Source organism: Prionailurus viverrinus, chromosome A1 (assembly GCF_022837055.1).
Source record: "Prionailurus viverrinus isolate Anna chromosome A1, UM_Priviv_1.0, whole genome shotgun sequence".
NCBI lineage: Eukaryota > Metazoa > Chordata > Mammalia > Carnivora > Felidae > Prionailurus > Prionailurus viverrinus.
Window position 1 is genome coordinate 85,704,826 of NC_062561.1, and position 67,451 is coordinate 85,772,276.

The 67,451-nt window shown below is 37.2% G+C and overlaps 2 protein-coding genes across 2 annotated transcripts in view; one reads left to right on the top strand and one right to left on the bottom strand.

Annotated features, from left to right (window-relative positions):
* The window catches only part of LOC125163918 (olfactory receptor 2A12-like), a 954-nt gene extending 95 nt beyond the window's left edge, over window positions 1–859 (top strand). Inside the window, exon 1 of the mRNA XM_047856232.1 lies at window positions 1–859. This exon is cut by the window's left edge and continues 95 nt beyond it. Within this exon, the coding sequence (XP_047712188.1) occupies window positions 1–859 (859 nt within the window).
* A 52,023-nt stretch (window positions 860–52,882) lies between these two features.
* LOC125163924 (olfactory receptor 11L1) lies at window positions 52,883–53,854 on the bottom strand. Its single transcript, XM_047856245.1, has one exon. The coding sequence runs from the start codon at window positions 53,852–53,854 to the stop codon at window positions 52,883–52,885; it is 972 nt and encodes a 323-aa protein (XP_047712201.1).
* Between the last annotated feature and the right edge of the window lie 13,597 nt (window positions 53,855–67,451).

The window sequence follows — 67,451 nt, forward strand, 5'->3', positions numbered from 1 at the left end:
TCTGGTCTACTTGGCAAGTCTCTTTGGAAACACTACTGTCATCACTTTAGTCATTCTATATTTCTCTCTCCAGACACCCATGTACATCTTCCTCTGTCATCTGGCCTTTCTCAACATATTTTTTAGCACATTTGTGGTCCCCAAGATGCTTTTTAATTTTCTCGCAAGCAGGAAAGTTATATCTTACAACTTCTGTATTGCTCAGACCTACATCACCTTATTCCTGGAGTCAGCTGAGTGCTTTCTCCTTGCAGTAATGGCTTTGGATCGCTATGTGGCCATTTGTTACCCACTGAGATATCTGCTCATCATGAACTGGTCTGTGTGTGTGGCATTAGCTCTGGGGGCCTGGACCATTGGCTTTTTTGCCTCAGTGGTGCCTCTCTACCTCACAATTCTTCCACTCTGTGGTCCATATGTTGTTGACTATATTTTCTGTGAATTGCCCATTCTTCTTCATATGTTTTGTGCTGATACATCCCTGCTGGAGACCATAATGGCCACAGGAGGGGCTGGAACAGTGTTATTCCCCTTCCTCTTCATTATACTCTCTTACCTTCGCATCCTGGTGGCTGTGATGACAATAGACTCTATTAAGGGCAGAAAAAAAGCCTTTTCCACATGTACTTCCCACCTGATTGCTGTGATCATGTATTATGGAACAGGAATGATCCGGTACTTAAGACCCAAGTCCCTCTATTCAGCAGAGGGAGACAAACTCATTTCTGTGTTCTATGCAGTCATCAACCCTATGCTGAATCCTTTCATTTACAGCCTAAGGAACAAGGAAATGAAGGAGGGTATGAAAAAAGTCATGGGCAAATACAAACTTAAAACAAAACAACAAATCACAGACTAGAATCTTTATGATTCTATAAGCATTCTTATAAGTGTTCTGATAAGCGTTTAAGGCAATGCTTATTTTTTTTTTTAATTTTTTTTTTTTTCAACGTTTATTTATTTTTGGGACAGAGAGAGACAGAGCATGAACAGGGGAGGGGCAGAGAGAGAGGGAGACACAGAATTGGAAGCAGGCTCCAGGCTCTGAGCCATCAGCCCAGAGCCTGATGCGGGGCTCGAACTCCCGGACCGTGAGATCGTGACCTGGCTGAAGTCGGACGCTTAACCGACTGCGCCACCCAGGCGCCCCAGCAATGCTTATTTTTTTTAATCTGTGTTCATATCCAAATACTATGAGACTAAGCTCCACCCCAAGTAATTTGGATTTGGCAGACTTGCAGATGAAAGTAGTCATTACATTTTTATAAATCTCCTCAAGTGTTTCCAGTTCAGATTTCTCCCATGAGTTAATATTTATGTATAGTTGTTCTTTAAGTGTTAGAACATTGTTATATCAACTCAGTCAAATAGTTTGTGACCTGCACGATGAATTCCAGGTCAACACATTCTTATCCTCTTTAGCCACTCAATTTACAGTATTTTATTCTCTATTTTTCCATTTATTTTGCAAAGTTTCAAATTATGACAAGGTGACCAATCCTACTCTACTCATATGCTCCATCCTTTGAGGGATATAAATCTGAAGATACAAGTCTCAGATCTTTACAGGGGTAAAAAAGGCAGGCTAAATTATGAAATACATGTCATTAACTCTTACAAAAAGAAAATATATCTGAAATTACTAATGAGAATTTTTTAAAGAAATATAAAACTCTGTCCCCATTTTACTGGTTTTACTTTTTATTTACCTAAACATTTACTTTTTGGTCTCTAATTTTAGGAAAAGGGTATGATTTTTTGAAATTGAAAACTGAGAAAAAAACTTCTCAATTACTTAAACTTTAGTTATCTCCATATGGAAAATAGCTTTAGGAGTAAATACTAACCATCATTTAATTTATTAACTTTTTAGCTATTTAAACATGTTGGCTACAATAGATTTGCAACTATAGTATTTTGAGGAGCCATATGCTAATTAGTTTAATACTGCTAGATTTGGAGGCAAACTGAAGAGTTAATCCTAGGTTCAATCACTTAGTTGGTGCATGTCCTTTATCAAAATCTTCCCTGTGCTTTAATATCCCACTTGAAAAATCAGGAAATGCAATGTATAGGAGTGTAAAAGTGAACACACATAATACAACTAAACTATGGGAGAGGCTTAAAACACACAAGACAAGATCATTCTCCATCTGCTATTGAAAAAAAGAAAAACTTTGTGCTAGATTCTACAATATTTTATAAAGAAATGTACAGTAATTACATGAAATAAAAATTTTTTCAGATTATCTTTTCTAATATCTGTTGGAAATTGATGTTCCCATGAAAGTGGAAATTCCTCTTTTCAAGGTTAGGTTTGTACACTTGGAATAATCTAGAGGATCTATTCATGTGTCTAAGTATGAGGCCCAAAGAAATTAATGTTTCCAATTAACATATTTCATACTTGTGTACCAGAGGAGGGCTAAAACATATCCCTGTGTAGCAGCCTTCTGACTTCTTCAAAGAAATTTAATTCTAATATATGGAAGAACCAGGATTTGTTCCTCTGTCATCATATTTTATTAAATTACAATGTATAATTCATAAGGAAAAAAAAAACAAATCTTAATGTGGAATGAAGCAATAGGTGTCTGATTTGTAATATTTTTTTTGCAATACTTAGGATTCCATGGCAACATTGTACAAACTATGCATGTGGATGGTTTTCTTTATTCCAAGTTCATTTAACAGTGGCTCTATATTAGTGAATTTTCTTGAAAATAATACAATATTTGTAGTGATCCCAAATGTTGTCATCAAAACCAATACATATAGTAACATTGTATCTTGCTCTTATAACCATTTATCCAGCAAGCAGAACATACTGGGGTAATCGTTTGAAAGGGAAGGAGTGAGAAGGCCTGAATAAAAACTGAATTTAACTCAATATATACCTTGAAATCAATGAGAAAACTATCCTTAGTTCACTGAAAAATGATCTTTCCTTTTAACTAGAAAATAGTTCTGGGGTACCAGAACTGTCGCCCAACCTACTGAGCCACTGACTTCGGTTCAGGTCATGATCTCACAGCTCTCGTGAGTTTGAGCCCTGCTTCGGGCTCTGTGCTCACAGCCCGGAGCCTGGAGCCTGCTTTGGATCCTGTGTCTCCCTCTCTCTCTCTGCCCCTAACCCACTCACATTCTGTCTCTGTCTCTCTCAAAAGTAAATAAACATTAAAAAAATTTTAACTAGAAAGTAGTTCTAATGAATCTTTCATGACTCACTGTCAGCAATGCAAGAATATTATGTGAGACTGTGGTAGTAATCAAGTGACTCTAGAACCAACATATATAGAATAAGACCAGTTATTTTTCTGTTATTGCTTAAAATTAACAACATATTTAGTAAAATGACTTTTAAATAACAAAATATAAATTAAGTGTGAAATAATAATCATAGATCAAGACTTTGATTAAAAGTATTTTTCAGGGGCGCCTGGGTGGCGCAGTCAGTTAAACGTCCGACTTCAGCCAGGTCACGATCTCGTGGTCCATGAGTTCGAGCCCCGTGTCAGGCTCTGGGCTGATGGCTCAGAGCCTGGAGCCTGTTTCTGATTCTGTGTCTCCCTCTCTCTCTGCCCCTCCCCTGTTCATGCTCTGTCTCTCTCTGTCCCCAAAATAAATAAAAAACGTTGAAAAAAAATTTATAAAAGTATTTTTCAGAGAAAGTTTATAGCCTCCCCAAACCCCTGTGTTTGAATTTTATGTTGAATATTTAGCTATCTCTCAATGAAAATTTCCTGAGAATATAAATTTTGTCTGCTTTCTAGAGATTTCTGTTGTTGTTCACCTCGTGGATTATATAAAAACACAAAATATATCAATTTAGTTTATTAAATTATTATCACTGTTAAAAGTTTTGAGAAACAACCTGACTTTGACTAAATTTTTCATTTAATCCAGTAAATATTTGATTAACTCACTCTTATCTTTGGTTAAACCAAATTTTGCTTCCACAGCAAAAATTAATTTTGAACTCGCTATTGACAATATGTTGACATAGGTAATTTTAGCAATTTTGCAAACAATGGGTCTGTTACTGGAAACCATAAGCTGGAATACAAATGGACAAAAAAGAGCAATTATGGGAAAACAATGTGGAGGGAAATCAGTTTCTCTAAGAATTAATTGTGAGATACTTCTTGCTCAAGTAACTAGCATAGGCTTTCCACACATCTTAATGAGATCATGGTAGGGAAAGGTATTTCTTCGTTTTGCCTCAACACACCGTCTCAAACACCAATGAAGACATCTTTTTTTTTTAAAATTTAAACACATTACTTTGATTATTTGAGAAGAAATGACTAGTTACATAGGTAAGTAAATTATATGCCCACTAAGTTCTTTCTTTTTAGCTTACAAAGAGGGCAGACTTGCAAGGAGTGTGTGTGTGTGTGTGTGTGTGTGTGTGTGTGTGTAAAATATACGGACTTGATAATTAACTGTGTTGTAGGATCTAACCAAGTAAAATTTTAATACATTGTGAATACTTGAAGGCAACATAATTTTTAGTGTCTTTAAAGTAATGTTCTCAGTATCAGGAATTAATGATGTTTACTCAGAAAATATATTTATTATATTTATTTTCTCTTTTTTCTTTGTTTTAAAATTTTTTAATGCTTATTTATTTTTGAGAGACAGAGAGAGACAGAATGTGAGCAGGGGAGGGGCAGAGAGAGAGGGAGAAAGAGCAGCACAGAGCCCTACACGGGGCTTGAACTCACTAGCTGTGAGATCATGACCTGAGCCGAAGTCAGATGCTTAACCAACTGAGTCACCAAGATGTCCCTCTCTTTTTGTCTTATTCCACTCTAAATTTCTTTCCATTTCATTTGAAAATGACATTGCTTGGGTCACCTGGATGGCTCACTTAAGCGTCTGACTCTTGATTTTGGCTCAGGTCATCTCATGGTTGTGAGATCAAGCCTGGTGTGTGGCTCCTTGCTGAGCATGGAGCCTGCTTAATGTTCTCTCCCACCTTCTCCCTCTGTGCCTCCCACTTGTGCATGCTTGCACTTTCTTTCTTTCTTTCTTTCTTTCTTTCTTTCTTTCTTTCTTTCCTTCTCTCTCAAAAAAAATGACATTGCTAGCACTCTGTTACTCAACCTATACTGGGACATCCAACCTCTTAAATAATATTCCCCTTGCTGAAGTTGTTTCTCTTATTAAATGTTACAGAGTATAAATAAAATCTAACAAAAAACCTCAATATCCATTTAACTTGTGATCCCTCTAAAAGGTATATGCACCCAATTGGCAGCACATTTTAGGTATCTCTACTGAGGATGGATATGACATGTGCCAAACTGTTTCTTAACAATCTTCCACAGTGATAAATCATTTTTATATTCTTAGTGTGTCACTTCTTATCTGGGGAAATTTTGATATATTAATTAACAAGAATGTACCACTTCAGAGGAAAATAAGGGTCCTAATACTGCCTGTATTATATATGTATATATTATCTATACAACATATATGTATAGTAAAAAGAATGTATATATGTATATATATATATATATACACATACATATACATACATATATATACACATATATTTATACACTATAGTATAATTACTATTTTTATATATATTTATATTTTATTTATATTTATATTTATACTTTATTTATATATTTATATATAATATATAATAATATTTTATTTATATATATAATATATAATTTATATATAATTATAATATTATATATTATATATAACTATATATGTGTGTATATGTATATGTATATGTATATCTATATCTATATCTATATCTATATCTAACTTATTTTAAGGAATTATCTCAGGTGATTATGGAGACTTGAAAGTCAAAGTCCAACCCAAAACATGCAGATGGGCCAACATGCTGGAAACTCAGAAAGAGCTAATGCTATAGTTGATATCTAAAGGTCTTCTACCTGCTGAATACCCTCCTGGTCAGGAGACTTTAATATTTTGCTCTATTTAGGCCTTCAAATGATTGAATAAAGCCCACCCACATCATGGAAGGAAAATCTGCTCTTCTCAAAATCCACTGATTTAAATGTTAATCTCATCCAAAACACTCTTACAAAAACATCTAGAATAATATTTGACCATATATCATATATCTGGGCAACCATGGCCCAGCCAAGTTGACATATAAAATTAACCATACAATTCTTTATTTAGTTTGTTCATTTCTTGCATATAGTAGCTCATTGTTTTTTAGGTGTTCATTCTGTACCATACACAGTATGAATCGATTAGGTCAAGTAGTTATTTAGTATATTATTTGGGGTTTTCTATATATAAGATTGTATTAACTGTGAGTATAGATCTTTCTCTCCACTTTGGATACCTGTTATTTGTTTAAATTCTCTGAATAGTATTTCCAATACTATGTGGAGTAAAAGTGACAATAGTAAGTGCATCCCTAATTTGTTTTGTTCTTGATTTTAGAGTAAAGTATTTCAAAATTTTGGCTTCACTGGAAAGATGGCAGGGTAGGAGGACCCTAAAGTTGCTTTGTACCACAGATACAACTAGCTGACATTCACAGTAGTGTAAATCACCCAGAATCTGCCGAAGAGTGGCAGAAAAAACTCCATAACTAAAGGTAGGGAAGAAAAAAATCAAAGATGGTGGGAAGGGTGAGACTTCTTGGAAGAAAATTAACTGTGGCTGTTCACAGTGGGGAGGGAGTTTGTGGTACAAAGAAGGGTGGAAAACAGACATTCACACTGGGAAGCCCACAAAGGGGGAGGATGAATCCCTATTATATTTTCTTTGAAAGCTAGAGGGACTGAATTCAGTGAGTTCTTACAATCAGTGGGAGTTAAATCTTGGAATTTTAAAAATCAGTGGGTTAGGTTCTGGGAGATCTCAAAAGGCATTAAGAAGCAGGATTCCCTTGCTTAAAGAAAAAGCACCACCAACAGCCACTACAGATATAGCATACAACAAGTAGTTTGAAAAATGACAGGGAGGGGGCAAACAGAAAGGAGAGTGATTTGTCCACCTCATACCATGGCCCAGAGAGACAAGGATCACACTCCAGTAACAAAGGAAGTGGTAGGTGCCATCCACCTCTCCCAACCCCAGCATAAACAATGGCCACCTGTGGGAACCAGTACTGCTTATCTAACTTCCTTAAAACAAGCCCTCACCCATGCATCAGGGGAGTCATGCCCTTTGTAGGCCCTGCACTGCAGGTGCCTGCCTAAAAATACCAGCACAAACCATGCTTATACCTCATCTCCTGATTTTCATGTTTTGTGGGACCTCAGTCTGGCAAGAGTGGGGCAGCTCTCATTTCCTAAGCAGACAACTACACACCTTGTCACAACAAGCCCCACCCCTGCTGGGGACCAAAAGCTGCCCACATTAGGCAAAAAGAGCTTCTGCAGATGACTGGGATAAAGGAGAAATAAGCCAATATGCAACAGCAAAGCACACATAACATACACAGGAAACACTCCCTAAAGCACTAGGCCCTGGGGAACAGGGGGCACTTCACTGCAGAGCACTATTGGACCACTTCTTCATAAAGCTACTTATAAAAGCAAGAGAAGGAGCTGACTTTCCTAACACACAGAGAAACAGACACAAAAAGTCAGATAAAATGAGGAGACAGAGAAATATCTCCCAAGTGAAATAACAGGACCAAACCATAACAGGATACCAAAGTGAAATGAATATAATTAATATGCCTGAAAGATAATTCAAAGTAATGATCATAAAGATATTCAGTAGACCTGAGAAAAGAGTAGAGTCCATCAGTGAGACTCTTAACATAGATGAAAAACCAATCAGAGATCAAGAACACAATAAATAAAATGAAAAATACACTTGAAGGAATAAATAGCAGGCTAGATGAAGCAGATAAACAAATTTATGACCTGGAAGAATAATGGAATGTAACTAAGCTGAGCAAAGGAGAGGAAATACAATTATTCAAATTGAGGTAGGTATAGGGAACTCAGTGATTTCATGAAGTATAATAGCATTTATATTCTAGGAATCCCCGAAGAGAGAAAAAAGAGGGCAGAAAGTGAATTTGAAGAAATAATAACTGAAAAGTGTCCTAATGAGGGGAGGGAAACAGACATCCACACCCAGCAGACACAGAGATCTCCCCAGAAATTCATCCTAAAAAAGTCCACACCAAGACACACAATTATGAAAATAGCAAAAAGTAACCATAAAGAAAAAAACTTAAATAAGCAACAGTAAAGAAGACAGTCACATTCAAGGGAAATTCCACAAAGTTATCAATGGGTTTTTCAGCTGAAAGTTTGCAGGCCAGAAGAGAGTAATATCATGTATTTGAATGGCTGAATGGGAAAATTCTACATCCAAGAATACTCCATCCAGTAGATCTATCATTCAGAATACAAGGAGAGTTGAAGAATGTCTCAGACAAACAAAACTAAAGGAGTTTGTGACCACTAAACCAATCCTGCAAGAAATATTAAAGGAGACTCTTTGAGTGGAAAGGAAAGCACAAGTGAGCATATAAAAACTAAAAATCACAAAACCGTATAAATAAATATTTCTGTGAAAATAAGTCAATATTTCATAAAAGGATGTAAAATATCACACCATGTACCTAAATCATGGCAGCGGGGGGAGTGGAGTAAAGAATGGTTTTAAATTTAAGCAACCATCAACTGAATACAGACGGCCTTATGCAGGCAGAAGATGTTATATACAACCCTAACAGTAGCCACAAATCAAAAACCACTATGGGATATGCAATGATAAAGAGAAAAGAATCAAAATATATGACTAAAGAAAGCCAACAAACTTTGAAACAGACCAGGAGAAGAAAGAATCAGAGGAAATCTATACAAAAAACAAAAAACAAAACTACAAAACAAGTAACAAAATGGCAATAAATAAATATCTATCAATAATTATTTTGAATGCAAATATACTCCAAACAGAAGACACAGGATATCAGAATAAAGATTAAAAAAATCCATGTATATGTTGCCTATAAAAGACCTTTTTCAAGTCTAAAGACACCTGCAGATTGAAGGTGAGGGTATGGAGAAATATTTGTCATGCAAATGAATGACAAATAAAATCTTAGGTAGCAATACTTACATTGAACAAAATTGACCTTAAAACAAAGATTATAACAAGAGACAAAGAAGTACATGTATAATTATAAGACAATACAACAAGAGAATATAACAATTATAAATATTTACGCACCAAACATGAGAACACACAAATACATAAAACAATTAATAACAACATAAAGAAAATATTGGGTAGTAATACGATAATACTAGGGGACTTTAACACCACACTTACATGGATGGACAGATCATCCAAACAAATCAACAAGTAAGGATTTGAATGACACACTGGATGAGATAGATTTAACAGACATATTCAGAACATTTTATCCTAAAAGAGCAGAATACACATTCTTTTCAGATCCACATAGAACATTCTCCAGAATAGATCACATTTTAGGCCACAAAACAAGTCTCAACAAATAAAAAAAAATCAAAGTCAAAACCATAGATCTTTTCTGACCACAATGCTATAAAACTAGAAATCAATCAAAGTCAAAATTCTGGAAAGAACACAAATACATGGAGGTTAAATAACATACTGCTAAACAATTAGTGGCTAAACCTAAAAATCAAAGAATTAAAAAGTACATGGGGACAAATGAAAATGAAACAAAATGGTCCAAAATCTTTGGGATGAAGCAATGTGGCTCTAAGAGGGAAGCATACAGCAATACAAGCCAACATCAAGAAGAAAGAAAAAATCTCAAATAAACAACCTAACCTTACACTTAAGGGAGCTAGAAATAGAAAAACAAAAGAAACCCCAACACACCTAAAGGAAGAAAATAATAAAATTAGAGCAGAAATAAATAATACAGAAACTAAAAACAAAACAAAACAAAACAACATACAAACACACACACTAGAGGAGGTCAATGAACCCAGGAGCTGGTTATTTGAAAAGGTCAACAAAAAAGAAAAAAGAGAGAGAGAAAGAGGGCAAAAATAAAATTACTAATGAGATAGGAGAAAAAAAACAGCCAACACCACAGAAATACAAATAATTATGAGAATATTATGAAAATGTATATCCCAACAATTGGAAATATTAGAAGAAATGGATAAATTCCTAGAAACATATAACCTACCAAAACTGAAGCAGGAAGAAATAGAAAAAATAGAAAATTTGAACAGACCAATTACCAGCAATGAAATTAAATCAGAAAAATAAAATAAAAGCCTCCCAACAAACAAAAGTTCAAACAGTTTCACAGAGAAATTCTACCAAGCATTAAAGAGGAACTTTTAAATTATTCCAAAAAATACAAGAAAAATAAAAACTATCAAATTCATTCTAGGAGGCTAGTACCTAGCCTAATACCAAAACCAGATAAAGACACCACAAGAAAAGTAAAGAGAGAGAGAGAGAGGAGAGAGAGAGGAAATCACAGGCCAACTACTCTCATGAATATATGTAATAATTCTCAGTAAAATATTAGCAAACAGAACCCAATAATACATTTAAAAAGTCATTACCACAACCAAGTGATAGTTACTCCCAGGATCCAAGGGGGGTTCAATATTCACAAAAGAGTCAACATGAAAAGGCACATCAATAAGATAAATAATATGAACCATATTATCATATTTTGCTTCCCTTCCCCTATGTTCATCTGTTGTGTTTCTTAAATTCCACATGAGTTAAATCATATGATATTTGTCTTTCTCTAACTGAATTATTTCACTTAGCATAATACACTCTAGTTCCATACACGTTGTGGTAAATGGCAAGATCTCATTCTTCTTAATCACTGAGTAGTATGCCATTGCATGCATATATATATATATATATATATATATATATATATATATATATCAGCTCTTCTTTATCCATTCAGATTTTTGGGCTCTTTCCATAATTTGGCTATTGTTTATAGCACTGCTATAAACATTGGTGCGTATGTGCCCCTTCAAGTTTTTATATTCATTGGATAAAAATCTAGTAGTTCAATTGCTGGGTCATAGGGTAGTTCTAATTTTAATTTTTTGAGGAAACTCAACACTGTTTTCCAGAGTGTCTTCACCAGTCTACATTCCCACCAATAGTGCAAAAGTGTTTTCCTTTTTCCTCATCCCTTACAATATCTGTTGTGTCCCGAGTTGTTAATTTTAGCCATTCTGACAGGTGTTATATGGTATCTCCTTGTAGTTTAGATTTGTATTTCTCCGATGAGTTATGTTGAGCATCTTTTCATGTGTCTGTTAGCCATCTGGATGCTTTCTGCCCATTTCTTTACTGGGTTATTTATTTTTTTTTGGGGGGTGTTGAGTTTGGTAAGTTCTTTATAGATTTTGGACACTAATCCTTTATGTGATATGTCATTTGCAAATATCTTCTCCCATTCTATCAGTTGCCCTTTAGTTTTGTTGATTTTTTGCTTCACTGTGCAGAAGCTTTTTCTTGATGAGGTTCCAATAGTTCATTTCTGCTTTTGTTTCCCTTGCTTCTGGAGATATTTCTAGTAAGAAGCTACTGCTACCAAGGTCAAAGAAGTTGTTGCCTCTTATCCCTTGTAGGATTTTGAAGGTTCCTGTCTCACATTTAGATCTTTCAGCCATTTTGAATTTATTTTGTGAATGGCTTAAGAAAGTGGTCCAGTTTTATTCTGATTATCAGTGTCCAGTTTTCCCACACCCTTTGCTGAAGAGACCATCTTTTTTCCATTGGATATTCTTTCCTGCTTTATCAAAGATTAGGTGGCCATGCTTTGTGGGTCCAATTCTGGGTTCTCTATTCTGTTCCATTGATTTATGTGTCTGTTTTTGTGCCATCAAGACTATTCTGTCTTGATGATTACAACTTTGTAATACAGGTTGAAGTCTGGGATTGTGATGCCTCCAGCTTTGGTTTTCTTTTTCAAGATTGCTTTGGATACTTGGGGGTCTTTTCTGTTTCCAAATTTAGGGTTGTTTGTTCTAGCTCTGTGAAGAATGCTGGTGTTATTTGGTAGGGATTGCACTGAATGTGTACGTTGCTTTGGGTAGTATAGACTTTTTAACAATATTTCTTCCTCCAATCCATAAGCATGGAATGTTTTTCCATTTCTTTGTTTCCTCTTCAATTTCTTTCATAAGCTTTCTATAGGTTTCAGCACATAGGTCTTCACCTCTTTGGTTACATTTATTCTTAAGTATCTTGTGGTTTTGGGTGCAATTATAAATGAGATCAATTCCTTGATATCTCTGCTGCTTCATTATTGGTGTGTAGAAATGAAATTGATGTCTGTACATTGGTTTTATATCCTATGAGTTTGCTAAGGACAGTGAGGGAAGCAAACCATAAGAGACGTTTAAATAAAGAGAATCAACTGAGGGATTCCGGAGGGGCGGTGGGGGGTGGACTAAACGGGTGATGGTCATTAATGAGGGCACTTTCTGGGATGAACACTGGGTGTTACACATAAGTGATGAATCTCTAGGTTCTACCCCTGAAACCAACACTACATTGTATGTTAACTAACTTTAATTTAAATAAATAAATTGAAAAAAGAACGATGTCATCATTTCAATGGATGCATAAAAGGCATTTGACAAAATATAACATCATTCATGAATAAAATACTCAGCAAAGTAGGTTTAGAGAGAATATACCTCAACATAATAAAGGTCGTCTATGAAAATCACACAGCATACACCTTCCTTAATGGGGAAAAGGGAGAGCTTTGTTTCTAAGGTCAAGAACAAGAGAAGGATGTCCCTCTCACCACTTTAACTCTACACAGTCCTGGAAGTCCTAAGCCACAGCAATCAGACAATAGAAAAAAGTAAAAGGCATCCAATTAGTAAAAAATATGTAAAACTTTCACTATTTGCAAATGACATGATACTATATACAGAAAACCAAAACATTGAAAAACTTCTAGAACTGATAAATGAATTCAGTGAAGTCACAGGATACAAAATCACTGTATAGGAATGTGTTGCATACAGGAATGTGCTGTAATGAAGCAGCAGAAAGATAAATTATGAAAACAATACCATTTACAATTTCGCTAAAATCAATAAAATATCTAAACATAAACTTCACCAAAGAAGTGAAAGACCTGTACTCTGAAAACTATAAAACACTGTTGAAAGAAATTCAAGATGACACAAAGAAAAGGAAAGGCATCCATGCTCATGGGTTGTAACAATAAATATTATGAAAATTTCTACATTGCCCAAAGCAATCTACACATTTAATACAATACCTATCAAAATACCAACAGTATTTTTCACAGAACTATTAAAAAATCCTAAAATTTGTATGGAACTGTAAATGACCATGAAGCCAAAATAATCTTGAAATGAAAAACAAAACTGGAAATATCACAATTTCCGATTTCAAGTTAAGTTACAAACAGCAATATTAATTAAATTAAAACAATATGGTATTGTCATAAATAAACATATAGATCAATAGAATAGAAAGGAAGATACAGAAATGAATCTGCAGGTATATGGTTCATTAATCCTTTACAAAGGAGGAATGAAAACACAATGGGAAAACGACTGTCTTTTCAACAAATGGTGTTGGGAAAACTGGACACAACATGTAAAAGAATGAAAAAGTACCACTTTCATTCACTACACAAAATAAACATCAAAAACAATTAATGGTCTAAATGTGAGACCTGAAACCATAAAAATCCCTGAAGAGGGCACAGGCAGTAATTTCTCTGATATTGACCATAGCAAAAATTTTCTAGTTATGTCTTATAAGGCAAAGGGAATAAAAGCAAATGTACACTTTTGGGATGACATCAAAATAAAATACTTTTGCATGGTGAAAGAAACAATCAATAAATCTAAACCTACTGAATGGAGGAAGATATTTGCAAATGGCATATCTGATAAAGGGTTAGAATCCAATGTATATAAAAAATGGTACAACTCAACATCCAAAAAACAAATCATCTAATTAAAATGGGCAGAAAACATGAACTGACAGTTCTCCAAAGAAGGCATACAGTTGACCAACAGACACATGAAAAGATTATCAACATCACTCATCATCAGGGAAATGTATCACGTCACACTTGTCAGAAAGGTTAAAATCAACAACACAAGAAACAACAGGTGTCGGCAAGGATATGGAGAAAAAGGACGCTTTTACAATGTTGGTTGAAATGTAAACTAGTGTAGCCATTCTGGAAAACAGTTTTAGAGGATCCTCAAAAGTTAAAAATAGAACTACCCTATGATACAGCAATTACACCACTAGGTATTCACCCAAAGGATACAAAAATGCTAATTCAAAGGGAGGCATGAACCCCAGTGTTTATAGCAGTGTTAGCAATAATAGCCATAATTATGGAAACAGCCCAAGTATCCATCGACTGATGACTGGATAAAGAAGATGTTATATATATATGCTATGGAATATTGCCATCAAAAAGCATAAAATCTGTCAACTTTTAAAGCTCTTTACTACAGGAGTGCCTGGATGGCTCAGTTGGTTGAGCATCTGCCTTTGGCTCAGGTCATGAACTCATAGTTTGTGGGATCGAGCCCCGCATCAGTCTCTGTGCTGATGGCTCAGAGCCTGGAGCCTGCTTCAAATTCTGTGTCTCCCTCTCTCTCTGTTCCTTCCCTGCTCATGCTCTGTATCTCTCTCACTTTCAAAAATAAATAAAAACATTTAAAAAAATTAAAGCTCTTTACTACATTATTATGTTGAGGAAGTCCTCGTCTATTCTTTGTTTTCCGAGTACTTATATTAGGAAAGAGTGTTGGATATTATTAAATTCTTTGTCAGTTGAGAAGGTATTTATTTCCTTTGTTCTATCCACATGGTGTACTACATAGACTGATTTTCTTAGTAGAATCATCGCTGTACATCTGGGATACATCTACTTGATCATGGTGTTTAATCCTTGTAATGTGTCATTTATTTCAGTTTGCTAGTATTTTGTTTAGAAAATTGCAACTGTGATCAGATAATTAGGAATAATGATCTGTAGTTTCTTTTCTTTCTTGATTTCTTGGCTTTTTAAAAAATATAATCACTGAGTTGGTTTTTGTATTTTATTATCTGCATGTATTACCTTTCATCATTATTTTTTTCTACGTATCATACTTTCATTTTGTATTTATTTTTATTGAAGTATAATTAACATACAGTGTTATATTAGTTTCAGGTGCACTGCATAGTGATTCAACAGTTATATACATTCCTCAGTGTTCATCACAATAAGTATGCTCCTTTCTTTGATTTATAGTTTTTATTTTATTCTAACCAACATTTAACAGGATATGGCTGTGCTTGTTTTTTTTATATTATGCCTTGTGATATTTCTATATGTGGAGTTCTTTTGAAAGATTAATTTTATTTTTATTCATTTTATTATTTTAATTCCAGTGTTATACAGTGTTTTATTAGATTTACATGTACAGCGTAGTATGTAGTACAAAGTGATTCAACAACTCTATACATTACTCAGTGCTCATCAAGATAAGTATACCTTTAATTCTCTTCACCTATTTCACTCATCGGCCTGCTCAACTCCCCTCTGGCATGCACCAGTTTGTTATCCCTATTTATGAGTCTATTTTTTATATTTGTTTGTTTGTTTTGTTTCTTAAATTCCACAACTGCATGAAGTCATAGGGTATTTGTCTTTCACTGACTCATTTCACTTAGCTATAGATACTCTAGGTCCATTTATGTTGCTGCAAATGACAATATATCATCTTTTTTATAGCTGAGTAATATTCCAAGATATATGTATTTATCAATTCATCTATGGATGGACACTTAGGTTGCTTCCATATCTTGGCTATTGTAAATAATACTGCAATAAAATTAGAAATGCATATATCTTTCTGAATTAGTGTTTCATTTTCTTTGGGTAAACACCCAGTAGTGGAATTATTAGATCTTATGGAGTTCTATTTTTACTTTTTGAGGAACCTATATAATGTTTTCCACAACAGTTGCCACCAATTTGCATTCCCACCAACAATGCACAAGGATTCCTTTCTCTCCACATCCTCATCAACATTTGTTATTTCTTGTTTTTTTTTTTTATTTCTTGTCTTTTTGATTTTAGCTATTCTGACTTGCATTTTGATTTGCATTTCCCTGATGGTTAGTGCTGTTGAGTATGTTTTCATGAATCTGTTGGATATATATATATATATATATATATATGTTGGATATATATATATATACATATATGTGTGTGTGTGTGTATATATATATATATATATACACTTTTTTGGTAAAATGTCTATTGCATATTTTTTAATCATATATTTTTGATGTTGAGTTTTCTAAGTTCTTTATATACCATGGATATATACCCTGACTTCCTGGCTTTGATATTAGTGTTAATTTGGCCTGACAAAATGAGTTAGGAATTTTTCCCTTCTCTTTAATTTTTAGAACTTTCTGTGAAAGATTTGTATTAATTCTTCTATAACAGTTTGGTAGTGATTACCACTGAAGACATCTGATGCTAGGCTTTTGTTGAGAGGCTTCCCCATTATCAATATCCCCACCAGAGTAGTACATTTTTTTTTGAATACTGATTTAATCTCTTATTCAACGATGTTGCTATTTTATATTTCCTTTTGAGTCAATTTTCAGAATTTGAATATTTCCAAAAAAATTTGTCAAGTTCATCTAGGCTATGCAATTGGTTGGTGTAGTTTGCTGTTCACAGTATTCTATTGTGATCCTCCTTGTTTTTGTAAATTCAGTAGTAGTATTTTCACTTTAATTATGATAATAAATATTTATGTCTTCTCTCTTATATTCTTTGTCAGCCTAAATAAAAGTTTGTCTGTTTTGTTGCTATTTTTAAAGAAACAACATTTTTTTTTCAGTGATTCATTTTCTATTGTTTTCTATTCCCTATTTTATTTATCTTCACTCTATTTTTTTTATTTCTTTGGCTAGCTTTGGGTTTATTTGATTTCTTCTAAAACTTCCCTCAAGGTATAAAATTAGGCTATTGAAATGAGAATGTTCTTTTTTGGTGTAAGCATTTATATCTATATATTTCCATCTTAATGCTGCCTTAGCAAATCCTGTATGTTTAATATACTATGTTTTCTTTCAAAATCATTCTCAATATTTTTGGTAGAGTTTATTTTAAAGCATATATATATATATATATATATATGCAGCATACTTGATCAGAAAGTATAAAGTGTCCTTATAAGTTCTCAACCCCACGCATTCACAGACTCCCCCATTATGATCACCATCAGAGTGGCATATTTGTTAAAAACCATGGCCCTACATTGAGAAAGCATTGTCATCTAAAGTGCATTATTTACACTAGAGTTTAATCCTGATGTACATTCTGTACTTTTTGACAAATGTATAATTACATTAATCCACATTTATAGTGTCATTAGGAATAATTTCACTGTCCTCAAAATCCTGTCTTCAACCTGTTTACCCCTCCCACCCCCCCAGTGTCTGGAAACCACTGATATTGTATTGTCATCATGATTTGGCCTTTTCCAGAATATCATATAGCTGAGATCCTACAGTATGTAGCCTCTTCAGATTATTTCACTCAATAATATGCATTTAAGTTTCCTATATGTAATTTTTTTGCTTGCTAGTTCATTTCTTTTTAGCACTGAATAATATTCCATTATTTGTATGTACCACAGTTTATCTATCCATTCACCAAGATATCTTCATCACTTCCAAGTGTGGGCAATTGTAAATAAAACTGCTATAAGAATTCATGTGCAGGTTTTTACTGGAACATAATTTTTCAACCCCCTTTGTGTAAATACCAAGAGAAGTTATTGATAGAATGTATGACTATATTTTATTTCATAAGAAATTGCCAAACTGTCTTTCAAGGTGGCTGTAACATTTTGCATTCCCACCAGAATTGAGTGAGAATTCCTATTTGCCACATCCTCATTAGGATGTGATATTGTCAATGTTTTGGTTTTTGACCATTCTAGTAGGTGTGTAGTAGTATCTCATTGCTGTTATAATTTGCAATCCATTGAGCATGATATTGAGCATCTTTTCATATGCTTATTTGCCATCTGTATGTCTTCTTCAATGAGGTGTATATTCAGAACTTTTGTCCATTTTTAATCAAGTTGTTTATTCTCTTATTGTTGGCTTTTAAGATTTATTGATATATTTTGGACAATAGTGCCTTGCTATATATGTCTTTTGCAAGTATTTTCTCCCAGACTGACTTATCTTTCTATTCTCTAGAGTGTTTTTTGCACACGTGATTTTACTGAAGCCCAGTTTATCAATGGTTTCTTTCAAGATTCTTCCTTAGGTGTTGCATTTAGAAAGCCATTGCCATATTCTAGGTGCCCCAGATTTTCTCCTCTCTTAACTTCTTAATGTTCTCCAACTTGTTCATTTCCTTGAATATTGTGTTGACTATTCTCTTTCTTTTGCTTCTCCATATAACCTTTAGAAAAAGCTATTGATAACCAGAAAATAATTTTCTGGGATTTTTATTGTGACTGCATTGAACCTATATAACAGGTTGAGAAGAATTACATCTTGACAATATTAAGGCTTCCAATCCATGAAGATGCATTATGGTATTTTAAGTGATGCCATAAATGTGTGACTGGGGGAAACAAAAAGGATCTCAGAAATACCAACTCTGTAGTTTCCTTCTGAGACTCTCAAATTAACATACTATGGAAACTTCCCCTAAGTGTTTTTCATCTGTACTTACCTTTATGTGGATGTTCTTTTTTAACACATAACTGCAATCATTCTGTGTGACATAGAGAACTACACCAATGATTCAGTAGAAATAATAGAAGTTTAATGTCCTGAGTAAAGGGAATGGAGAAGGGATAGGTTTAAAAGACATCATAGATACAAATACAACAAGCATTGTGGAATAATTCAATGAGAGATCAGATGCACCATGGAGAAGACAAGATGTCAAGGAAGAATATGTCAAAGGATTTAAATGTTCTGGAGGACACACAACTCTTTGCAGGACAGTTTCCTAGTCTTCACAATTTTTATCATGGTCTTGAAAAAACAAAACCAAGAATGGCTTGTTTTCTCAATTTGTTTGAGTGAAACTGAGGGTACCTTAAAGATGTTCTTTTAATTGCCTGGGAAAAGGAATTTTTTTTCTATTTTCAGGTTGTTTTTAAGTATATATAATAACACTTTGTTATGTACAAAGCCATTTATGGCTTAGTGCCATTCTGAATTCCCTACCTTCATCAAACTTTGAGTACCTCAAGTTTCCATCAATGCTGGTAATTTCAATTACAATTATGTATGACTATTATAAAACCCTGAAAAACATTTCTATATAAATCTTTCCCAAGGCTCTCCAAACTGTTCGTCAGCAAATCTCACCGTGGTGCATATGTGCATGTGAAAGCATGTATGTGCAGGTGTGTACATGTGTATCACATGTGAAGCTATACCTGCTCATTATTGCCACAGTTCTTGGTGCATGCTGGGGAGTCAGATTTCATTGGGATGAGCACTGGGTGTTGTATGGAAACCAATTTGACAATAAATTTCATATTAAAAAAAAAGGAAGTGTCTCTGACTGTGATAAAAAAATGGGGGGGGGGAGGAATGAAATACGGCAGTGACCAATGGAGTTAATTCCTCTCAATGTTTACACTAATTTTCAACAAAAATGAGAAAATTTCTCTCCTCTCTATTTCAAAGTGAAGGTGAACAAACATTTTGTGTCCTCAAATCTGACAGAGGTGTAAGGGATGTGGATAGAGCTTCTTAAACTCTATGACCCTTACATCAAGTTTGTGTGCCAGGATTAGTAGGCAAATATTTTGTATTTCACCCCAAATCAGCCGTCCCCACTATCCACTCATTTGGCATATTTTACTTACTCAAAAAACAAACAAACAAAAACAAAACAAAACAAAACAAAAACACTCAGATCTATCTTTTTCCAGATTTTATCCATGTGTGATTTCTCATCATATATACATTTTGTTGACAGAAATCAGCTGTCTGCCAAACACATGATGTTGCTTGGATCGTACTTAAGCCATAGTCTTCTTGACTTCTCTGAGTTAACAACACTGGAGCAAATGACAAAATAGAGAAAAGTGTAGCCACTGCATGCACGGTCTCTTATGCCCACTGTACTCTCAGTATGCCCAGCAATCCCCTTCATGCTCCTATTATCTCTAATGCATCCTCGTAACAGAGATTCTAGTTCTTAACCATTGTGGACAAATGCCCTCCTATTATTTCCTGTACTATTCTGAATAATTGATTTTGAAAAAAAAATCAATTGATTAATTAATTAACTTAGAGAGCATGAGAGGGGAGGGGCAGAGAGAGAAAGATAGAGAAGGTCTCAAGCAGGCTCTGTGCTGTCAGCGCAGAGCAAGCCAGGAGTGGGGGTGGAGGGCTTGATCTCAGTGAGATCATGACCTGAACTGAAATCAAGAGTCAGAGGCTTAAGCAACTGAGCCATCCAGGCACCCCTCCAAGGACTCATTTTTACCTCAGGTTTCAGAGGGAAGAGAGTAAATAGAAAGAACCAGAGGTAGGGATTTCTTATCTCTATTCTTTTAAATTTTAAGTGCATCTCTGTATCTGCATCTTATATTACATCCTGTTCATACAGAAAGTTCCATTACTATTATTTTTTTTAATCTATGGATGTTCTCGGGTGAGTTTTTCCTTGTCACCTCATGATGCTTGCTGCCATAAGGACAGTATTTCTCTATCTCTAGTATTCTGCTATTTCTTAGTCCTGCCCAGTCAGCATTTTAATATACCTAAATCTTTTAATCTCAATTTAAAATTGAAATGGAGTGGAATAAAATGAGGCAATGTTCCCTTCGTTGACATTTCTTTGAATACTTTCCATAGTCTTGCAATCTGAGGATGAAATTTATGAGGTGCATGGGAAATTTTCATATAGTCTGTGCTCTGTCCCTATTTCTTCGCTTAAGATCTTGGTAATTTCTTCATTTAAGATCTTGAGATCTTCATTTCTCAATGTGCTGCAAGTTCTTCTATCAAATCACAAATAATGTCTCTATTTGTATGTTTAATGGATGTTTAAAAATGACTGCCATTTAGTACACTAGTAATTAAATTTCCTCAGATTTTTGATTCTTTTGTTTTATAGTCACTATATTTCTAGCTTTTTCCTTAATTATAAATGTTCTTATTAGTGAGCTTATGTCAAAGGAATATCCAGTAAGTTGTCTTTTTTTTCTGTTTCTCACTTTCTTTTAGTGTCATTATGATTTGAGGGACATCTAATATATTTTAATTCACTGACATCAATACTTATTATGATGCTCAAATTGTCCAGTATAATATTTTAAACACAATTTCATTGTCTTTGACAGATCATTACCAGCTGAAAATCAAGATGACTCAGGCTCATTCTTCACACCCCCGTTCCAGATATGCAATTGGCCATTTTCTGTGCAAATTTGCTCCATTTATTTTTTATGGGGGATTGGATGGCATCTTGAGATCCTACTCTTTTTTTTTTTTTCAACGTTTATTCATTTTTGGGACAGAGAGAGACAGAGCATGAACGGGGGAGGGGCAGAGAGAGAGGGAGACACAGAATCGGAAACAGGCTCCAGGCTCTGAGCCATCAGCCCAGAGCCTGATGCGGGGATCGAACTCACGGACCGCGAGATCGTGACCTGGCTGAAGTCGGACGCTTAACGACTGCACCACCCAGGGGCCCCGAGATCCTACTCTTAACACCTGTTTTTTTTTTCACTGCTATAAAACTTGGAAACATGTATTTTTTAAGTTAATAATTTTCAATTGTATTTCCATTTGGAATTTAGGGTGATAGGATTTTAAACATTGTTCTTTAATCGTGTTTATTTCTTTTTTCCTTCTTATTACAAAAATCTTACTTCCTATAGTCATTAACATAATTACTTGTTTGTTTATAGTAAAACAGAATAGCTTCATAATCTCATTGCTAGTATTATTATAAGAGTAAACAATTAACATTTTTGAAGTTTTCCTCGCAGTTATTTATCCCTTAGACAAAATTCAATGGCTAACTATATAAATTACAGTTGCCTATGACAATAATGATGCACACCATCACAGATTTGCTGTACTCTAATCAAAGGATGTACCCTAAATAGAACAGCAGCTATCACATTTTTAAAAGTGATACATAATGGGCATTCTGTTGGTCATAGAGCATAAGGGAGATCCACGAAAATACAGAGAATCTTGAGGTCATTTTGGAGCTATTAAAAAACTAGTTCCTAATGAGTGAAAGGATGTAAAAGTTTGACAAGTCTCCTTGTCTTTGACAATGTATCACTGAACAAGATCTACCAATAGGAATCTGAGCAAAGGAACAGATGTGGTAAAAGCCAAGAGTTCTCTTCTAGTGTTCAGAGGGAGGCACTCCATTACTTACTCTCCATTTGTCTGTCTGCCCTCCTCCCATAGAAGAATATCAAATATATGCTTATTTTGTTAATAATGATCCACAATATGGTGTCACAAAACTCAAAGCATACTTAGAAAGTAGGTTACTTGTGCAGTCTATTAGGTTAGGAATTAAGTTTGTTTATAAAATCAGTGGCTTATTCAAGCCATCAAAAATCATTTAGGTGGCTCACTTTCAAATTAATTTGTTAGGATGTATTGCTCTTCATGTAATACCTTCAATGATATTTTTGTTACACTAAATGACTTGGTATTTCACCTAGATGCTAAATCAAACTGTCAACATCTGATTCAACTGAAATGTTAGCTGTTGTGGTTCTCATCTTCTCTACTTGTTACACAGTGCTGGGATCGATCTCCACTATTCCGATCATTGTTTTGCTTTGTTGTTATTCACTGTGAATCCAACAACTTTCACTCTATTTTAAGCTCCTAGAGGCTGTCATTAATTTGTGCCTTTCCTGTGCCAAAGTATGATATGGGTTTGCCTCAGATTAAGGGCACACTGGTCATATTGAATGAAAGAAAATCAGTGAAGTAATTGAGCACCTGAAAATGGTGATCTATATTCTTAACAATTTACTGAGTTTATTTAAGAGTGACAGATAATGGTGGATTTACTTGGTAGATTACATGGAATGAAACCAAATACTATATGAATATTCAGTTGCATTTTTTCTTTTAATTTCTGAGAATTCTATGTAACAAATAAAATTTTAAGGTACTAATTAAAGTTTTTGTGTGTTTTATTTTCCTGTTGTTTGATGTTGCCATGGTACAGTATATACTATGGTGATTACCCAGACCCCATCTGTAGAATGAAAGCATTTATTCCCCAACTGCTGGAAATGTTTGTAACTGACAACTTTTAGGTGATGCCTGCTGTCCAGGAATTTCTCTTGCCAGAAAAGAACCCCTTACATGGTGGGGAGGGCAAGTCATGTTCTAAAACTGGTCATTAGAGGGTAAGAGGTCTGTCCTCCAAGCTTCCATTTAGGACCCCTCTGAGGGGCCATCCCAGCTCCAGACCTCCTTCTGGAATTGGCTGAAGCCTCAGTGTTGCAGTTTAGCTCCCTTCACCCCTTTGCAGAGATTAATCTCATAGTACTCTCCAATAAACATTTTGAAAGCAAATCTCCATCTCAGAGGCTGCTTCTTAGAGAAACTGACCTCCTCATCTTTAACTCACTTTCCAACTTCTCATACTTTTACACCTTTATGAATCAATAGGTTTACTAATTTTTGTATACTCCATTATCATGGGATATACATAATATTATCTTGGTTTCCTATGTAGTATTTCATCATGAATTCTTCCAAGAAGAGAAAATCAAGAGAAATTCAAGTGATACTGAGAGCCCTAAGAGAAAGTAAGAAGGAAAGGTGCAATGGTGAAAGCATGATAGGGAGGAAGGGACAATAAAGGGATGCAGGTAAAGACAGAGAAGAAGGAAGGCACATGGAAGGCAGACAGAGAACTCTTCCATTCACTGTAGATATCCCAGAGTATGTCTACTGGAGGACAATGGTGGTGACTTAGCAGAATAAATCCCAGAACCCACTGCTGGTGCAATATTATGTGACTAGCAAGTCACCCTGATGAAGTTCCTACTTCTCTGCATAAGTATACCATGGATTTCTCATAGGAGAGATGCTATGATTGTTGGTATCAGAAATGTTATAAAATAAAAACACTAGGGCACATGACAATTGCTGTGCAGGTACTTTCATTCTAAACCTCTGTTGATAAACTCACTCTACCTGTTTTACTCTGCCTTCTTGCAGGCCATAGCCCAGATAAGATGACCTGGAGACAATCACCATCATCAGTAAAAAGCCAGTAGTAAAAAGTAGGAGCCCTGATAAGGACCCATGACTCAGTTAAGCTCAGTGGCCTAGAATATTTGATACTGATAAAAGATCACAGAAGTACTTAAGGCTAAGCCCTAGGTAGTAATAGTGATGGACATTTCCTGTGCATGCTTACTTTGCAAGATGCTGTCGCTGATGGTGATGACAGCAGCTAGCTGCTAGTGAACATTCAGTATTTGTCTTGCATGTGCTAAGCTCTTTCCCTGTTGTTTCAATCATCAAAACAAATGCATATAACAGTTACTGCTGTTCCTTTTCTTCTATTTAACAGGAATAACAACTTCACTTATAGTTCATGTTAATTTCAGGTAATGTTCTAAGGCACATTGTTATTAGCAATGTAATAATGCTCCTACCACATTTTGATACATAAGATAGAAAACTGAGACAGGTCATCTAATGTTTCCAAATTGCCTTGTACTTAATAACCTGTCTTAATAAAAGGTATTTATTTAAAAATGTTATGCATTGGGGTTCCAGGGTGGCTCAATTGGTAACCTTCTGATTTGGGCTCTGGTCATGATCTCGTGGTTCTTGAGTTCAAGTCCCACATTGGGCTCTGTGCTGACAACTCAGATCTTGGAGTCTGCTTCGGATTCTGTGTCTCCCTCTCCTGCTCGCAATCTGTTCCCCTCTCTCTCTTCAAAATAAATAAACATTTAAAAACTTTAAAAAATGTTATGCATGTACATATCAGAAGCCTATATATCTTTGGAATAATTTATCTACTAATTTTCATTTTTCATGTATGCCTGGATATTAGATATTGAAGCTGTCTCATATAATCAGAAACACAGTATTTTTCTTAAAAATTGTATTTAAAACACTAGTTTTATGAATCCATCAGCCAATGTGGAAACATTATTTGACAATAGCAAAATTTATTTCAAAATCATGTAATTGTCTGACTATTAAGATAGAAATCCTAATGCATTAAGAGATCATATTGTGCTCTAAGGAAAGAAGGAAAAGCTTGAATCCTATCAGATGGCTTAATGCATGATTTGGTCCTGCTTATCTTCTTGTTGCCAGCCCTAAGCATCTTCCCTAAGCTCTGTGTTGTGCATTATACACTGTCCTTATACCAAGTCCTGACCTGACTCATCACAGTCTCAGGATCTTTGCACACGCTATTCTTTAGGTCTTGATCTCTTTTCTTGCCACCATTCTTCCTGATCTTATTCACCAGGCTTTGCCCTCAGGGTTTAACTTAAATATCACTTCCTCTACGAAGCCTTCCTTGGTCTCAGAATAGATTGCTGTTCTTATTTTCTGTTACAAAATGTACACCACTGCACTTTTTTCCCCTCATCTCATTATTTTATTAAAAGTTTTGGGATACTGTTTTAATCTCTGAGTTCATAGAACATGGCTAATTTCTTCATGATTCAATCCACAGCTCCTATCCAGAGAAAAAATCTGGCAAGGAGAGGAAGCTCAATAAAAATTTGTCTGGTAAATTAATGTCTCAGTTTCCTCTGGGGTATTCAGTAGGCATATTCAGTATGCAATAATTATGAAACTAAGTCCTGGAATGCTGTGCTTTTCTGCATGATATTGGCACATGACGCTGTTCCTTTGGGATGCGTCCATGACTCAGAATACATCTCTCCAGAGGTCATTTCTAGTGACAAATTCTGAGAATAAAAATGCCATTATTCTTGTTATCTTCTAACCTTCAAAAAGCTGTAGTATTCATAATACCCACATGACATGTATATTTCCTCCCATGGTAGAGAAATAAATGCTAACAGCTCAGCGGGCATTTTACTAAGTGGTATGGTTAGTGCAGATAGTACTTAAACAGGAGGGTTCTTTATTTGAGTTCCTTGATTTAAAAACTATAATAGTCTATGTCCACAGAGAGCACTGATCAGAGTTAACAACTCTCTAAAATATATAATATAATTAATATTATATTAATTATAATATAATTTTCTATTTATTGGCGATCAAATATAAGTAGGCCCTTAAAAGGGCAACTTTCTATTTGAATCCTTGTTCTCTGTCATTTATAATATTTAAGATATATATTTAAGATATATTTATAAGATATATAAATAACAGCATTTTCTCCTATGTATCAGGTCAATATAACCCAGATGTTTACAAAAGATAGGAGTATAAATTGTACTTATTTAATATATTGCTTCCAAAAGATCATAAACATTTTAACAGTGTCTCAATAATATATTTAAATGTTTCCTTCATTACTGTATGAAGAAATAAAGTAAAGAAAGAATGAAAGAAGGGTGAGAGCAGGTAAAAAAAAATAACAAAATACATATGGAGGAAACAATTGTATTTGGAAACAGTAATACCCAAACAATGATAAAAGTAAAATTAAGGGCACAGGAAACACAGAACTTATTTGCTTATGGCTAGTTGATGCCACATCTCTTTTGACCTAACTCGGAAGTAAATGAACCTCAGTATTGTCATGGACATATTTGCCATATTAAGTTTGAAGACACTCAGCAGCAAAACTGGTTTTCAAAATTAGGTAATGATCAATAAACTAAATTAAAATTACCATTTCATTGTGCATTTTGTTGTTGAATTTATAAGCGACGATGAATACTGGAGCAACACCCATATGTGTTGATCTGGTCAACCTCTTTGACTTTTTGACAGTTCTTTTCCTAAGAATGTCCAATCTCACAATGGTGATGGACTTTTTCCTCCAGGGACATTTTCTTCCTTCTTTGAGGTTTGGAAGCTGTGCATCTTAGAGGTGGTGCTCTTCTTACTCATTGGTCTAGACATTGTGCTGGGAAACCTCCTCCCCCTCCCCCTGACTAGCCTGGACCAACACCTATACACTCCCACGTATTTCTTCCTGAAGAACTTGTATGTTTTGTATCTCTCCATGATCTCTGCTACCTGTCCCTGAATCCATCCACAATGCCCCAACTCAATGCAGTTCCATCTTGCTTCCAGGTTGTACCTCACAGATGTTTTCAATGGATTTGTTGGCATCCATGGAGTTCCTCCTCTTCACTGCCATGAGTTACCACCACTTTGCTGCCCTTTGCCACCCTCTGCACTACCCTGGGTCTTGACTGGGCATAATGGCTTCCTGTTGGCTCACTGAAGGTTCGACTGCCATTATGCACACAGCTGGCCTTTTCTTTTTAACTTTCTGTGAATCCAACACCGACCAGTTCTTCCGTGGCATTCCCAGGCTAATCTCCATCAACCCTCCAGAGAAACCGTGTCCTTCTTCTACAATGTGGTCTTAGCTTTTGGCTGCTTTTTCTACATGTTTGTCTCTGTAGCTCCACTTTCTCCACCATCCTGAGGATCCCATTGAAAACCGGTCAGTAGAAAGTCTTTTTTAACCCACCTGCCCCCGCCTGGCTGTCACAAGACTTCCTTTTATAACTGTTTTGTCATTCATGTATTTACAGTCCCCTGGAATCACAAACCTGATATTGTCCCTCTTCTACACAATTTTGCACCCTGACAAAACAGCCTGAGAAACAAAGACATTAAAATATTCCTATAGAGGCTGCTCTGGGGCCAAATCTGAAAGAATAATTCTCACCTTTCTTTCAAGCTTATAAATTTATTCTAGCCAGAGATCAAAGTGAGAAAACAAAGTAGCTCTCTAGAACATACATTTTATTAGGAGAGAGACAGATCATTCTTTGTTAGGGTCAGTCAGTTGGCTAATCACTGACTTTTTTTTTTAACTTAAAAATTTTCTTTAATTGCCGGGGTCCAGCCCCAGCAGGTCCAGGGGTTCCTGAAGGATGAACGGTGTCGGTGAAAATAACAAATGGACGCAGACAACAGCAGTGCGTTAGACTGGCCGCTTTATTGTGCAAACGTGGCATTATATTTGTTTAGCAATTTCCTTGTAACTTGCGTCATCTATGTTTCTCGGCATTACCTAATTCTAAAATCGTTCCTTTGTGTAACCACCCATTAAGGAACAACATGGTTATTTTCTTGTAATGTTCCCTCTTGCCCTTTACTTATTGATTAATTTCTTCGTATTATTTTCATTATGTATCTATGTTTGTCTATAAAGCATTTGCTTTGCTATTTTTATGAAAGGTCATCTATCTCTCAACACCTCAAGTGGAACGTTTATAGGGACATGGCTTCTTAATTGTTTCTTTGAACCATTTGCTGTATAAGGAACAAAAGTATTCGCTTTGGTCTGGGGTGCTGGGAGGGAGCCAAGAGGGCCCTGGAACCCACGCCTATGTGCTCCCAGAGAGACAATGTATACCTAGGAACTAATGAACCATTCTGTACCTTAACCCACCAGGTCCAATCATTTGGAATGCCTACTGGGGGCCAAGTGGGCCTAGGGGTTGGAGTAACTTGTATCCATAGATACACTCCTTTGTTTCCAGAGTGGGGATTTTGAACCCATTTGTCCCCTCCTTGGCTTGGAAATATATGGGGCTATACTTCCTTTAGGTAGAGGAGTCTTTATAGGGGGTGGCAAGGGCTAAATGTAGGGCTGCATAATTTCCCTGCAGAATCTTATTTCTCTCCCCAATGGTTCTTTTCCAGGGGGCCTATTGTGGCCAATTCCCCAACCGACAAATCCCCAGGTACTTTCATTGGTAAGGGGGCTGCCCCAACCAAGGCTAAGGCCAAATTACATAAAAGCAGGAGTACAAGAGCTTCACTGTCAGTGGGCCACCATGCAGTCCCGATCTGTCCACCGCCCAGGCCCTGCCATCAGGCTGGTTGGATAGCTTGGCTTCCAGAATTTAATGTTTATTATTATTATTATTGAGGGAGAGAGAAATACAGAGAGCAAGACAGGGGCAGAGAGAGAGGGAGACATAGAATCTTAAGCAGGCTCCAGGCTCTGAGCTGTCAAGACAGAGTCCAATGCAGGGCTCAAACCCACAAACCACGAGATCATGACCTGAGCTGAAGTTGGACTCTTAACTAACTGAACCACCCAGGTGCCCCTCATCACTGACTTTTAAAAGTATTTTTATCAGATTATTTTTGTAATCAAGGATCTTATGTTTGAAGGGAGAGAGAGAGAGAGAGAGAGAGAAAAGGAGAAAGAAAGAGAGAGGGACTGGGAGAGGGAGAGAAAGAGAAAGAGAAGAAGAAATAAACATTTTAGGTAAAATTTGAATTCCAAGAATAAAAGCAAACATGTTAAAATATTTATTACTTTAACAAAATGTTGATTATATGTAAAATATTCATCTTCATTGTGTTATCCTTTCTGTTTTTGGAGTTAAAGTACTTTTAATTTGTGATATTTTGGTTGTAATAAATGGTAGTATTTTTATATCAGTACTTAAAAAAATAAGATATTGAAAATAGTGGCCAGGCCACAAGAAAAATATTTCTTTCTCTTTTATGTATATCTATCTATATCTATATCTATATCTATATCTATATCATCTATATCTATCTATATATCTATATCTATATCTATATCAATATCATCTATATCTATATATCTACATCATCTATATCTATATCTATATCATCTATATCTATATCTATCTATATCTATAGAGAGAGAGATAGCATGTGTAAATGGGGGAAGGGCAAAGGGAGAGAAAGAATCTTAAGCAGGCTCCATGCTCAGCACAGAGTCTCAAGTGGGGCTTGGTCTCATGACCTTGAGATCATGATCTGAGGTAAAATCAAAAGTCTGGTGTTCGAGTCACCTGGGAGCTCCACTAAGAAAAATATTTATTCCTCTTTTTTCATTATTTCTTTCTCTCCCTTCCCTCCCCTCCCCTCCCCTTCCCTTCTCTTCTCTTCTCTTCTCTTCTCTTCTCTTTCTTAATTTTGTGTGTCCCTGAATCCAAAAGGGCAAATGATAATAACTTACATTGGAAAAATTGTAATTTTGCCAACTAAAATACAGATTTTAATACTGTGTTAATTATTTATTATTCTTTATGATGTCAAGTAACTTCATGAAGCATTAGTTTCCCCATTAACAACAACAACAACAAAAATGTGCAAGAAACACTTTTTAACACATAAAACACCTTGTAATGTTGTTACAGCAAATATTTGGTGCCCAGGAAGAGACAGGCCACATGCATTCAGGGAATCAAGAAAAGATTGTTTATTGCACACCGGTGTAATGCTAGCAGAGTCACCTCCAAAGGCTGAACCCCATACATTGGCATCAGCCTCCTTTTATGGCTGGGATGGCAGGGGGTTGAGAGACAAAAGGGGAGGGGACACTTATCAGTGGTGCTATCTGGGTAGTTGTAGACACAGGAGGTAAGTAAGATTACAGAAGTCAGAAGTATGCAAGGGGAATACTTTTGTGTAATACTTTTTCTTATGATTTATTTCCAGTTTCATATCATTGTGACCTGAGAAGGTGCATGGTTTGATTTCAGTTTTCTTAAATTTATTGAAGTTAGTTTTATGGCCTAACATGTGATCTATTCTGGATAATATTCCATCTGCATTTGAAAAGAATGTGTATTGTGTTATTTTTGGATGGAATGATCTGTATATATCTGTTATGTCCATCTGTTCTAATGTGTTATTCAAAGACATTGTTCTCTTATGGATTTTCTGTCTGGATGATCTGTCCATTGATGTATGTGGAGAGTTAAAGTCCTCTACTATTATATTACCATCAATTTCTCTCTTTATATCCATTAATATTTGTTGTATGCGATTAGGTACTCCAATGTTGAGTACATAGATATTTACAATTGTAATATACTCTTGGTTGATTGATGCCTTTCTCATTATGACATGGCCTTCTTTGTCTCTTATTAGAGTCTTTGTATAAAGCCTATTTTGTCTGTCATAAGCGTTATTACCTTGGAGTTTTTGTTTTGTTTTGTTTTGTTTTCTTTTCTTTTTTTTTCTTTTTCCACTTCCATTTCCATGGTAAATGTTTTTCCATCTCTTAACATTCAGTCTCCACATTTCTTTAAGTCTCAGGTAAATTGTTTGTAGGAAGTATTTAGATGAGCCTTTTTTTTTTCCATTGTGTCTTTTCTTGGAGCATTAGGTCATTTACATGTAAAGTAATTATTGATAAGTATGTGTTAATTGCCATTTTGTTCTGGCTTTCTGACTGATTTCGCAGTTTTTCCCTGTTCCTTTCTTCTTCTCTTGCTCTTTTTCTTTGTGATTGATGATTTTCAATAATGTTATGCTTACTTTATTATGTTATGTTAACTTCTCTATTTTATGTATCTATCATAAGGTATATATCATTTGGATTTGTGGTTATCATGAGGTTTATACATAACATTTTAAGTAAATAGGGGTCTATATTAATTTCATGGTCATTTTTCTGTAAAACGCATTCTAAAACACACATACACACTCAGTCTTTTATTTTCTCCTCCACTTTTAATGTATATGTTACCATATTTTATATCTCTTTATTCATAATTTTCTTATGTCTAAATAAGGGTATTTCTTTTCAACTTAATGAAGTCCTTTTAACATTTCTAGTGACACTTGCTTAGCAGTGATAAACTCTTTTATATTTTGTTTGTGTAGGGAACTTTATGCCCCCTTCAGTCTTTCTCAAGTCTGAAAAATAGCCATGGTGGATAGAGTATTCTTTTTTTTTAATGTTTATTCTTTTTTTCAGAGAGAGAGACAGACAGACAGACAGAACACACATGGGAGAGGGGCAGAGAGAGCAGGAGATACAGAATCTGAAGTAGGCTCCAGTCTATGAGCTGAGCTGTCAGCACAGAGTCTGACATGGGGCTTGAACCCACAAACTGTGAGATCATGATCTGAGCCAAAGTCAGATGCTTAACCAAAGTCCGATGCTTAACTGAGCCACCCAGACACCCCTACAATATTTATTTTAAATTTTTTATCAGGCATATTATCTTCATTTCATTTAGTCCTTTTTTAAAGATTTTTTTCATTATTCTTTCTTTTTTAGCATATTTCTTTCTTCAGAGTAGGTATGAATTTCTGTGTTTGTTTATGGATTAGGCAGAACAGCTACTAAACTTGAAGTAATGGTTTTGTGTATGGTTTTTCCTTATGTAGACTGAATGTGCTTGGTGACTTGGTGCCTTGTTGGAGCAGGGGCTGGTTTGTGGCAGGGGTCCTGGGGCTTTCCACATAGAGGGCACCTTGTCAGGACAACTACAACTGAATTGGATCTAGGCCAAGGTGTCCTTAGTTTCTATGCACCTTAGTAGGATAGCTGAAGCTGAAATGGTGTCCTAAGGCACTCTGTGCAGTGACTGCCTTAGTGCGGTACGTGGAGCTGATTCAGTGTGTGGGCCAAGAAGTCTCTAAGCTCTCTGTGAGAAGGTGCTCTAGAAGGGTAGTTGAAAATAAAGTGAGTGTAAAGCAAGGGGACCTAGGGCTCTACACACACATGACACCTTAGCAAGATAAAGTATAAATGGATGTAAACTGGGATATTCCTGGACTGTATGTACAGTGAGTACCCTGATAGGGTGGCTGAAGTTGTGGAAGAGTACAGTTTTAGAGATCCCGGGGTGCTCTACTCAGAGGGTGTCCTGGCAAGACAGCTAACATTATAGTGGGCATGGGCCAATGTGGTTCCTGGGCTCTGTACACAAAATATGTCCTGTCAAGACTGCTTACATTGAATTGGGGGCACACCTGTGTATCCCATGGTTTTCAGCACAGTGGATGCCCTGGCTGGGCAGCTGGAGCTGACTGAGGCTAGCAAGGGTGGGAGTACTCTGGGGTGCTCTACACACGAGGGAGGCTGCCAGGGTGGCTAAAACTGATACACATATGAGACTGGGGTTCTCGGGGTGCTCTGTGTTGGGGGCACATTGAAACAGTGGCTGGATCTGAAACACGCATCAAATTAGATGTTTTGCTGCACTCTGCACAGGGCTTTGCCCTAGCAAGCCATCTGAAACCAAAGTAGTGTGGGCCTACAGTGTTTTTGTGTGATTCAGTCTTATTTCATCTTGGTACTAAGGGTGGGCTTATAGTAAATGCTAACGAAGCATGTCCCATTCTGTACTAGCCTGTGGCCTCCTTTTTGGGACAGCTGGGGCTATGTGGGCTATTGGCCCAGGACTCACTGAGGCACCAGGGCAATTAGGGCACTCATTTTGCACTGCTCTGTGTTTGTAAGGTAAAGGGGAAGTACAGACTGTGTCCATTAGCTATTTATATACTAGTTGCTCTTTTAAATTATGGCTTTTAATAAAGAAAATGGTAAGATAACAAAGAAAGAAGAAAAAAGAAAAAAAAGAGAAGAAAAAAAAAAAAAAAGAAGAAGCAGGGACTCCTGAGTGGCTCAAATCAGTTAAGTCCAACTCTTGGTTTCAGCTCAGGTGTTGATCTCATAGTTAATGAGTTTGAGCCCTGTGTTGGGCTTTGTGTTGACAGTGTGGAGGCTGCTTGTGATTCTCTATCCCCCTCTCTCTCTGCCCCTTGTCCACTCACTCTGTCTTTCTCAAAATAAATAAATAAGCTTTAAAAAAGAGTTAAATATTTAAAAAAGAATAAGAAAAGAAGAAAAAAAGGGAAGAAAAGAAAGAAAAACAAAACCCAAAAAACATTTAATGAAATAAGACAAGAAAAAAATGTGGTTTATTTTTTTATGTCTCAACATGGCAAGGGCTGGTGTGAGTTTTCAGACTTTGGATTTGCTGAGGTCACAAGCTCGCCTTGGGTCGCTGAGGTCACAAGCTCACAGTGGATCCTGTACCAGTTTGGACATTTAAGGTGGTCAGGGAGAGAGCATTCTGGCAGCTCTTTGGCCCTTTTAAACAAAGGCTTTTTTTTTTTTTTCCTGTGTCCCAGCTTAACCAAGGATGGTGTGTACTTGGTTTTCCAGTCCTTCTGCCCTGGAGAGCATTCCTGCAGTTCCTCCACAGTTTGGTGGACTTCTAGTGTTTTCTCTTTTATATCCTAGTTGCTTCTTTGAACCACATTTTCCCCCTGTGCTTAAGGACAGAGGAATCCATTCCCTGTCCCTCAGTACAGTCCTTCCCCACTACTGTTTACAGTGTAAGGGGTGGGGATTCGCTTTGTTATCATGTCTTTATCTCTTTTGCTATTCTTTTTGGCCATCCTCTTTGCTTTTATAAAAGCTTTTTATTTAGCCCTAAGTTTCTCTTCTGGAAGACTTGCTCTATAAATAGGTATACTTTGGTCTGTTCCCTGGAGGAGGTGAATTCAGAGTCCATGACCACCTTGGCTTGGAGCTGTAATCTAATGTTGCAAATTTATAATGTGCATATTTTCCTTCCTATCTCTTCTTTACTGAAGTGTTTATTCAAATCTTTTGCCCATCTTTACAATTGAGTTTTTCCTCTTATTGAATTGTAAGCATTATTTATACATTCTAGGCATAAATTCTTATTCTGTTATGGGATTTGCAAATATTTTCTCCCAGTCTGTGGTTTGTCTTTTTATGCTCTTAGCAGAACCATTCTGAAATCAGAAATTTTATCTTTCAGTAAGTATAATCTTTTGTCTTTCTTATTCTTTAGACGTTCATATCTTATGTGCCTATCTAAAAAGTGCTTGCATAACCAAAGTCTCAATGATTTTTTCTATAGTTTCCTTTTTTTTTAAGTTTATTTATTTAAGTAATCTCTACAGACAACATGGGGCTCGAACTCATGACCCTGAGATTAAGAGTCACATGCTTCTCTGACTGAGCCAGCCAGGCACCCCATCTTCTATGATTTCTAATAGTAACTTTGTAGTTTTGAGGTTTGCATTTAAGTAATAATCTGTTTGAAATTAACTTGTGAAAATGGTGTGAGATATATACAAATTCTTTTTTTTTTTAATTTGGTTATCCAGTTGCACTAACACAATTTATTGAGAAGACTATCCTTTCCCATTAAATCATATATAGATATAGATATAGATAGATGATATAGATATAGATATATAGATATAGATAGATAGATAGATAGATAGATAGATATGGGTCTATTTCTGGACACAGTACTCTGTCCCATTGATCTCTGTACCTATATTTATACCTATATCACACTATCCTGATAACTGTAGCTTTATATTACATATTATAAAATAGGGAGTACTCCTCTAGAAATGCTGAAGCACCATCTGTTACTGCCTGTTCACCTGTAAAATCTTCAACAGGTGAAAAATCATGCATCTGTAATTAAAAATATGATGTGAATAATAAGATAACAGATACAAGAAGTAAAATTAAATTAGTCTTGTGTTGGGTTTGCTTTCTAATCAAGAAGAGGATCCCAGACACTGTAAAGGGCAAATATGGAAGACTGGGTGTTACATAAAAATTAAAATCTTGTAATGAAAATCATCATAAACAAAATGAAAGTAGGAAAATATTTGCACCACATTTAGTAGACAATATCTTGAAGGGTGGCCAACTGCAGCAAAAAATAAACAATAATATAAATGTGGAAAAATTCAGACAAATGATCATCTCAAACTGTAAGGAATAGAGTTTTCATAACCTCTGTAGAGATAGGCAAAAAAGAGGATCCTGAGTGCAGGCTGAGTGAGCCAAACTACACTTACAGGGGAAATTTCGTAGAATATTCCTATAATTCTGTGGCATCTGCTTCCTTTGATGAGGGAGTAAGGTAGTGGTTTCCTGGTTCAGAGGCCAAAGGCAGGGACCACTCCCAAGATGGGCCACTTTGGCATAAACATTATTTTGATTTAAAAGTAGTTAAACCCCAGAGAGGCGTCTGGATGGCTCAGTCTGTTGAGCATCCGACTTCGGCTCAGGTCATGATCTCACAGCTCCCGGGTTGGCTCTCGTTGGGCTCTGTGCTGACAGCTCAGAGCCTGGAGCCTACTTCGGATTCTGTCTCCCTCTCTCTCTGCCCCTTACCCACTGGCATTGTGTCTCTGTCTGTCTCAAAAATAAATAAACATTAAAAAATAAAAATAAAATAAATAAAATAAAATCAGTTAAACCCCAGCAGATCCAGGAAAAGCTCTTCACCTCCACCTCAGTTGCCTGCTGTAGGAAGAGGAATTCCTCTTTACCTAAGTAAATTACAGGCATAATTGATAACCTTTGTTTTCCAAACATCTCCTCTCATCTTCCTAATAATAGTCTTCCTCCCTTTTGTATCCTCAGACCTCCATTTTTCTCTTTAGCTCATACAAGCATCATGTTGCCTCACAGTCTCTGCAATTTCAATGTCTGTATGGATTCCCTATATGTGCATTATTAAATTTGATTTTCTCTAGTTAATCTGTTTCATGTCAATTTGATGCTAAATCCAGCTAGAAAGGCCTTAAAGACAGAGAAAACTCTTCCTTCCCAATAGTTGGTCCAATTGGCTGTATACTTTAGCTGGACACCACTCAACCCTGGGGACACTGTTGTAACTGAGAGATCCTCAGGAAATCTGAAAAACAGCCGTCATAAGGTAAGATTTTCTTACCATGTAAGCCTCCTGGAATCAGTAGAAGCAGAGTACAGTGGAGCAAGAGTGGGGAGAGTCCTTTTTCTCTCTTTCTAAATTTAGATTAATGTCACAGACTTTGAGTCTAGAGTTCTCTTGTCCAGCAAGAGAGCAGACACAGGAATAAAAACTAGAGAGACTAATGTCCTGGAGGAGACAAGAGCCCTGAGTAAGGGTGCTTTCATTGTACTTATTAGGATCAGAAGGCTTATATACATGATGGAGAGGCAGAAAAAAGCAATAAAACAGCAATAATTAATTTATGTGTGTGAGAATAAAAGGGGTTTTGAAGGATGCAATATAGGGAGCAAGGGTCAAGACAGATCAACATCTCAGGTGCCAAGCAGAAGGCCATTTACTGCAGACACTCTATCTGTTGTCTTAACTTTTCTAGGGACTAAGATAAATGGGGCATTTTACCTCAGGGTGAACAAGGTATTTTTCTTTCTAGCTAACCTGGGGCTCTTTTGCCCTGCAATGGCTTTCTGCCCTATGCTTTGTTTTACTTAATGACTAGCCCTGGGAGCTTTTGACCTGTAGTGGCTTCCCCTCCTAAACCTTATTAACCCATTGGTGGAAGTGTAGAGAATTCTTAAACTTATTCCCTACAGATTAACAGAAAATATTTGTGGAACTATTTCCTTGGGACTATTGACTCTTTGGTTAAGTTTGGTAGAGTACTCTTTGGTTACTAACATATTTGCTTCCCGAGATGGTCTTTGTTTTTCTTTCGTCCATGTCTTATGTCATTTAGTGTGCACATGAGGTAAAAGCTGTTGCTAAGGAATATCTTAGAAGCCACAGCTGCAAAATTGATGGGCATGTGTCAGGACTTAAAAGCTGTTAAGTCACCTGCCAATCTCAAGAAAACGTCCATGTTATGAGATATACTGTAAAACAATACATGGTCCCCAACCTTAATAACATCCCTTCTAGGTACTAGTATGGCTCCAAAAGACCCAAGGGTTAGCCTAAAGGGAAAAAAAAAATATATATATATATATATATATATATATACACACACACAATAGCAATTGCCCTGTGTGAGTTGGAATGGCCCACTTTTGGTGTGGGGGGACCCTCTGGGGGAACGTTGGATGTCCGATGATCTGCTGCATCTGGCATATTGTCTCCAGAGACCCAGGTCACCCTGATCAATTCTCATGCATCGACTCCTGGCTTGAAATTGCCCAAAATCCTCCGCCTTGGGTGCAATTCACCCATAACAAGCAGAGCCAGGCAAAGGTTTTAGCCGCTTTATCCAGGGACTCACCCAGGGAGCCAAAAAAGTGAAGCACCTCTCCCCTAGTGTTCTGTCTCCTAAGGACTCATTAGGCTCCCTTCACCCCTCCCCTGAGCTTGAAAATCCTCCCCTGTCTGTCTTGCCACTGCCACTACAAATTTCTCCTCCCCTTCCAGGCCGGGAGAACCCTTCAGATTGCACCCTCAGCAAGGCACAGAGTCTCTACAGATGCTGGTCCACATCCACTGGTACCAAGAGGCTTTCTGGGGGATCAGAGCAGAGCCTCAGAAGCCCATGAATATGCCCAGCAGCAAGGGGATCCCCCCAGGGATTATTATAAGACACTATGTGAGGCTTACACCCTGTTTGCTCCAGAGACACAGAAGAGCCATAACAAAAGGACAGGGAAGGTCTAGCCGCCAAAAGGGGGGAGGCCTAGAACCTCCTTAGCAAGAGGCCAATGAACCTACTGCAAGGGGAAAGGACATTGAAAAGAATAGGTTTCCAACCAGGGAGAGTCCGAAAAACCCAGACGATATCAGGAGGAACATGGAGAAGGGGACCTTAGTGGTCTAGCCGAGATAGAATCAGACTAAAAGGGGACGGTGATTCTTTCTCCCTGTTCCTCTGCCTAATAGATGTGAGGGATTCTCCCTCATTTCCCACGTTAATAGCTATAATTGGAGCCAACTGTGGTTAGTCTACCTCAGGACAGGGACTTTAAGGAATATTCCCAAGCAGTTGCTGCTTCAGCCTTCCCCTCCCCCTCATGTTTCTGCATCAACTTGGGTGTGGTCCTATACCATCCTCAGTGTCTCAGGCACCATTGGTTCCTCCTCCCACCTTCCAAATCAAGGAGCAAAGTGCACATCCCTTGGACCACCCATTTCAGATATCTCCACTGGTGCCCCAAAATGAAAATTGACAATGGGGAAAAATTCATGGACTTTTAGGTGGACACAGGTGAAACACTGAATGTTTAAACTAATTTAAGTTTACTGGACCTGTCTTTAAAGTTATCGGCAAAGGTCAAATAAGCTCATGTTAGCTCTGTTGCAATTTGTTAATGATAGTTAATTTTGTCTGTCTCAAAGTTTTCATGGGTAATTGTTAAGATAACTTTCAAGGTCCTTGGTAACCTGAAACTTTCCAAATAGGATGGGATGCTAAGGCTTTGATTATTGAACATAGGTTTGTGTTTTTAACTTCTTATAGCTGAGAAACTAGGGCTATTTGGACCTATTGGAAAACATGCTTTGTACTTAATTGGTTCATGAATTTACCATCTAAAAAATTCTGATGTAAACACCTCTCAGTCGGCTACTAAGTCCTCAATTGGAGACTAAGGTTTCCTAAGAGTTAAAATTTTCCTAAGTTTACTTAAGACTGAGGAAAAGAAAGCAATCCTGTATGTAGGAAAGTAGGAGATATATAAGAAAGATATAAGGAATGGAAATACAGTTTTGTTGAGGGTAGAAGAAGTAATTTTGTCCTAAATGAGACTGGATATTTGGAAAGAAATGGCTTTGGGATAAAATTTGAAAGCAAAAGAAAGTTGTAGAAGGTTGAGATGAATGGAATTTTTATTTTTTATCTTTTTAAATGGTCTTTAATGTTTATTTATTTTTGAGACAGAGACAGACAGAGCAAGAACGGGGGAGGGGCAGAAAGAGAGGGAGACACAGAACCAGAAGCAGGGTCCAGGCTCTGAGCCATCAGCCCAGAACCCGACACGGGGCTCGAAATCATGGACCATGAGATTGTGACCTGAGCCGAAGTCGGACGCCCAACCAACTGAGCCACCCAGGCACCCCAAGAGATGAATGGAATTTTTAAAGTACACTGGTATAAGGTTGAAATTCTGCTTTTCTCTCTGCTCAAATGACAAAGTTTTCTTGAACTGTTAATCTGCTTTTGATAAGACAATGCAAACAAAGGTTTATCCTCTGGGAAAGTCAAAGTTTTAGGTTTCATCTTTTTCAGGTCTTTGATTACTTAGTTAAAACTTCTCAATGTTAAAGGAGCTAGGTTTTGATAACAACTGTATAATGCTATACATTCACCTTTGGGATCTTTCATTGCCACTTTGGTTAAATAAATAAAATTTTAAGATTTGTAATGATCTATAATCCTATTTAGGATGCACTTAGGACTTCTGAGGTTTTAACAAACTTCTCAGGATTTAAATGGTAAATGAAGTCTTGACAAATTAGGCCCTTTTATTTGGGATGCTAAATTACTTGGACAGGCACTGTCATACAATTGTAAACCTTAGGTTGTATTGCACAGGTAAATGCTGTAACTGTCCAAATATATGCAATTCCTAAAGTTTTAATGTTTTGATATAAGGTCATCACTTAATATTCAGATTACTTGAAATGTTATGTGTCACAGAGATAACCAGATTTATTTGTCAACTGCAACATAATGAACTCTCATCAGATCTTTACCGATGTCTATTTCTGAGATTTTGTCATTTATAATCATTCTTATTCTCTCACAAAACATGTTTATCCTTCAAGGATATTTATAAAAAGGACTTTGGTACAAATACACGTATTCAACTTTATTAATACTAAATGGGTAAGAATTTCCAGAACTAAAAAGCTGCATTCAAATTGGACAAGAATTAGGCACATGGGATTAAATGAATTGAGGAAGATTATAGTGTTGTGATTCTTGTTGAAACTACTGCTGGTTCTCTAATGTTTCTTCTTCCAGATTAAGGAAACTTTCTCTTAAGATATCTATGATATACAAAAATGTCATAAAGTATTCATTTGTAAACTAAAGCATTTATATTTTCTCTACATAATTCCCCTGAAACTCAAAAACTCTCAATGAATACTCTTTCTTTTATGGCAATTACAATTGTTTGCATAAGTTCACTAAGAATCCGTTCATCTTGTAACAGGTCACCATTGGAAATACTGGTTATTTTACTAAGGCTTTGGCTGGAATGTCATATTTGAGGGTGACATTCATAGACTCAGATATGACCAGACAGCTTTAATGAATTAGGGTTGGCTTTATTAAACATGGTGCCATAAAGCCTCTTGGAAATGTTGGTCTGGTGCCTTGCTTACAGAGTTCCCAGTAGCCTCACCAGGTGAGTAAAGAAGGTCACTTCCTGGCAGGTGCAGGGACCTCAGGATATCTTGGAGAACACATGAAGAGGAATTTGCCCAATTCTACAGTTATTGCAGGCCTGTCTGATGGCAAGTATTTGGCTTGGCTTCTAGCCTGGAGAGGCTACTAAAAGTTCAACCTGGAGATTGCTTATAAAAGATTCCAGCAAAGCAAACTTTAAAAGGTTCTCATGATCAATCACTATTCTTGCTGAGCTTATGTAAATAATTAAGCCAGATTTGTTAAGACTGGATTTGTTCTACAAATGCATTGGTCTCAATTTGGCTATCTCTGGAAAGGAGGGATTTTTAGAGAGAACAACTATGTTTCAACAATACACCGTTATGGATGTTAAGTTCTAGTTATGATTGTCTTTAAATGTTTGTCATTTGCCTAAACTAGACAACTTGAGGTAAACTTCAGAAAAAATTGTCACAGTATTTTATGTATAGGCAATCTTCTGTGCTTGTTATTCTATGGGGATAATAATAAGACCTCATGGGCATATGATTATTTAAACAACTGGAAAACAGGATGGATCTCTAAATATGCAAACCATATCTTCCCTAAACCTGATCTGACAGTTACCAGAATCCTGCCCCTTTCGAAGACTTGGAGGTGGACTTTACACTTACAACCAAATAGAGGATTCAGTTTCAGGTATCACCGCATGGATCCAGCACTCCAGATTTAAGAAGGCCAACTCAGAGGAACCCTCAACCTGGCAAGGTGATCCAGATCCAGTCAACACGCTTAAGTTGACCCTCAAAAAGACACTGGCCCCTGAGATCTTCAGCCCTACCCCAGCCACACCCCAGAATCTGGTTGGCCTGCACACAGCAGAAGCTTTAGGAATCAACATGTTGACCGAGCCCAGGTGTTTGGATGCAACTCTGCCAGCCCTTGCCCCTTGCTGGCATCATAGTCCTGATCTTACTTCTTACTGTTGGGCTGACAGAGACTACACCAACAAGCTGGACGTGAGACAAAAGATGCATGCTAGGTCTCACATACCTCCTCTGGATGGGAAGATTATTAAGTATTGCCTGTATATTATGGTAACCTCTCTCACTCTCACAACTGCCTCTTACCCATTTTGCCCCCAGGATTGTTATATGACAATATGGGGGTTAAGGGCCTTCAGCTCCTTCACCTCCTTCCACAAAGATTGCTTTTATGGAAAAACACTCAGTCACCCAGTGCCCCAAGGACTAAGTATTGGACCATAGCGATAACTCAAAATGTCAGGAACCCATGTCACAACAAAAGCCTCCAGAGATGGAATCGAGCTTGCTACACTTACCTTCCTGAATGGGGGATCTCAGGAGGGGGAGGGGCGCATGACTGGGCCCTTCAAAAGTTTATAAAGGATACCCAGGACAGGGAAATACAAGCCATAAAGGCGACCACTCCCCAGGCAGCCTACCAGGGTTTGAAACTTTCAGCCCTCAATCAGATGCTTACCAATTCTCCACTTCAGTGTTGGGCCAGCACAACTCTACAAGTCCTCCATAAAACAGGTATACCCAAACCTACCAGATGTGCTTGCCCCTCAGGCAAATGGCTTACTTAGCCACTACTATACCTTTGACCTGGGAACCTCCTGAAAATCTCAAAACCAACACCTCTGTCTTAATTGGACCCCTGGTCACTGGGGTCCATCTCACAAATGCCAACAATCTAATCTGTACAGTCCCTGAAGGTATGATTGGTACCTCTCTATGCGGAAGAAATATAAACTTAAAGAGGAATTCAAACCTATGTTTAACCCCTGGGGTTTTCTATCTGTGTTCTAATTCGGCCTACTGATGCTTAGAGGCCAGCTGGACTCAGATATGTTATTTCATCTTCCTAACCCCAGAGATATCCATATACACTGAAGATCAGCTCCTAACAGACTTTAGCCCCAAGTCCTGGACTAAACGAGCAATCCTGCTACCTATTCTGATAGGAGCAGGAATTGTGACAGGAATAGGAACTGGAATAGGGGGAGTAAGTTCATCTATAGGACTATACCATAGACTATCTCAAGAGCTAAATGAAGACATGGAACGGGTGGCAGATTAGCTGGTAACCTTACAAAGCCAAATAAACTCTCTGGCGGCAGTGACCCTCCAAAATAGGCAAGCCCTTGACCTCCTCACTTCAGGAAAAGGAGGGACTTGCATCTTTCTGGGGGAGGAATGTTGCTGTTTCATGAACCAGTCAGGAATAATTACAACTAAGGTTAAGGAACCCAAGGAAAGAATTCAACATAGACAACAGGAAAGTATCAATCAATGGAAAGGATGGGATCTCACAGATTGGGCATCCTGGCTTCCTGTCCTGGCAGGGCCCCTCCTCTCCATAATTTTACTTGTATCCATCAGCCCCTGTATACTGAATGCTGTGGTATGTTTTATTGAAAACACTGTTGCTTACCAAACTACTGCATGTATCTTAGCCTTCAGAGAGTACCAACCTGTAAAACTGAAAGGTGATGCCTACTAAAAGTATTTTTTAAAGGCATCAAAGGGGGGAATATTGGAGAAGTGAATAAAGTATGCCAAAGATAGGGATAAAATGGGGATAAAACAAACTCTGGTCTCTAGTTTACAGACCCCTCCTCCGGGTTCTTCTTCCTTTGTTTGCTGTGTGCACGAAAACCCCCACAGATATGGAAGCTGATGACTATAAATTACCCTCCCCACTTGCATTCGGCGTTCACACTTTGGAGAAATGGTCTCCTCTGAGCCTGCCGGTGTTAAATAAATCTCTGATCCATCAAGATCTCCGAGTGCTGCTTGGTTTTTCCGCCAACGTTCCAGCCTGGTTCTGTAACAACTTTAAAAGAAAAAACAAATGTAACAAATGTAAAAACAAATAGCCACTACTAGGCCAGGAGATAGTCTAACCATATCATAGAATAAATCAGTGGTAAAACTCCCAGTGCTGTTTCGAAAGTAAATATTGACCTAATGCACATTTTGTTTTTAAAAAACAAACTTATTTTTTTTAAGTTTATTTATTTATTTTGATAGATGGAAACAGAGAACACAGTGGAGGAGGGACACAGATGGAGAGAGAGAATCCCAAGCAGACTCCACACTGTCAGCACAGAGCTCAATGTGGGGCTTGAACCCACAAATCGTGAGATCATGGGTTTAACCTGAGCCACAGTCCAGAGCTGGAAACAACTGAATGAGCCTCCCAGGTGCCTCCCAAAAGTTTTTATTTAAATTCCAGTTAGTTAACATGTAATATTTGTCTCAGGTATAGAATGTGGTGATGCAGTACTGTCATACAACACCCAGTGCTAATCACAAGTTCTCTCCTCAATCCCTATCACCTACTTAATACATCCCCCCCCCCCATATTCTTGAGTTGTTTAACAGGATTTAGACCACTTGAGCACTTAGACAAGGAACTGATTTGGAGCCAGAGAACTGAGGATGCCTACCCTTGTTGGCCCTTGTGAACTAGGACTGGGACTCTGTCAACTTAGGATAATTTTTGCCCCCATTCACATTTCATTCTCCTTTGCCAAGCCCCTTTGTGAATATACATGCACACTGAGCTTAAAACTTTCCCAATTTTGGGGGCATCTGGGTGGCTTGGTTGGTTAAGCATCCAACTTTGGTTCAGGCCATAATCTCATTATTTGTGAGTTTGATCACTGCATTGGGTTCTGCACTGACCATGCAGAGCCTGCTTGGGATTCTCTCTTTTTCTCTCTCAAAATAAATAAATAAACTTGAAAAAAAAATTCTGATTTTGTTGTTCATGGAGATAGTGCTTTGTGAAATATCCCCAGTGTTTTCCTTATCTTTTGAAAGTACAATCCTTCATTTTCCATTCTTAGGCTTGATTATGTCTTTTGGCTTGATAGCCACCAAGATGTGAACCCAGTTTTGAGATTACAATATGAATGTGATTGCATGAGTATTATATTATGGTAGCAAAACTATCTTCCCACATTGTGTGAAGTCCTATGTGTTGTAACCTCCTTCCATTCCCTCCTTGTTTCACATCAACTGAAATTGATATATGTATCACTACGCTCTGCTTTTAACATGGCTTCTTAAAGGTAGGTATTGAGTGAGTACCTGGGGCATTAGGATGGTTGGAATCCCTGTTAGGAGATACATCCGTAGCAAGTGAGGGAGGCAGGCATAGGACAAGGGTGAAGCTTCCCCACAGTATGGCTATACCTGAGGCCCGGGCATGCCATGGAAAACTGGGGGAAAAGGAAAGGTCTTTGTATCTAGTCAGTGGCTACAGAATTCCCCTGAAAGGGGCATAAAATCAGATTCAGCAGCCCAGTGTACATCCCATAGAAAATGTGGGTCATCATCAGCAGGCAGGTATTGTGGCCTTAATTGGGAACCTGTATTGAATATCAATATATCCACTCCACAGACAATCCAATATTACAATAGATATTGTAATATATGCAGATATCCCTGAAGGAATTTACATATAAAACTATTATGGGGTGAATATTATTTTCCTTGTTTTAAAATCTGAGTTACTTAAAGGTGACATTGATTAAATGGTATATGACATGTCATGCTCCCCGTGTGTGGAAGAGCTAGAATTTGAAGAAATGAATATCTAATTCACATGTCCTTTTGACCACTATGTTGTGTAATAAGTATTCATTGTTAATACTATGCACTAAATGAAATGATAATCTAATCAGCCCAACTCCATTGACAGATATGACAGATGTTATAGGACAATGGGTCAATCAAAAGACACTGTGGGCTGGTATGGGGTCAATGGTAACTTGTCTCTCTTACCTCTGTCTGGTCCTACATCTGTGTCCATTCATTTTCTACCTGTTGTGAGTAGGATGATGAGTTAAAACCAGAGATAAAGTCATAATCCTTGTTTTCAAAAGACAGATTCAGGGGTAATTAATCTTAAAGAAAACATATAAGTCACATTATCACATAGAAATGGTCAGGATAGGGGCTCCTGTGTGGCTCAGTTGGTTGAGCGTCCAACTTCATCTCAGTTCATGGTCTCTCAGTTACTGAGTTTGAGCCCTGCATCAGGCTCTGTGCTAACAAACAGCTAAGAGCCTGGAGCCTGCTTTGGATTCTGTATCTCCCTCTCTCTCTCCCCCTCCCCTGCTCATGCTCTGCCTCTCTCTGTCTTTCAAAAATAAGTAAATGTTAAAAAAAAAAGACATGGGTTAAGGTCTAGCTGGAGCCATTGGGGGTCAAAATCACTTTTAGTTCTGTGTTTGCTAGAGATAGAAACAATTGAATGTCAATTTCAATGTTCTTTAAAATCATTATAGTGTTGGTAAAATGGTATATTTAACAAAAATTGATGTCTACATCATACTGAATGTTATTTTTTTTTATTTTGTATATTTAATAGAAAGATCAACTGTGTGGAAATAGGTTCTACTTATGTAAATGGGTTAGAAAAAAGCTTAAGGAAGAAAACCGCCACCACAGGGTGAAAATGCCTAAGGTTAGCTAGCAAGATATTGTGATGGAATCACGAGTAACTTGTTCTATCACCTGCAGGAAATTACTTTCCATTTAATGCCAAAATACTATTGTACTTTGATCATAAACTCCACTTGCCCCCCAGACCCTTTGCTTCTTACACATACAAGTTAAAGATTACTGTCTGATTGTTTTCTCCACATCCACACGTGTAAGATCTTGTTTTCTTCATGTTTACCACGTGGCTAATATCTTGTGAGCTCAATAAATACAGAGATTAAACCCCTGTTCAGGGCTTTTGCCTCCTCCCAGACATTAGCCTCTCTCATATTCAATTCTCTGTCCACTCTCTTGCTGGACAAGAGAGAACTCCTGATTCAAAGTCTGTGACAATCAACCACCTGATTAAACAACAATTAGGAAAATGATATATTGTTTGTTTCTATTGGTAAAATGTTTAATTACAGAAATTTATTTGCAGTTAGCAGGGATGAACTTCATTAACAGCTCCATGTAGTTTTCCTGGCCCATGCTATAACAAAAACATTTCTAATTTCTGAGATGATTCCTTCAAGCATATTACCGTTCAGTGTATCATAGTTTTTGAACAACATAGAAAAAAAGTAAATAATCAACAACACATGTAACATTGGCTCTTTTAATGCCACAACACAATGGCCTAGAGTCCCTCTTAAAAGAAACTGAGAATAAAATTGTGTTTAATTTAAAACATGTTAAATGTACTTCCATCAAAGATGGAGACTCTGACATGTTCCACCTGGCATATTCCATGCAAGGCTGGAATATGCCAGCCTTTAGAGAATGGTGATGGGTTCACATCACGAGATGTCTCAGAAAACTGACAGCCTGAGATTCACCACAGTGAAGCCCTGCCTTTGGAACTCATGTCTCTTTCAGCTATCATTTCATGAATCTTATCCACCTCCTTGCCTGAATGGAAACCAAACACTAATTTTCTTAACTGGAACTGCTAAACTTTTCCCTTTCTCTGTTTTTCAGGGTCAGTCTGTGGACATGATAAACTCCTTGTCCTTGGGATATTTCTCTCCCTGTTAACACATTTGAGGCACCTGAGTGGCTTAGTTGGTTAAGCGTTTGACTTTGGCTCAGGTTGTGGTCTCATGGCTCACTGCTGTCAGTGTGGGACCCCTTTGGATCCTCTATCACCCTCCCTTTCTGTCCATCCCTTGTTCAAGCTCTCTCTCTCTCTCCCAAAAATAAAATAAACACACACACACACACACACACACACACACACACAGATAGATAGATACATATACACACATATACGTATATACGTATTTTTTAAGTTTCATGATAAAAAGATATTGAATAAATTCCCCCCTCATTGAAATGATTTACTAAACTACTGACTACTCCCTCAAGTACTGACTATATGATAAACTACTGACTACAAGAACCATAGTTTTTCTTCCTTCTGGAATTCTTGTCCCCAGCCATGTGCCCTATCCATCTTTCTTCTCATGATCCAATTTCTCTCACTTATTCTTATAGCCATACTTTTGGCTTTGTTGTCACCTAAAACTAAATCTTATCTTAAATTACTATTTTAAGCCACTAAACTTTCATGTGTCTCTTCCTATCAATCCATATAGCACAAATAGTCCTATAATAAACAACACAGTTCTATAAAATAACCCTGCTTTTGTTTTTAACTCTGGAATTTTAGTCATTGTTTGCTTCACTTGCCTACTATATGTTGATTTGTCTTCTTAACAGTCTGAGACTCAAAAGTGTATTCTGTCCTTGCGTTTATTCCCAACTCTATCCACAGACCTAAGTCTCAACCCAAAATGAACCCTGTCTTTCACTGTATGAGCCTGAGCACTAACAGCTGAGTGGTCTTTTTTAAAAAAAAAATTAATTTATTTAAATTCAAGTTAGTCAACACATAGTGCAATATTGGTTTCAGGAGTAGAAGCCAGTGATCCATCTCTTACCTATAATACCCCGTGCTCATCCCAACAAGTGATCTCCTTAATACCCATCACCCATTTAGCCCACCCACCCACCCACCTCTAGCAACCCTCCTTTTGTTCTGTGTATTTAAGACTCTCTTATGGTTTGCCTCCATCTCTGTTTTTATCTTATCTTTCCTTACCTTCCCTTACATCCATGCGTTGAGTTTCTCAAATTCTGCATATGAGTGAAATCATGTAGTTGTAATTCTCTGACTGACTTATTTCACTTAGCACGATACACTCTAGTTCCATCCATGTTGTTGAGAATGCAATATTTCATTATTTTTGATCACTGTGTGTGTGTATGTATATATATGTATATATATACATATATACATATATATACATATATATACATATACATCTATACATATGTGTATATATATATCTATATATATCTATATATCTATATCTCACATCTTCTTTATCCCTTCATCAGTTAATAAATGGGTAGAAGCCATGAATAAACACTTTTCCAAAGGAGACATCAGATGGCCCACAGACACATGGACAGATGCTCAGCATAACTTATCATCAGGGAAATACAAATCAAAACCATGATGAGATACCACCTGACAGCTGAGTGGTCTTAAAGCTGTGGGCAAGACCAGCAGCTTAGTTTCACAATATATCAGTGTTATCCTATTTCAACCAGGCACTCCTTTTGCACCCAATTTCACCTGTCTTCAGACACCTATCAATTCCATTAAAAAAATGAATTTGGTGGGGCGCCTGGGTGGCTCAGTCAGTTGAGCATCCGACTTTGGCTCAGGTCATGATCTCACAGTTGGTGAGTTTGAGCCCCGTGTCAGGCTTTGTGCTGACAGCTTGGAGTCTGCTTCAGATTCTGTGTTCCCCTCTCTCTCCACCCCACACCTGCTTATGCTCTGTCTCTCTCTGTCTTTCAAAAAAGAATAAACATAAAAAAATTAAAAATAATGAATTTGGAATGCCATTGCCACTTTTTTCAAACCTAAAGGAGAGCAGTTGACCTTATCTCAGAAACACAAGCCATGTAAGTCCTCAGGTGAGAGTGTGTACAAGTCCCAACTATTTCTTTGAATGCCCATCAGATTGCAATATCCACTCCCTTCAGCCTTTCACAGTAAATATTTTTGTTTTCCTATTGAATGTTGATTTGAATAACATTTGCCTCAAATCGTTCTCTTTTCAACTTTGGACTGTCAATTACCTGTATGTCCATTCTTCAAACTTTTGCTCACTAATGCATTCTTACTAGAAGTGTTCAAACCTACTCAGATGTTAAAATCTTACATCTTGCAAAAATGCACTGATCCCTCCAATATAGACACTTTTATCTCAGTCTTTCATAGTTTCATTTCTCAGGGTAATTGTTTGCATACACACAATTGCTTTCCTTTCCTTGCAATCTACTCCCAGTGAAAAGAAGCTTCCATTTCCAGGAACAACAGCAACTTCTGAGTTGGGAACTTCCAGGTAACCTCTTAATCCTTACCTTCTATGCTCACCACCTCCTCCTTCCAAAACATTTTCTTCCCTTAGAAGAGTCTACACAGCCACCTTACAAATATCTTTCCATCTCTATGGCTGTTCCTTCTTGGTTCACCTTTAGGTACTTCTACTCCACTTAAAATTTGTGATTTGCAATTCCTCCATGCTCTATCATTTTCAAATATGATCTATATGTTTTTAAAAAACCTCCAAATTTTGGCTTTCATTCAGGCTACTCCTCTGAGCTCCAGTTTCAGGCATCCAAACGTCCACTTTGCATCAAGTTTTGAAATCTCTCATATATGGTCAATAATCTTTTGGAAAGACATACACAGAGCTATGTACCTATCAAGTTTAAAATTAGAAGAAGTTTTTGGCTAGATAACAGAAGTCTGCTTAAATATAAGGCACATAATATATTGATCAGTGATGAACATCTGAAAGGTAAGATATTTGTTTGTTTCTTGATATTCCATCCAAAAGCCCAGAACAATGATAATTCCCTTCCTATATCACCCATTTCCTGTTCTATCTCAGATTCCAATGCCTCCTTTTCCTTTTATTCAACATTTGAAACAGTTGGATCTGATAACGACTAACAACAGTCCTCACAGGTCAAATTCTGGGAGAAGAAGAAATGAAGGCTGGAAGAAAGAGGGTAAAAAGAATGAAAAACATGCGGTAAGAAGAAATTTCATGATTAAAGGGTCAAAGTACACTTACTCTTAAAGCTTGGGGGTAGATGTAGAACATATGAATCTGTGAAGAGACCTCAAAATGGCCCCACTGCAAGGAAATTAGTGAATGAGTCCAGAATTTTTACTCTTAACCTCACCATCTGGGAGGATTTTCCTGTGCTGAGTTGCATAATCAAACCTAAAATCAAGCCAAGCTCCTCTCTCATGTGGACAACTGCAATGGCTCCAACAATTCTTGATTTCTTTCACTCCTTTCTCTAAATAGCATTGAGATTTGCAAATGTAAAATATATAATGTCATATCCTATTTGATACCCTTTGATAATCATTTTCTTGGTGTAAAATCCAAAAACCCTAATAGGGCTTTTAATGACCTACAGGGACTAGCTCTTGTCTTTCTCTACAAACTTATCTCCTTCCATCCTCAAGTCTGCAGGCTTCTTCTCCTGACATTCATACCACGCTCTCTGCCTGAGCTACTACTTCCATTCTTTTCTCCTCACCCTTAAAGTGTAGGTTAAAGTACAATATAAACTTAGAAATTTCTCCTAACCCTCTATGTTGATTCAGACCTTATTGTTCCATGTAGATGCATTATCTTACACTTTGTTTCACAGCAAACATCACAAATAGTTATAAGTCAATTATTCCTTTTATAAGTCATTACATCTCTCTCTCCTTCAAAAGTAAAGGCTCCACTAAGGCAAAACCTTCCTTGGCCATTTCTTTACCATTATGTCCCAGGGGAATGCAGGCTGAAGCAGGGAATTGGCTAGATAGAGTCATTGAACATATTTGTGGAATTAATGAATGAAATAGTAGGCAGGATTACTAGAGGTCTTCTAAATATTGGATGAATAAAAGAAATTGGGGCACCTGGGTTTCTCAGTGGATTAAGCATCTGACTCTTGATTTCAGATCAGGTCATGATCTCACAGTTCTTGAGATGGAGCCCTCCCACCCCCGTCAGGCTCTGTGGTGACAGTACACAGCCTACCTGGGATTATCTTTCCCTCTCTCTCTCTCTTCCCCTCCCCAACTCTCAAAATGAATAAACAAACAAAAAAGAAACATTGACCTCTCTTCCTTTCTTTTCCTTTCCCTTTCCATCCTTTTTTCCCTTTCTCCCTGCTTGCTTGTATGCTTGCTTCCTTTGTCTCTTTGTTTCTTTCTTCCTTCTCTGTCTCTCTTTGTTTTGTCTTTCTCTTGTCCTCCCCTCTCCACCTGTCTCTCTGCCTCCACCTATGCCTCCCTCCCTCTGTCTTCCTCCTTCCCTTCCTTCCTTCCTTTCATAGAATTTTATTAAACACAAAAAATATGTAAAGTCTAAGTTACTGTAGATAAATCTTTGGCACTCCAAAATTCTTTCTTTGTTCTTTCACTAGGAGATTATTTAAGTCAATGATCATTATATACCTTCATTCATTTATTCCAATAAATATATTTTATTAAATAGGTGCAGGCTGAATGTGGGGCTTTAACTCATGACCCTGAGATAAAGACCTGAGCTGAAATCAAGAGTCAGATGCGTAACCCACTGAACCACCCACAAGTCCCATTCCACAAACATTTAAGAAGCACCAATAGCATAAGGAACTGAATTTATAAGGCCAATCTCCTAACAATGATTAAAAGATGTATAACATGCTGCATTCATGAGGAATATTACTGAAAAATCTGAAAGTAATGTTTGAAATCATCATGTCCTGGAACTGTACAATTAGATTCTCATTAGAAGATGAAAGAACAGGGGCGCCTGGTTGGCTCAGTCGGTTAAGCGGCCGGCTTCAGCTCAGGTCATGATCTCGCGGTCTGTGAGTTCGAGCCCCGCATCAGGCTCTGTGCTGACAGCTCAGAGCCTGGAGCCTGTTTCAGATTCTGTGTCTCCCTCTCTCTGACCCTCCCCCGTTCATGCTCTGTCTCTCTCTGTCTCAAAAATAAATAAACATTAAAAAAAAAAGAAGATGAAAGAACATGTCAAAGGACAAAATTACCCCCAAAACGATTTGATAGAGGCAATTTATTTTCTGAGCAGTTGTTGGCAAGGGGCCATGAAAAAACTTTCATTATGGCTTGTTGAATTTAACATAGTGCCAAGGGTGACATTCAAGTTTGAAGTCTCTGAACCTTTCACTCATGTATTCCCAAACTTAATCTGTGGCATGTCCTGTGCTAATTTTCCTTACCTAATAAAGAAACTGCCCTTCACTTTTCCTCCATAGATATCACACTTTTTTCTCATGAGTTTTCTAACAGCCTCTTTGAATTCTTGATTCCTCAAGCTGTAGATAATAGGGTTCAGAAGTGGGGTGACCACAGTGTAGAAGACAGAAATAATCTTGTTGATTTCAGGTGACAGGTGGTCATTGGGGCGAACATACATGGAGATCATGGTGCCATAGTAGATAGTGACAACAGCCAAATGGGAGCCACATGTGGAAAAGGTCTTCATCCGGCCAGAGCCTGAAGGAATTCTCAATATGGTGGACACAATGAAAACATAGGATACAAGTGTGAGAAAAAAGCAAATGCACAACACTGCAATTGACAGAATAAAGATGACCATCCTGGTGATATACACACTGGAACATGAGAGCTGCATGAGGGGAGGGAGGTCACAGAAGAAATGATTGATCTGGTTAGACCCACAGAAATCCAACTTGGAAATCATTAGGGAGGGCAGAAGCCCTGTGCCAACACCTGTCAACCAGGAGATTGCCACTAACATGGTGCAGATCTCAGGACTCATCAAGGAAGAGTAGTGGAGTGGGCTGTAGATGGCCAGATATCGGTCATAGGCCATCATGGCCAGAAGAAAACACTCAGTAGCTCCAAAGAACACAAAGAAGTAAAGCTGTGTCATACAGGTGGAGAAGGAGATGACTTGTCCATGGGAGAACAGGTTGGCTAGGAGAAGGGGCACAATAGTGAATGTATAGCAGATCTCCAGAAAGGAGAGGTGTTTGAGAAATATGTACATAGGCAAGCGGAGTCGCTGGTCCTGGCTCACCACTGTAATAATGACAACATTCCCTGTTACTGTGAGAAAGTAGATGAACAAGAAGATGGCAAAGAGTAGTGTCTGCCATTCAAGAAGGTTCTGGAATCCTAAAAGCTGAAACTCAGTGACACTGGACACATTTAGAGGCTTCATTACCTGTGGAAGGGAAAATATTTTGGAAAACCACTTTACACAAATCATGCAAATATTTGCAGCTATTGATGTTTAGAGCTTCAGAGACGATTAAAAGTAGTTCAGAACTTTATATACAACACTTTGTTGGGAAAATGCATAATTTCATCTTGATTTTATGCAAAAATATTTTTCATATCACAAGCTTAATGTGGATGTTAGATCTTGGAAAGAACCTCAGCAAATTCCATGCATTGTGTTTTCTGAAATTTAGAAGTCTCTGGTCCAAAGATTAAAAAAAAATAACAACAATAATAATAAAACTACAATAACAAAACAAAATGAAAAAAATCTCTGATGGACATCAAACTTGGAAACTAAGAATAGCAACAACATTTTTTTAAAGCAGGTACATATGGAAGCAATGGTTTTCTTTTCTCTGGTTTTGTCTGATAAAGAAGTCAGACAAAGCATATCTCCTATGACATCTTGGGGAAATTTATCCATTCTCCTCACAAAGAGTATTTATGGATGCTTTGCTCTCTCTGTCTCTCTCTGTCTCTCTGTGTGCACGTGCATGTGTGTGTGTGTGTGTGTGCACGTGCGTGTAAAGCTCTGTGCTGAGCTAACCTGTATGTCCACTGTTGTCCTTTCTTGCCCAGGTGGATACAATGCTCAGCCACTGTAATCACTCTTTGTTATATACATTTAACATGTCACTCTTCTTTACTTTCCTTTTCTTCATTGTCAGAGCTAGTCCTGGTTAAAGGCAACATCCACCTGCCATACATGAGCTTCCATGCAATAAAGGAAATGAGAGACAACACATAATGTTGCTATTTCAAAATTCATAACCAATAACTCCAGTGTGTCTCTAGTGCCATGGAACAATGAGTGCACACTTCCTGCATCTATTTACTCTTCCATTCTCCTCAGTGACTATTTCATATGTGTTTTTCTCTTTTCGAACTTTCAACACTTCCTTGTCTATCTATGCCTTTGGCAAAGTTCTGAAGAGTACACTAAAATCTTCCAATGGGAATATCCAAATGCTCAGACCACTAAATTCCCTAACCTCCTTTTGTTCCTCTGTGTCTGTTTCCTACGACTTACTCCAAATAAGAGGGCCACTTCTTCTCACCTGGATTCTTTGATAGTCTCCTTACAGCCCTCTGTATCTATCTGCCCTGGTTCAGGAAATTCTCAATAAAGCAGCCAGAATGAGACTTTGAAACACAGTGCAGAGTGTGTCACTCCTCCGCTCAAAGCCAACAGTGGCACTCAGCCTCCAGAGTGTCATGGGAGCATACGGTCCTATGAATCATTCCTGACAAGTGAATAAAATAACGTGGCCAACCAATTTATCCACGCATCAGGAACCAATTGTTCTGTCAATTCAGTGTTGTTTTAGTTTACTAGTTTTGCTGTCTTCTGTTTCCTCCTTACATACTTGAGCAAAATCTTTAGGAAGATTATCTTCATTTGACCAGGAAAAATTCATATAGAATGAAAATGATACTGTAACACAATCTATGCCCTTGTTATCAGGGATATAATATTGGATGTGTCTTATACATCTTGAACTATATCATATGTGATTACTTAAAGCCTAAGAAAGAAAAGCCAAAGACTTCACAGTGTATGAGACCCTACTTGTTGTCTCCTCCCATCTCCTCTGCAATCTCTTTGTATACTTTTTCCTATTCTGCTTCCAGAATTCCAGCTCCCTCAGTATTGTTCAAACAACATGGGTCTTTTTTTTTTTGAGAGCATGAACCAGGGAGAGGGGCAGAGGGAGAGAGAGAATACCAATCAGGCTGCACACTAAGTGCAGAACCCAACACAGGGCTCAATCTCACGACTGGGATCATGACCTGAGACCAAATCAAGAGTGTGATGCTCAACTGACTGAGCCACCTAGGTGTCCCAAATAGCATAAGTCTTGACTCCCTTTCTATTCAACACATTCAGTTTTTTGGGATATTATACCTGTATATTTCTAAGTGGCTTATATCCTTTTAGTCTGCTCAGATATCACCAATTCCATGACACCTTCTCTAAGCCATTCTGGGAGCTTAGGACATCAATTCAAGATTCAAATGCTAGAAGTACCTTAATTATACCGAAGTAAAAAAAATATTTAAAAATATAAAATAAAACAAATAAAAATGAAAAGGTCTGCCTCCCAAAATGCTGAGTCCTCTTTAGCAGCCAGTATAAGCTTAGATGTAATTCTGTAGCTCTTTTTGAAATTATATGAAAATAAACATTAAAAAATGTTATTGTTGTGGGGCACCTGATTGGCTCAGTCAGTTAAGCATCTGACTTCTGCTCAAGTCATGATCTCACAGCTTATGAGTTTGATCCTCACACCAGGCTCTGTGCTGACAGCTCAGCTCATAGCTCGGAGCCTGCTTTGGATTCTGAGTCTCCCTCTTTCTCTGCCTGTCCCCCGCTCACACTCTCTCTCTTTCAAAAATAAATAAACATTAAAAAATAATTTTAAAAATGTTATTATTGCAATCTTGCTTAGGACCAACTAAATGGCCTTTGACTCCCTAAGAATTCTTTCTTGATTACTTTCTGTTACTACAGATTTATATGCTAGGCAATTGAGGTAAAATCATTTACTTAGTTTTTACATCAGCAAAGGCTCCAACTGCCTTGGTAGTGAAGAATAATTTATTGAAGTCTATAATTTTAGAATTCAACATCAACAACCAAAGCAAACACTACAATAGCGTTTATGTCACATGACACTAAAATATACACCATGTTGATTTCCATCTGAAAACCTTTGTGCCTGTCTACATGAACCTCCCTTACCTTTCTTCCCAACGTGGAGAGCCCTAATGTGCCACTGCTCCACAACCTGCCTTGCCCTCCTCATACCCAAATGTGGGCTTTCCTCCTGCAAGTTGGAATTTGCCATGTCCTCTGCTGGGGTTTGATGCTGGGTGAAGCAGGCTTTTCCTCTCAATTACTGGGTATCTTGGGGACCTGACCCTTCTGAGAATCCTGGTCCCCAGATATTTTTCTGTAATTTGTTGATCAAGTTAGTAAACAATGGAATGAATCTTCTGAGATTCAACTCTGCCCACTGAGGCTTGGATATCTATAATACATTCAGGATAGATGAATTTTTACATTCTTTTGGAGTTTTTTTTTTAATTAGAATTTGTCTCAAAAATTGAATCAAACAAGAATTCTTTGCTAAAATATTGCAAGCAGGCAAATGGTGAATCACCTATCCTGAGAATTGGACATTTGACAGTCACTTTTTGTTAAGTGGCATTTTGCCATCATATTTTAATTGCAATTACATCTAAATGAAAAGCAAAAACATAATTTATGATTGAAATTTAATTAATTCATGCAACAAAAGCAGTCAGTACCCAAGCTTAATCTAAATGTGACTCTGTCAGTTTAACAACAACAGAAATATGCAGTATCTGAGTTTGTCTGAAAGGTTGTCTTAGTTTGGGTTTTGGAAGATGGAATTGGAACGGAAAAGGTTCTCAATCTGCCTGTGGCATAGCAAGACTAAAAACAAACCAAACAGAAGATGTGCCAAATATATACAATGGAATATGAGTTGGTGATCAAAAAGAATGACATCTTGCCATTTGCAACAATGTGGGTGTAACTAGAGTGTATCATGCTAAGCGAAATAAGTCAGAGAAAGACAGATATATGATTTCACTTGTGTGTGGAATTTAAGAAACACAACAGATGAAAACAGGGGAAGGGAAGGAAAAATAAGATAAAAACAGAAAGGGAGGTAAGTCATAAAAGACTCAAATACAGAGAACAATCTGAGAGGGTTCTTGGAGGAGAGGTTGGTGGGGGATGGGTTAAATGGTTAATGGGTATTAAGGAGGGTACTTGTATGTAAGTGATGAATCGCTGAATTCTACTCCTGAAGCCAATAGTATACTGTATGTTGCCTAACTTGAATTTAAATAAATTAATAAAAAATATAAAGTCATACAAAGTAAAAAAAAACACTAAACAAAAACTAAAATAAAACAACAACAAGCAAAACACACACACACACACACACACACACATAAATCCAAGTGTATGAAAGGCATTATAATCTGATGCATTGATACGTTATTTAATTAATATATATTTTTAATTTTTAATTTGTTTTAATATTATTTATTTTTGAGAGAGAGAGAGAGAGCGCGCGCAATTTGGGGAGGGGCAGAGAGAAAAGGGGACAGAATCTGAAGAAGGCTCCAGGATCCGAGCAGTCAGCACAGAGCCCCATGAAGGGCTAGAACTCATGAACTATGAGATCATTACCTAAGCATAAGTTGGATGCTCAACTGAATGAGCCACCCAGGTGCCCCAATATAACTTTTTTTAAATAATATGATTCATATGTATAGTTTTTAGAAAACTTGGAAATAGAAAGATGTAGACAAAAGTATCAGTAAATTTATTTTGGTGTGATGCACATATATGGATGTTTATTTTTAAGTCAACATCTTTCTTAATATGTAGTAAATTACAGTAAAAATAATTTTAAATGAGAAACTGTGGTGAAATAAAATGCATAGCAAATGGCCTTGGGATGCTCCTTCGGATGTGTTGTATACCATACTATCAGAAGCTATGGTGCACACAGGTAATAAAATATTAGCAAGGATATCCAGGTTACTTGGGGGTTGGCTTTATAGTACTGTCTTCCAGAGTTATCTACCTGATGTCTTACCTTCCAAACGTGTGTGTGTGTGTGTTCTACATATGGGTAATACAGTTGGGTCAGTACTGTATAGCCTATATCCTGGCTGTTTTTATAGCTAATTTTATATAGTCTGTATATCTTGGCATTTTTGACACTACTTTTACAACTAATCTCCATAATAGCTGTTTTATAGTGCTATTAAATTTGGGAAAACAAAGTTAAGCACCATTTATAAATGACATAGTCTTACGTGAGGTGGGTTTTTCATATCCCCCCCATCCCCTGCCTTTCTTAAGTAAGCTCCATGCACAGTATGGAGCCCAATGCAGGACTCAAACCTACAACCTTGAGGATCAAGACCTGAGCCAAGGTCACAAGTAAGACGCTTAACACACTCAGCCACCCAGTCACCCCTGGGCTTTTTATATCTAATCTCAAATCCAGATTTTTAATTCCTGTATGTTTGCAGAAAAAAGAAAAAAAGACATGATAGAGTCTTCAAAGCAGATATATACTTTGACAATTTTCTCTAGTACTTTTATCTATACACCTCAGCCACAGCTCTACTCATGGAGATGGAAGAGTGTCCATTCCTACAAAGATCATCACTGCCAATGCATGAGGGACAGCCAGCCAGAGGGCGCATGGAACATGAGCAATATATATATACATATATGTGTACATATATGTGTATATATATGTATATACACATATACATATGTATATATATATATATATATATATATACCTACTACCAGAAAGTGTCAGGCTTCACAAATCAGCCTGGCTTCCTAGTGAGAGCGAACCATGGGAGATAAGGGGCACCAGGAAGCTTCTTTCTATCATTTAAGCATGTTGTGACAGCATGGGTGTCTCTTCTCTGTCAAGAGAAGATATTAGAGCACAGGTGGATAGACATCGCCTCTATGACTAAGGTGGATAATGAGAATTAAAAACATATCATTAAATATATAAATTGCAAGCTATGGTTACATTTGTAGGTTTCAAATGATATTAATGACATAAACACTTAGAAACCTACAAATGTGTACCTTAAGAACTTAATTTAATTTTTTAATGTTTTATTTATTTTTGAGAGAGAGACAGACCACGAGAGGAGGAGGAGCAGAGAGAGAGGGAGCCACAAAATCTGAAACAGGCTCCAGGCTCTGAGCTGTCAGCACAGAGTCGGATGCAGGGCTTAAGCTCAGGAACCATGAGATCATGACCCCAGCTGAAGTCAGACTTAACCAATTGAGCCACCCAGGCACCCCAATAACTTAATTTTTGAGGTCTCTTTCTGTGTCTCTCCTTCACTGGGTCATCTTTCCCTCACTACTGCTGGCCCTCAGTTATCTTGGGTATTCTATCCAGTAGCTTTTATTTCCCAGAAGCATCATGGCTTCTGATAGCGCAATACACAATCTATCCTAACAAATGTTTATGATGGCCATTTGCTCTGTATTTTATTTCATAGTGCAGGAAGAATTCTGTTATTGATTTCTTATTTCAAAAATTATAAGCTTATTTTAACTAAAGTTTATTGCATATTAATTAACAATATTGTTGCCTTAAAAATAAATATCCATTTCTATGTATCACATCAAAACAAATTTACAGATAATTTTAAATATTCAAATTTTCATCCAGAATAACATTTTAAAATTCCTCTTTTATATTTCCCAGTAAAGTTGATATTTTAGAGTTTTTTTTCATTGGCATATGATTGATGTGTTTATCAATGCACAGAGAAATTTGAAATTCAGTAATTAACACTTTGATATGAAGGATTATGTGAAAATTATAGATATTAAATAGTAACCAATATATATTCATACAGATATCGATAAAAACGGATGCTTAGACTAACCAAATGTTACTAAAAATCCTTTCAAATGTTTCAGAAATCCTTTCAAATGAAAAAAATTGATAATATCCCATTGTATTAACAACATAATTTCAATGTAAAATGAAAAATAACCATTCTTTTATTATATAATAGAACCAATATTTCTTGACCATTTGTTTAATTTGAGTCATGGTGCTTTATATGTATTACTTCATCTCACATTAACAATAGGTCTACATATTGGGCACCAATCTACAAGTAAGAAAGCTAAGGCCTAGAAATAAGTGATTCAATCAAGGTAACTGAACTTAAGGACAGTACGAAACCATAAATTCCAACTAGAATGTCTGGATATAGAGGCCATGTTGGAACAGAGTTCTTTCTTGCTTCTCTAGGTATAGAGTGATAGAGCCTTGTCTTATGAAATATACTTGTTTACAAAATAAGGAAGGAGAGGCAAGTATGTGTAAATCAATAGACGACTCACATTTAACCATGGAGACAGACAGCTTCATTTGCAGCCTTCCTGGAACCCACTGCCTTTACTTTTGAGGGTATTCTTGAGAAACTCCTAGACAATATGGTACGTGCTCAATGGTGAAAGTTGTGAGGTTTTACAATTATGGAATGAAAAGAGGTGGGAGTATCTCATCTGATTTGAAGAATATAAACATGGATGATTTTATAGGAGATATTAAATAGTTTTATAAGAGAAGTTAAAACGACTCTATTTCAAAAGTAGAGATGCCATTAACAGATAGTGCCTTTAGCAAAATATATTTTCATTCAATAAAAACAAGGACATTCTAAAACTCAGGGTTGATATTGTTCAAACTCAGGAAATATCATCACTTGCCTAGGTATTATACAGGGAAACAATTATTGAATAGAGAGAATAGATATCCAAGTGTTTTGAAAAATGTGATTCTATGATATCATAGACAAAAGTTTTTTTTTTTTAATTAAATTAGGGGCATAGTTTTCTGACAACATCTAAATTCAACTTTATCAGTATGATACTGCCTTTGTAGAACTACAGAAATGAGGGGGATTTTCCAGAATGCATTCATCACAGACCTTTATTTCCAAAGTGGAGTCACCACCTCCCTAAAATCCCATTCTAATCCCGTAACATTGTTTATCTTTTATAGGGGCTTGAAGAATGAAGGATGGAGACAGAATTCTCAGTCCATCAATTTAAATTATTTACAGAGTTATTTTCAAATCTGTTTAACTTTTTTTTTGTAAAATAACAATGAGAATTATCCAAACATTATATCTCATTGCTTTTGCATTCTGTACATATTCATATAATGTGGTTAGTCCATTATGGGTATAAGGGATGCTTTGTGCTATATTTGCAATACAGTGATTGATGATGTTGTATTTTTTAGAAATCCCTAATATCCAAGGACAAACTTGGGCAATGTGTTTTTTTAATAATTTACAGCTACTCTCTAGATTCAAGTAACTGAAAAAAGCTGATGAAATAAATAATTGAAGCAACCAGCCAAAAGCCAGTACAGATGTCAATAATTATTCTTTTCAAGACAGCCATATTTTAAAATAAGCAGATAATGTGTTATTATCTTGATAAACCTTCCAGCACATAATGATGAAGAAAACGTTGGCTTCTGAACATCTCCATGTTGAACAGACTATAGAGACAAGGAAATTCAGAACAATTACCTCTGCATGGAACTGAACAGATTATGTCCCCAAAGATTTTCACTTTCCTTACTTTCTCTCAGGTGCATTATATGACTGGGGAGTGAGGGTTTTAGACAAGACTTGTTGAGTGTGTATTAGATGCCAGGCCCTCCAAGCACAAAAACCCATATAAGGCTTGTGTAAGGACCCATTTCACCCACAAAGACAGTCAGAGGCTTGCATAACTCACCAGGGTCACCAGAGGGGTATTTGCATAACAAAATGCCACTCACCAGGGTCAGAGCACCAATATTTGAATGCAGATCTATTTCAGCTTCAAATCCATAGTAATGTTCTGCTCTTAGGGCAATTCTGAGAATTGTACCAGCAATATTAGTGGAATCAAGCTCAAAGGATACCAAAGGAAATGAGTAAATGCTCATTATACTAATGATAGAAGGTTTGTTATCCTGCTGGCTAATGCAGGAGATACCCAGAGACAAAAATGAGGAAGAAACTTATAACTGCAGTAAAAAGCATTTCTACCACAGAAGTGGTGAGGTGGCATCTGAGGGGATGGGTGGTTAAAAAAAGCCCTCCTCAGGGAACTAGGAAGAGTGTGCAGACATAGCTCCTGGGGATGATACCAAGACACTCATCTAGGAAGATCTGCTTTTCAGAGAAACTACTTTACAGTTGTTTCTGATTTTTTTTTAATTTTACTTTTAAGAGGCCCAAACCGGATATTACAGGTATTCCCTGCTTTTTCAAAGTGTGAATTTCTACATTTGGCTTTTATGAGAGACATACATCTGCTTTTGCTAACCAAAAGAAATCTGAGGAGGATTTTCACTTTTACAAAAAATGGTGAAAAGCAAAAATCACATTCATTGTTTGTTTTTTAGGAAGCCATTACAGAGGTAGCATGCACCCTATGCACAAGAGTGGCCCCACCAAGCTCCTTCCCCAGGAACTATACTCAGCATCAAGCCACCATAGCTTTGAACTTTGTGAGACTCTGTGCTTTATCTCTATTTAGTTTTGTGAGTTTGTCAGCAAGATGCATCCCTATCAGACAAGCCTAAGATTATTTTGTGGGTCTGGGAATCTTCAAAAATGTTTCTGTGTAAGTTTTTTTTTTAATGCTATTTCAGTTCATGAAAGTTTTCATATGAACATTACACTTCTTTACTTATACTTTCAGAAAACGTTCACTTATTTTTTAAAAAAATGAGGCTAAACTTGGTAATTTTTTTTGTAATTAAGTGCTTTGTGTCCTGCTATTTCCACTCTTGGGAAACCCTCTTCAAATATCACCATGAATTCTTCCTGATTTCTCTCTCACCCTGCCACAAATTAAAACTATGTTCTCTTCTCTTTTAAATCTTATAGGAAGCTGGAAAAAATTCTCTTTTATGTCTCATTTTTTTTCTCCTTATGCTATAATGGGTTTGTAGAAGACTCTTGAATTCAGGCATTCTTAGCATAGGGTATATCATGTGAGTGCTAAGTGACAATGCATATGTTTGTAACAAAATGATTTAGAACAATAGCATTATATGAAACACTGGATTCCATACTAGACCATTAATTGTGAGTGTGTGAAAATCTACATATAAATGAGGAAATGCCTCAGCGCCTTTTCTCATGTAGAATGGAGATAGACTAAGGGGTTGGGATAACATTGCACTCATTGAAGAGTCTTTCATGGGCCTTGCTTGGTGTGGCCAGAGAGGTCTAGAAGGTCTACTGGATACAGATTAATGGAATCTATATAAATACAATTGAGTCCAGGCTGCCTCTACAATTTTGGAGAAACATATGTGTACCATTTCCCCCCATGTCTCCAGCCACACTGGAGCATCCCTGAGGACAGGCAAAGCCTCTAATTCACAGTGACCCATAGGGCTCCAATACCCAAACCACTAGGAAAGACAACAGCAGGGGCTGGGCATAAATCTGTCATCAGTACTAATTCACAGTGACCCATAGGGCTTCGACACCCAAACCACTAAAAAAGACAACAGCGAGGGCTGGGTATAAATCTGTCATCAGTAACCATTACCCACAAATAAAAATCTAAACATATTTGCATAGCATGCAACACTGGTCATCAGCTGGTCTTGCCTCAGTCCCAGTCTGAACAGGAGCCACATCAAACTACAGGAAGTTCCAAGACACCCAATGTTGCTTCATACCTCCCTGGATTTTGCACTTGTGTTTATTCTGGCCTGATTCCACCAGAAGTACAGAGGCAAGCTGACAGTTCCAGGTCTTCCTGGACACTGTGTTCCAGTAGTAGTTACTTTATGAACTTTTTCAGACCCCTTTCTCCACATGCATACACATACATGGTATCTTCATTCTGGTTGTCCTGCTTGTCCATCCTACAAACACCTGGTAACATGTGCCATCACCTTGTTATTTTGGCTATGTGCCAGTTCTCTCTTATAGCTGGATGTAACTCTGAGTTCTTCCTCTTAATTTTTTTAATGTTTATTTATTTTTAAAAAAGAGACAGAGACAGAGACAGGCTCCACACTGTCATTGCAGAGTCTGATGCAGGGCTTGAACTCATGAACCGTGAGAGATCATGACCTGAGCCCAAATCAACAGTCAGGTGCTTTACCGACTGAGCCATGCAGGTGCCCTCTTAATTAGCTCTGCATTTGATCCCAATACCTGGCTCCACGTTCCTAACCCTGTCTACGGAGGAGGAGTGTCATATCTGCACAGGCCTGCAGAGGACACTAGCATCATCATCAAACATTAGACATAGAAGAACAGTTAAGACAGGGTCTGCTTCCACTCCCTACATGTGTTCCCATCTCAGATATCTCCTAATATATGGATGGAGTTTACAACATTTCTTTCAGAGAAAGATTGCATATCTCACCTGGGACATTGTATTTGTTATTTTATTCCAGAAGCTACATGGGGCCCTTACTCTGGGCAAACCCAGAGTGAAAGGACTTTGGAATAAAAATATGAACAGGATACATCTTTGTCCTTCAATACATCAAATTAATTACAAGAAAATTATAATGTAAGTCACTTTTTAAATATAAATTTACTGGGGCTGGCTCAGTCTGTTAAGCATCTGAATTCAGCTCAGGTCATGATCTCATAGTTCATGGGTTCGAGCCCTGCAACAGACCCTGATTTGGATCCTCTGTCTCCCTTTCTCTGCCCCTCCCCTGCTCACTACCCCCCCCTCAAAAATAAAAGTAATAAACATTAACAAAAATATATATAACATTACTACATAAGTCTTTATCTGTCAACAAGCACAGACAGAGCTCATGTGTGTGTGAAACTGGCCAAGTGGTGGCATTTGCCCACTGTACCCTTGGTTCTCCCTTATAGTCATGAGGAAACTTCTCTACTTCAACTTTTCTTTTTGGATTCCTTCCATGAAAACATGGAGGCACACTGGATGCAGGTGCCTCTTACCTAACTAGGAAAACTGAGGCTGTGTCCATAGGAGACATTTGAAAATGTTAGCTCAATGACTCACCAATGTAGTCTCTGGGGAAAAAGGAACCACAGAAATGCAGGGTGTAACTGCTGAATGAAAACCAACCAAGATCCTTTTAAAAGCCACAAACAGGAAGTAATGTGCTGTGTCAGTGGCTGTTGCTTTTGAGGTTTGCACTTTTTTTTTTTTTCCTGTGGAGTAGGATGAGCTTGGGTCCAGGAGATAGTGAATCCCCAGAGCTGAGGCAAATGGTATGGCCAGGGAGGGCTGAGAGTCCTGGTGAAAGGACATAGAACTCAAGCTGGGGGAGAAGATATGGATGCCTGAGAGAGCCTTCTTTTATGCCTAAGAAGTTAGGAAAGGTGATTAGGGAGGAATACTAAAAAGGTGGAAGACCCCATATTGTTAGAGATGGCAGGACACAAATGGAGAGAATTAGAGAAGGAATATTAGTGAGGTTTGGGGGAGGGCATTTGGAGCTATGCAACCTGAAAAAGAGCCCAAAGTAAGAGAGGAGCTCACCAAAATATGGTTGTATCAACACACAGAAGTGTTCTATTCACCTTAGAAGAAAGATCATGAGAAAATACAAATTTAAGTTAGACCAACCCTATTAAATAAGACAGTGCTCAGGGAGTCCCTTCACATAGCATTTTAATTACAATGAAATCAAATTATAATCCAGTCCACAATTTATCTGTACAAGGGAATGTGTTTTTCTAACAGCAATGAAGGCACAGACCTCATTCCTAGGCTAACAAGTCTGGAGACAAAACAGATCTTAAACGCTGCTAGCTTAGAATCAGTGGGAAGAAATGCCATCTGACATCAATTCACTTACTCTGCCTCACCCTTCTGAAAACCACTGTGATTCTTAAACTGGAAGCCAGCAAGCTTCTCTAAGCCTCCTAGGAATTAGGAAATCTACACGCAAGTGAGCTGTGTTACGAATTCATCCATACATTTGAGCAAATATATTGTTTTATTGTGTCTCCCAATAAAATGCAAAAGTTTCTAGCATCACTGAGAGTCTCAGGAATATAAATTAAAAAAAACAAACTAATATTTGTAAACTTTAGAAAAATATAGAACTCACTTTTTAATTTTTTTTTTCGTTTTATTCATTTTTAGAGACAGAGAGAGCACAACTGGGAGAAGGGCGCAGGAGGGAGAGAGAGAGAGAGAGAGACAATCTCAAGTAGGCTCCACATTCATCCCGACTCAGGGTTTGGTCATAACCTGAGCCAAAATCAAGAGTCAGAGACCCAGCTGACTGAGCCACCCAGGCACCCTGGAACTCACTTTTGACATAATATTTTCATCTTTGAAATTCCCTCATCCATTATCTTCTAGGATAAACTGTACTGATTCTGTTCATTCATTTATTATTTATTCAATTAGTATTTACTGAGTGTCCAAATGTGCCAATCACTCTTCAAGGTACCAAGGGATACAGCATTGAAAAAAACAGAACACCCCACCTTTTGCAAAACAACAACAACAACAAAAAACCCTCCTTATTTCAATGTGCTTAAAGTGTCTCACCAGGCTTCTTCCATTTATGTTGCTACTTTTCTTTTCTCTTTTTTTCTTTAGGTTTATTCATTCACCTTGAGAAAGAAAGAATGTGCATTAGTGAGGGAGGGGCAGAGAGAGAGGAGAGAGACAGAGACAGAGACAGAGACAGAGAGAGACAGAATCTCAAGCAGGCTCTATGCTACCAGCACAGAGCACGATGAGGGGCTTGAACCCAGGAAACCATGAGATCACAACCTGTGATAAAACCAAGAGTCGGATGTTCAACTGACTGAGACACCCGCGCACCCCTTTGCTATTTTGCTATTTCTTGAATTAAATATACTTACTGCCAGAGAGTGACCTGAATGTGTGGTATCTATGAATTCATTTGATCCTCTGAACAGTCCTGTATGAGTGGCACTAACAA

Bases quoted from the DNA above. Each gene is read 5' to 3' on its own strand.
- LOC125163924 (XM_047856245.1), bottom strand. From the start codon at position 53,854: ATGAAGCCTCTAAATGTGTCCAGTGTCACTGAGTTTCAGCTTTTAGGA.